The sequence below is a fragment of the Lactuca sativa genome, chromosome 2, assembly GCF_002870075.4.
Source record: "Lactuca sativa cultivar Salinas chromosome 2, Lsat_Salinas_v11, whole genome shotgun sequence".
In the NCBI taxonomy this organism is placed as follows: domain Eukaryota; kingdom Viridiplantae; phylum Streptophyta; class Magnoliopsida; order Asterales; family Asteraceae; genus Lactuca; species Lactuca sativa.
In genome coordinates this window covers 134103087-134175175 of record NC_056624.2, presented here as the reverse complement: position 1 = coordinate 134175175, position 72089 = coordinate 134103087, and the positions used below count along the sequence as shown (strand labels likewise).

Here is a 72089-nt window from a genome sequence, read left to right as displayed (position 1 = left end):
ATATTTCTAAATGTAGAAAGTGCAAGTATACACAAACGAACGAACCCAATATTCCATCATGTACATTGGATCATTGTGTTTGAGCCCACGAGGCCACAATTGTCAGTATATTCTATAACTTAAGGCCACAAATCACATTGGTTGGGGTTTAAATTTGGCCCATTTGATCCACATTCACAGTAAACGCATATAAACCCTAATTCCCATTTACAAACCCTAACCTCTCCTTCTCGTTATCCCTCCGAGCAAAAACCAGCAGACGCCGCCTCCTCTCCGCCGAGAACCATGGGTCGCGTCCGTACCAAAACCGTCAAGAAATCCTCTCGCCTTGTAATCGAGCGTTACTACTCCAAAATGACCTTGGATTTCCACACCAACAAGAAGATCTTGGAAGAAGTTGCCATCATTCCGTCAAAGCGCCTCCGCAACAAGATCGCCGGATTCTCAACTCATCTAATGAAGCGTATCCAGAAGGGTCCAGTGAGAGGCATCTCACTCAAGCTACAGGAGGAAGAGAGAGAGCGCCGTATGGACTTCGTCCCCGACGAATCCGCCATTAAGACTGACCGTGTTGAGGTCGATAAGGAGACAATTGAATTGCTTGCTTCTTTGGGTATGAGTGAGCTTCCTGGGATTGTTCTCAAGGAGGATACTCCTTTGGTTTCCACAACGATACCCGGTGGATATGGCGGTGGTCGTGGTGGATATGGTGGCGGAGCTGGAAGGAGGTACTGATCCATGGTGCTGTTTTCCGGTTTTTGATGGGTAATTTGTTGTTTACAGTTTTACATTATCTATGATTTCTCTTTTAGGGTTTTGGTAAACGCTATAATGATTTGAATGTTTGAGGACATGAGCTGTTTTCACTTTTAATTTGGATTGAATTTCAACAATCAGATTTCTATTTTGTTCTAATATCATGCGTCTTTATCATGTTTCTGAATCGTATATCTGCTCTGTTTTATAGAAATTGATAATTTTGGGTCTTAATCTTCTTGTTAAGATCTGATTTCATCTGTTTATGTTGCCAGAATCCAACTTTTAGGATTAGATTCATTCGATAGTTTCAGTAAGCATACGAATTATAATCTAGAATGAAGAACTTATTGATTAATATTCTAAATACTGATAGCATATCTGATGATTTTATATCATCAAAGAAAATAACCATGTTTGATCATTTTTCTGTTTGATGATGATAATTTACCTATTTAAAGTTACCCAATGTTTGATCACCCTTATAAAGTTGTAATTTTTACTTTTTATGCCATCTTAATTAAAGAAGATTAGCATGATTGATTAATACTTTTTTAAATGTGTCTGAAAAGTTTTGAATTGTGAGTTTTTGTCTTTCTAGATCAAATGTTGTTTTATATTTGTATGGGAATGGGTATAATTGAAGATCCATGATTTGGATTTTGGACTTGATATTTGTTTGAATTTTTTTCATCAAAACGAGATTTTAATATTAAAATTTTAATTATCATGTTCTGTTTGCTTATTTAAGGAATTTAATTACCATAAACGTTGAAGATAGTGAATATATTTTACTTGCTAAATTCGTATTCTTCTGTTAAATATTTATACTTATCCTTGTATCTTAACAAGTGATGTGGACAAATTACACAAATGGTCCTTATGGTTTAGGGTTGTTTGTATGTTTGGTTTTGAGTTTATTTTTTCACTACAAAGGTCCATATAGTTTAGTTTTGTTATGAATTTAGTCCTTAATCCATGTAAAATGACTGATTTGTCTCTATCTGTTTCTTTTACTTTTTTTTATATTATTAATTAATTAAATAAATATTAATCAAATATGTTGAAAGAGCATTAATTAAATAAATGGACCTTTTTAATTGAAAAACCAAAACAACCCTACCCTTCTTCACCTCCATATGTTCAATGATCGGAAACCATCACCACAGACCACACCTTTGACCACCACCACTCCCTAAGGTATTTGTTTTATTCATGAAGTTTGCATCGGAAGAGGTGAATCAAACGGCTGCAACCTGTAATAAGAAGTCTAATTTTTAACATCTAAAGACTATCATGAATTGAAATTTAAATAAATTAATTTTATAAATTGAAGATAGTTTTTTAACATAGAAATTATAATAATTATAGTCTTAAAATATTATAAAATTCATCCAATCAAATTAGTTTTATAATAATACTAAGTTCTAACAATTTTTATTCCATGTAATGCATGAATTGCGCAATAATTTTATCCCATAACTGAGTTATATATTCATAGTCTCCCGTAGTACCATGTGTTGAAAACTCATCATCATCAACATGCATATTATAATTTCGAAATGAGACATTTAGTTTATCGTATCATGTAAAATACTCATCATTCCGTTATTTTCTTTTAAAATTATAAAGCGCGAAACATGCAATGATAATATTTCTTTGTGTAATCAACAATAATGGTGACATCATCTTCAATATAAGGAATCGTGCTTTCAAAACATCAAAAACACGCTTAATGACGTTCCAAGGTTTTGCATATACATGGTTAATTTTTTTCTTTATTGGTTGATAAATGTCTTTGATAGAAATCTCCAAGCCTTATGATACGAGGCTATAAATCATCACAAAGATAATATTTATATGTAAAAATGTAAAAAAATCAATCAATTTTCAAAATTAGATAAACTATTTAAATAACCATAAACTTACCTGATGATGAAAGCGGGAATGTTGCATGTGGATTTGCTAATACGTCTAATAATATTTTAAAATCATGGTTATCTCTTCCCAACCGACCACAAGAAACCTAAACATCATGTTGAAGTCACAAATTGCAAATACATTTTTGTAACAATTAACTTTTTCCCTACATCTATATAAATCTTGTTTTTTAGCAGGGACAACATCATGTATCAAAATGTCATCAAATGCACCAACTGCTCATTTGAAAATCCGCCGTAGCATCTTACTATGTCCCGAAATGTTTGGATTCGGATTAAAAGTAGTCAATACTATAACGTCTTTTGCGAAAAACATCATTTTGTCCAACACTTATGAAAAAAATTATTAATTGTTTGCTTTGACTGTTGAAAATTTCACTTTATAATCACATAATGTTGGTTATAACCGATCATCATAAAAAACATAGCCATTTTTCCTCGACCGATACATGTTTGCTATCCTTAACGAGTAATTTACTCTAAAATGACAACATAGTCAGACAAAAATTCACGGGACATGCGTAGTTCTTCAATACATTGTAGATGATTACATTCCAATAACTCTAACGTGTATTCATGTCTCGTCATTTTTGAATCATTGTCTCACACTTGTTTCACACCCCTCTTCCAAAAATAGCAGGCATATAGGTACATTAGAATCACGAGAAATATCTTTTTATCGTATGCACGTAGCATCACAGTCAATCTTTCATGCGGCCGCGCTCTTCTTCTAACTGCAGGAGTGCTGTGAGGCGCGACCCACAACAAACGAAGGGGGAGATCCATTATGAACTTATTAATCAATACAAGCATGTAAATTAGAACACAACTTTAACTAAAATTCAAGTAGCAAATAACATAACGTTAAATAAAATTCAAGTAGCAAATAACATAACTTTAACTAAAATTCAAGTACCAAATAACATAATTTTAAATAAAATTCAAGTACCAAATAATATAACATTAACCAAATTAAAGTAGCAAAAAACATAACCAAGTAGTTCCAACACATGCAATTAAACCTAAAGCATAAGCATGTAAACATAAAAGACAATCTTTCCATACTTTAAAACTCCTAAACTTGTAGGATCATCACGATCCACCATCTTAATATATGTGGATCATTAGGCAAATTTATCCACATCTCTCTTATATTCTAACATCTTTAAAAATTGAGGAATTATAGGCCTTTGAGTTAAATGTCGTAGAGCTTTTTGCATCTCAAGTGCTAAATGGTGGTTGTCGAGGCCAACAAAAATAATAACCCTAAATATTACACACTAAAATAGTGTATAGTGGTAAAGGGGTCGAATCCACGGAGATTGGTTCAATTTATAACTCTATGAAAAATCTCTTTGTAAAAATACTTGTAAAATAACAATAAAAATAAAATGGGGGGTTTTTGGTGTATTGAAATATTTGAAACAAACTAGAATTAACTATGATTTAAATAGACAATTTCAACAAAAATAAGGGTTTGATGTAAAATCAATAAGGGAGAGATGGTTGACTTAAAGTTTCCTCACTTTGACTTTTGATGAACATATCATTAGAATCCAATGGTGAAATACTTTGATTTAAATCCTTAATTTAGCTATAGTACTCCAAGGAGCTTGAGATTACCTAGACTTTTCTTAATTGTTGAAATGGCTAGAGAAGCTCATAACAATTTTCTTAGTCAAAGTCACTAATTCCAAATAGCATGTAATTAGTGAAAGTCAACTAGCATCAAGAACCAAAAAGTCACCAAATCCAAGAGGAGTCAATTGCTTTCACTACCATGTTGGAGAAAATGTTTTTATAATTGTGTGAAGCAAAAACAACACAAAAATCATTTGTTGCTTGCTAATTTGAGGATCCTTTACTTAATCAAGAAATTAGCCAACTAATCACCACCAACACATTTAAACTCATGAATAAAAACATACTAGTAGTGATAATATGATAAAACACAAAACATTTCCATAAAGCTTTAAGAACAAGTTCATGGATTCTTCAACATTCAACAAAAGTTCAAAGGATTCAACAAAAAGTCAACCAAGATTAGTTTAGCCAAGCATGGCTAAACTCAAAGAAATAAAGTTAGAGAAGATTGTACCAAACATTTTACAATAATCAAGAGGTGAAATCAAGATGTTCTTGAAGTGTTCTTGGCATTCAAAAGTACTCCAAACTCCAAAGAGACAGTGTAAAACTCGGACCTCCAAGATAAGGCTGAAGAGGCACACCAACCTTCCCAATATAGAGCTCTAAGTAAAATCCTGAAAATGCCCTTGTCAGGAACCCACGCGGGCCGTGGGTAATCTTACGCGGGCCGTGGGCTTCGACGGGATTTTTGGGCTTCTTCAAGTCTTGGGCCCCCACAGCTAGTCTATTGGCCCAGTTCGAATCCAATCAGCTCCTAGCCCATTTTTCTTCAATATTTCTTCAATTAAAGCCCAATTTGTCTTTCCACATCACTCAAAACTTCCGCAAACTCTTAAACATCGATCTTGCACACTCAAGAATTCTCTCGCGCCCTTTCAAATTTAAAGTTCAACACTTCTGTGCCTTCAAGCAATCGACAAGCCTACTCCCTGGATCACCTCCAAAGCTATCAAGCATGACATCCCCACTGCTCTTCAAACCCAATCTCCTTCCAAAAGATCCCGCACACTCCCGCTCCTCTAGTTTCCTTAAAATCTGCAATAATGCTCAAGAAACTATAAAGTACCTGAAATGGTCATAAAAATAACAAAGAGGAAAATATGCATGGAAATTAACTAAAATGTGAATGGAATGTACTAAAAAAACTATAAAAAGAAGTAAATAAAATGAATCTATCACTAAGTATTCAACAGTAATAGATAATTTAGGCGAGACACTTGAATGTGGATTAGGTGAGACACTAGAAGCTCGAGCTCTGGGAGTTGAGGGTTTAGCCATTTTGTTGGGGTTACTGGAAGGTGAAGCAGCAAAATGTGGTCGCTCAGTAAAAGGCTCACTAGTATGATGGGAAAAATAATCATAATCATCTATGTTAATAGAAGGGGGTGTCCATAAGCTGAAGTGGCGAGACATGACAAAAGATGATCCATATCCCGATGTTGTTTGGGTTGTGGTTCAACTGAGGTTACCAGTGGCACTATTTGCATCAAAGAGGTCTGCACAAAGCTCTGGAAACAACAATGAAACAATTTTCAAGGAAGTTGCCTACGAATGTTCCTAAACCCAATGTAACAAAAGTAGTATAAGAATGTTTGTCAACTATATATATATATATATATATATATATATATATATATATATATATATATATATATATATATATATATATATATATATATATATATATAGACACACACACAAACACCTTTTTAAAGTCCTCCCATTCCTCGTTCGTTAAGTTAAATGTGTTTGTTTGAGGATTGTAAACGTTGCCACTTTTATTTTTCAAGTATAGTCATCCTGTGTATTTGGCTTTAAGATTGTCATAATTGTTTTTCAATGGTCTTTGAGTAAAAACCACGCCATTTTTTTCCTTAATAATTGTTCAAAACTTGTTCTATGAGTGTTTGTGCAAACTTAATCCTCTTCTACCCACATTGTTTACTTCTTCAATGCATGTTTGCAATAAACATTTTATTTGTTCATTGGTCCATGTATGTTTATCTCCCATTGCTAATAACAAAAAAACATAACCTTATAAGATTCGACCAACCATCAACACAAATATAAGCAAATTAGAACACAATAATAACATTTCAGCTTACAAATATGACATTTTTCAGCACACAAGAACTTTTAGAACACAAATATGAGCATTTCAGCAGCCATTTCAACACACAAAAATCAGAAAAAAAATCAATTCAGCAAGGATTAAACAATAATACCATTTTTTTCACACAAATATGAGCATACCAGAAAAAGAAGCAATTCAACAAGGGTTAAACAATAATACAATTTCAACACACAAACATGAGCATACCAAAAATCAACAACATCAGCAAACATTTTACCGAATTAGAGAAATCTATGAAAGGTGAAGCAAATTAGCAAAATCGATTAGAAGTGGAAAATCATTTAACTAGAAATCAACATACCAGAAAATCGATTTTAGCATATCAGAAAATCGATTTCAGTTCAACAAAACGATTTATGTTCATAAAATTTATTTCACTGATTTTAAACATTTGAAAACAAGAACCGAATACTTGTTGACTGTCGACGATCTAAAGGGTTCGATTGAGCGCCGACGAGAAGAGAGATGTGCTGACGAAGGGCTGATGGCGACGGGTTAAGGACGATGATCAGAAGTAGTGGAGAAGGAGGAATGATGGTCGAAGGAAGAAGGAGGAGAAGAGCGGCGTTGTGTTCCTTTTTTGAGTCCATTCTGTTTTTTTTATTAGGGTTGAGAAGAGTTTTGAAGTGGTTGGTCCACTACTGCACCAAGAAGCACACACACATATGTTTTTTTATTTAGAAGACTTTTAAAAACAAACGCTGCAACAGAACAACTATTGTGTGTGTTTAGCGCAACGCAGCGAAAAGAGGTCAGAAGAGGTTTCCTGAAAAAAAAAACACCATCTAACCTATACAAATCTATTCAAGAAATCAAACACTTGTATAAGCAAATACACACACAATCGTAATTCTGAAACTCAATTATATGAGAAACATCTTCACCACACCCATCATCCACCTGCAAATCTGAATTATAAACCACCGCTAACAAAACGAGAGTAGAGAAGGACACGAGGGGAAGGAAGGAGATTCGAGAGAATGAAAGGTGGGGGCGAGACACAAGAACAAGTTGCAGATTACCTCGACAATCACCACTGGACACGCCTAGTCCTTCACCATCGGTAACCCTTTCTGGCGACTGCTTCTGGAAAACAATTTCCTTCTTTCTCCCAAAAATATTGAACTTGGTAAACTCTAAATCTGATCATGTTTTCTCAAATCCATTTCTGAAACGTAAAACCAAAAATCAATCCAAAACCCAAATCTATTTGATCAAATCCAATTCTAAAACTTGATTTAGGCGCATATCAGAGCAGAACCTGGTGTCATTTTCCAATCAAACTATTTATATAATAACCAAAAAAGAACCCAAATCTAAAATTACAAAATCAATAAAACTTGATGTCGTCTAAGTCCTAGACACGCTCTACAGGGAAAGAAACTTGAGATACATCCCCAACTTCTTTGATTTCCCGCTTCAGAGTTGGTGTTGCAGATCTATCAATTTGAGTCAAGAGGAAGACTATGGACATTGAGATGGAGAGGATGAGACTTCATTTAAAATATGTAGGTAATAAAGGATCATCAACGATGGTAGACATGAAGACAGTTGTCGGTCGTGGAAGGTATGACGACACCGACGAGGGTAAAGGAGAGCAATTCGAAAATCTACACCATGGTTTGAGATATAGAAAGAGGCCAATGACTCAAGTTTTTCTTGTCTCGTCTGCTTCGACAAGCTGCTTCACATACGCTTCTCCTACAATCTTTGTGACGATGATATCTGTGACATCGATGATGTTATGACAGAGGAAGACGGTGAGTCGGTAAAGGAGGGTGACAACATGTTTTTAATGATATAGGGTTTGATATGTTAAAGAAGAGTGAGATAGTATATATGGCTTATGGTAGGATATTGGGGGTTTATTAATTTTTATTCTTTTTTATTTTAATTGATAAATAAATATATATAAAAAATTGTATAAGGGTAAAATTGTCTTTTTGTGCCATGCAGGGACCAACCACGCAACAGAAACATATATCAGGTATTCTCCAAGTTAAAAAATAAAGTTAGGGACCAAACGTACATATTACCCAAAGCACATGGACTACTTGTGTAATTTACTCTAAACAGGTAACTGGATTAAATAGGAGGATAAAGTATTAAGTGTTGTAAATAATTGGAGTGTTGTAAATAATTGGTGGATGGTAAATTTGTCAACATTTCTAACTAGTTACAATTATATGTTAGTAAAATTTGTAGTATAAATACCCCTCCATTGTAAAGAATGAGACATACCAAAACTATGTGCCATGGATGATAGATGTAAAAATGCATCTTGAGTCCATGGGAATCTCAAATGCTATATATGAATTTAATAATTGTTTGGAACAAGACAAAGCAAAAGCACAAGTTTTCCTTCATAAGCATATTGATGAAATGTTGAGATTTGAATATCTTGATGTTACTGATCCAAGTGTTCTATGGAATCTTTTGAAAGAAAGATTTGATCATCAAAAGGAAGTCATACTTCCAAATGCTAGAGATGAATGTAGAACACTGAGGTTTCAAGACTTCAAGAAGTAAATGAATACAACTCAGCTTTGTTCAGAATATGTTTATAACTTAAGTATTGTGGACAAGAAGTTATTGATGAAGATATGTTGTAGAAAACTTACTCCACATTTCATGCAACAAACATTACCTTGATGCAACAATATCGGATGCAAAAGTTCACAAGATATTCTGAATTGAATGCATGTTTGCTCGTTGCAGAGCAAAATAATGAACTCTTGATGAAAATGTTGGATTAGTGTCTAAGTCCATAACTATTTTGGTATGTACTTGACCCGATGGTGCATGGTCCTTTTGGGTTGCCTTCACCAAAGAAACTTGATAGGATGAATTATGGAGAGAAATGATTAAATATGATTTATTAATATATTATGGGAATAATATATTAAAGGAGAAATCATATTGTTTAATTAATATTAGTCAATAATTAATTGGTAATTAGTTTTGTAACTAAAAGAGATTAATTAAACTTAAGGGACTGGAATTGTAATTATAAGATAATTGCAATTTAGGCCATGGATTGCCTTTTATTATAAGGTGGACGAATTCTATGGGGGAAGCCCATATGAAATCGTCCAAAGCCTTAAGGAAAGGGCTCCATGGGTTGTTTCGGGCTTAAGCATCCAAATTAGGGTTTCCTTGTTAGATAACCCTAATTGCCTCCTATATAAAGAGATCCCTTATGACCAAAAACGTGGCTAAGACTTCTCCTAGGGTTTCACACGTTTTAGGGCAGCCTCCATCCTCTCTCCTCTTCATCCTCTTGCTTATGGTGTTTGTGAAGCATTAGAGGAGTGACAATTGTGACTCTAAGCTTTCTAAAGTCAATACAAGGAGATTTGGGATTGTTATTGCTACATAACAATCAAGGTAACATCTTAAACCTATTCTCATGTTAATATGATTACTTGAATGCTAGAATTAGGGTTTATAGTCTTGGATAACTTGCATGTACAATAGAGAAACCTAGATCCAAGCATTAGGGTTTGTATGAGCACATAGGATGTCTTATGACTAAAACCCATCAGTGGTATCAGAGCCTAGATTGGTTTCTATTGTATTGATGCTTTGTATATTGAAAAAATTTGATTTTTGTGTTTCTGGGGGCTGAACTCGCCGAGTCCATGCCTGACTCGACGAGTCGGCTGGTCAGAGTGAGGGAAAACCGGGATTTCTTGCTGTTTTTGCTTAAGGATAGTTGCCTTATCATATTAGATCAATATAAATCCGTTTTTATGATATATTTGACTATATTCTTGATCTAATTGAAGATATTTATCAATTAATAAAATATTTGTTTCCTTATGTGATAATTGATTAATTATTTTGATTAAATTGGTAAATTGTTTTGCAAGAAATCATTAAATAAATCAAATATGGATAATTATGTGATTAAATGTTAATTTAGATTATTTGTTATTTGATCCTTGTGCTTTGAAAAGTTTCATATTTTCCCTTTTAGGTTTTATAGTTTAAATTTGAACCCAAAAAGTTTTGTTGTTTTGAAATTTAAATAGTTGAAACCCTAATGTTTTTAAAAAGGTTTCAAAACTTGCCCTCAAGTTTTGGAATTTAAATTTTGATTAATAGTTTAATTTTGATGTATATTTAAATTCTAAACCCTAATGTTTTGCAATGTTTCAAAACTTGCCCTCAAGTTTTGGAATTTAAAAGTTGATTAAAAGTTTAATTAGGAATGTTAAATTCTAAAACCCTAGTAATGTTTTGAAAAGTTCAAATCACTCCCTTATGGTTTTATTAATTAATTAAGGTGTATAATTAAAAGAGGTATAATAAATCCATAAAAGTTTAGGTTAACAATTTAATTGAATTAAAAGTATAATTGTTAAATTAAACCACCTAGTGTTTTAAAAGTGTAAAATACACCCTATACTATATATATAACATTAAAAGTCTAACATATATATATATATATATATATATATATATATATATATATATATGTATGAGTAAAAGTCAGTCTTACCATTAGTAGGCCTCATTCACGAAGCTGGTCTATAAGGGGTGTTTAAGGAAATTGCCTATAAAATGGCGATTGAATGGGTATCCACTCTTACCCACCGCACTCTTGATTAGTGGAGGGTCGTTAGCCGAACGGGTAGGATAGGACGAAACCTTCCATTATAAGTATAATGAATTATTAAAGTAACTAAATGTTTTCATAAAATTCCCAATCTTAGTTAGGCAAAAGTGAATTGTTGCGGTTCCATGAAATTACACTTGTGCCCTTGCAAAGACGTTAGTGGAGCGTGTGTGGTTTACCGGCACACTAAATGGTTCTAAGCAAAGGTAGCAAAGGGTGACTCAATGTTTGTCATAGTTCGATGGAGCGTGTGTGGTTTACCGACACATCGAATAGGTGATTGTAACATGTGGGGGAACCATGTAAGTTTGCATGGTTATTCACACCCGCTTTGTGATCCTCGGCATCCCAGTCACAAACAAGAGGGGCATATCGAGATTTAAACATGCCATTGAAAGTTCAATGAATCTCAAAGGATCTAGGAGTTTTCATAGATTTAAAACTTAAATTTCTTTTTTGTTTTTCATGGTGGAAATTAGTGAATTGTCATTCACTTACCTTCAAATGTTCTGCAATTTGGGTTACGGCATCCCTCTCCCGAGTTGTAGAATATTGTGTTGGTTCCTAGACTTAGTATCTCATTTGGGTGATTTACTAAGGACTCAATCAATCAACTAACTTGAATTTGTTTTCTCCCGTTTTGTAGATGTCAAAGTTCGACAACCATGGTCTTCCTAAATCCCGTGGAACAAACTTTCCACATGAAGATGATATTCCACAATTCGATCGAGGAACAAGAAATCATGCTTCACTTCCTCCACCTCCTCCAATTATTCTCCCTAACCCACAAGTTCAAAGGCTTGAAAAGTTCAAGATCACTCAAGCCCTTTTGGCAAGTAAACATAAAGAAGGAAAGCCGGTGTGTGCACACGTCCTAGGGATGAAGTCACACATTGATAGGTTAAGAATGTTGGGATCCGTTGTCTGTGAGGAAATGGCTGTTGATTGGGTTCTTCAGTCACTTCCTAACTCATATAGTGAGTTCGTAAGAGAGTACTAAATGATGAACCGCGACGTGACCCTTATAGATCTCACCTATATGCTTATTGCTGCTGAATCAGAAATGGTTTGGCGCAATAGAAAAGCAAAGTTGATTGGTGAATTTGCCTTCAAGACCTCTATGGATATAGACAATGGCAACGAAAGACTTGCTATGATCAAAAAGTTTGATCATAAGAGAAAAGCAATGTCTGAAGTAGTTCCATGTCCTGTTCCAAGAGAGTCAATCTGCTTTTATTGCCAAGAGAAAGGGCATTGGAGACGAAGCTGCCCCATTTACCTAAGAGATCTAAGAGATGGGAGAGTCGAAACGTATGACTCTAATATAGGTAAAATCCATTAACTAACTCTTTTAAGCTTCTATTATAGATTCTTAATACATAATGTGATAAGATTACAATTGATGTTTTGTAGGATCGAAGAAAAGAAAGGAAGCTTAAGGGAAGAAGTGAGCAGAATCTAACCGTGAAGGAATGGATTTCGATCGCATTTCTTGAAGATTAGATTATTGAGCTACTACTACTTGGAGTTAGAATAGGATTGCTAAGAAAGATGTATTAGCATAGTTTTTCAATGAATTGCATTGTAAGGACAAAATTTTTCCGCAATAAAATAAAATTTGATTTTATATTATTTATTTATCCTTGCAATGGAGTATATGAAAAATTGATATTTGAATGTTTATATTATTAGCAATAATGGATTTGGTTCTTATTATGATATTTATGGAAAGTCGAGAATTTACCAAATAGTGAGAGTTTCTCATCGCCCAAGTTTCAATTGGACAGAAACTTGGAATCATGCAACTTGGTTGCACGATGAATGAGAAATTTCATATTTGGAAATTAGACTAATTCATTGACAAAGTGTCAAGTGAAGGACTTGGAGATCGAATACACAAAGTTGCGTGTTGGTCAAAGTCCACCATAAGAGTAACAAGATATTCGTCATGATTTACTAAAAGTTTAGTAAATATGATTATACTTATAAGATTAAGTGTAATTGTGAATTGATTAAAAAGGTTTAAATCAATAGCAAAACGAATAAGAAGAATCAAGTAGGCAGAAAGATAAAAGTTTCTCCATTCTAAGAAGAAGGGAGAGTAGCTTTTATGCTTTATGATAGGCCTTAATGATTAAGAACCATATCTCAATTGATCCTCTAAGTGAGTCTTAGTACAATTGTATGTTTAAGAAGAGGAATCAAGGATTGAAGAAATGGTTAAATCAAGAAGTCAATCATACTTCGTTCCAATAACAAGTCTTAAAGTTAAGATTGTGACATTGAGTGAAAAGTATTAAGAAGGTTTGTAACATTCATCAAATATGGAAAAGTTGTGATGTCTTGGATAAGACAAAGACCAACTAGGACCAATTTATGAAGTGTTTTGATAAAAACTACACTAACTCTTGAATATTTGTTTGTCAAGAAATGTTAATTGACAAGAGAATCTTATATGTCAAGGAGTCAGTGGGAGTCTTAATGATCTTGAAAGGTTTCGAGAACAAATCAAAATAAACCTTATCGGTCATCACTAGCACACGAGTTGAGGTTTACAACCTATCGTGTTGACGTTATTTTGTTTCTGTGTTGTTCCAATCGAGTTAATTATGCATGTGAGTCTTATGAGTTCTCATTTGAATGCATAAAAGGCAAGGACCTTGATCAATGGAAAGTACATTGATAAGAAAAAGGTGAGCTGCTTAACTACTTGGAAGACATGGTGGGCAGCTGTGCTACCATAAGGCAAGGAATCAAGATTAAGAAAGTTCGGTCCATATGAGTTTGAATTTGTCGTAAACTTTGGTTTTAACAAATTCACATGGATAGGAACACATACACCGTTTAAATCTAAGTGTCATAAGATTTCCTCCTTCATGTAAATGATTGTGAGGAAATGCTTTCACTAAGAAAGATTTTAAGAAGATAGTGATTGTAAAATTGCATTCTTGAATTCGATTATGGTTACGGTATCCCTTTCCATAATTTGAATTGTGAGGTTTGGCAATTAGTCTTAATTGTTTAGACACACATATGAACTATCTAAGGCAAAGGTGTATAAGTTCAAGAAGCATTGATAAAAGATTATCAAAGCACTAAGTATTAGAAACATGAACTTAAGAAATTCAATAAGTATTGTTTTTCTGAAAGTTAAGCTGTTTCTGAATACATGTCGAAGCTAGTGGGAGCATAAGTGTTATGTTTATAATAATCATCATGATAGTGGGAGCATAAATGTTATGATTGAATGATTATTAAGGAAAGTATTGCAAGGTTAGAAATATTAATTATAGAAAACAAGAGTCATACTTTGCAAAGTTAGAAAACAAGAGTCATACTTTGCAAAGTTGTAAGAGTTGTAAATTTGTTTTGCTATAATTAAGGGAGAGAATATTATGCTTCATTTCAAATCTAAAGGATTAGGTTGAGAAATGTTAATAAATTTAGTGAAGGGTACATAGTGTGTTCTTAAAATTTCGATTATGATTATGGCATTCCTCTTCACAATTCGAATTTTGAGAACATAGAAAATAAAACATTATGCGTCGTGTCCCATACGCTTCAGGTATAGGATCGATTGCAAATGCTTTAATGTTTAACCATTCTAAAATTTTCCAAATGTCGAGCGCATTTAGAGGGAAAAAGGGACTAGAATTGGTTTTGACTAAAATAATTAAACAACTATCAAAGGACAATCCAAAGTTTGACGAGGATTGGTCGCTTGTGAGTAGTTGGAAGCATGGTATTGGATGAACCATATCGACATAGAAAAGATTTTGTTAAGAATGAGTTGTCATATGGAAATTATGGAAATGTTTCCATATTGGATGGACCATATCGACATCATTACGAATAGATAAGATTCTATTAAGAATGAGTTGTCATATGGAAAATATGGAAACGTGTCCATATTGAGAATTGGATATTGAAAAATCTATGACTAGATTAGAAACTTTTATGCAAAGGATGTTCAAAGGAATGTACTTTGAGTGAGAGACATCATATCTATGGAATTGTCTTGTAACAATCTCCAATAGAGAACTTTGTATTATCATTGGCACTAGTCTTTGTGACTTTGGTGCAGTGACATTACGAAAGGATCATTGCATAAAATGTTAGAATCGAACATATTCTATAAGTGACAAGAATTTGATATTCTTACACTTATGAAAAAGGATTTGGAGTTGTGAAATGAGAATGGTTGGAAATGTGTTCAATTTGATCTATTTCACAAAAGTAAGAACCATAGGTAAACATTGTGTGCATGCTAAGAGCATGGGAAAAGTGTAATAATTCAAGTAAGAAGTTGATTACCCGAAACAACAAATAATGAGTAATCGATATGGTGATAAATAAAAGGTGTTTTATTTATGCTCAAAGGTTTGAGGCCATATGAGATTAGTATTATTCTTGTGTTTCACTTTTGCATGTTTTGACTTCCAGAATAATTTAATGGGTTAAGAACAGTCAAATTATTCGAACGGGCCACAGTTGTTCATATGTTGGAAGTAGATATGAATGAAGACTGTCATGAATTGCTGTGTGGATTGTCTAAAAGAGTATTAGACATAAGAAAATGTTTGGTGCAACGTTCATAAGTGCTTATGAATATGATTTGAGTATTGGATAAACCCACGCTCACTTGGATCACTCCATGAATTGTATCACGAGTGATTGGTGAGACGATAACATCTTATATTCTTGAAACCGAGATGTGTGAGTTGTATCTTGCAAATCGGTTGCACATTGATAATATGTAAACGCACTAGTAACTTGGTGTTATAAAACATATTATTGTGTGTAATTCGGTGAGTGAGTGCAAGCAAGCATTGTATCAAAGTTTATCCGTTCCTTTTATCCAAAGTAGGATAAAAGCGATATCTTTGGGCCCCTCAATGATTTAGTGATGACAAACGTAAATGCTCGGCCGGGCTAGGGCTAATTTGATTTGTTCAATTAGTCAGTCGTCATAAATCGGGAATCGAGATATAGTACAAAGAAAATGATTTGAAATCATATCTCATATGATATCTAGAATGGAGGAATATATGATCCCTTATCTAAGGACACGCGTATCTGATAGGATCAGAGTTGACAGCGGCTTTGGAAAGCTACGATTGCAGATCAGGATCTGAAGTCATACGCATAATAGTTATTAGACTTATCCAAGTGGGAGACTATTGGATTAGTGTCTAAGTCCATAACTATTTTGGTATGTACTTGACCCGATGGTGCATGGTCCTTTTGGGTTGCCTTCATAAAGCAACTTGATAGGATGAATTATGGAGAGAAAGGATTAAATATGATTTATTAATATATTATGGGAATAATATATTAAAGAAGAAATCATATTGTTTAATTAATATTAGTCGATAATTAATTGGTAATTAGTTTTGTGACTAAAAGAGATTAATTAAACTTAAGGGACTGGAATTGTAATTATAAGATAATTGCAATTTAGGCCATGGATTGCCTTTTATTATAAGGTGGACGAATTCTATGGGGGAAGCCCATATGAAATCGTCCAAGGCCTTAAGGAAAGGGCTCCATGGGTTTCTTAGGGCTTAAGCATTCAAATTAGGGTTTCCTTGTTAGATAACCCTAATTGCCTCCTATATAAAGAGATCCCTTATGACCAAAAACGTGGCTAAGACTTCTCCTAGGGTTTCACACGTTTTAGGGCAGCCTCCATCCTCTCTCCTCTTCATCCTCTTGCTTATGGTGTTTGTGAACCATTAAAGGAGTGACAATTGTGACTCTAAGCTTTCTAAAGTCAATACAAGGAGATTTGGGATTGTTATTGCTACATAACAATCAAGGTAACATCTTAAACCTATTCTCATGTTAATATGATTACTTGAATGCAAGAATTAGGGTTTATAGTCTTGGATAACTTGCATGTACAATAGAGAAACCTAGATCCAAGCATTAGGGTTTGTATGAGCACATAGGATGTCTTATGACAAAAACCATCAGAAAAACCATGAATCTCGTCCAACGGGATCAGTAGCACTTCCTGAAGCAAATGCTACAAATATTGATGGTCATCGAAACAATACACGTGGACGGGGGCGTGGTCGTGGTCAAGGACGAGGCCGTGGCTATTTTAATCGAAAGCAAAGCCATAATCAGAACCATAATTCTGGTCGTGGACAAGGTAATAATTGTGGTCGTGGCCAAAAAAGGAATAATTTCCAATATTCACAAAGAAACAATGTCCATACACAAGATAAGGCCAAAGTGGCAAGGCATGATACTGGAACATCACAAAAATCTGATGGTTCATGTTATAGATGTGGTAGCACATGCCATTGGTCAAGGACCTGTCGTATACCTGCACATCTTTGTCAACTTTATCAAGAGTCCATTAAAGGAAAAGGAAAAGAAGCAAACCTCATTAATAATGTTGAATTCACTCCGCTAAATGTTGTCGATTTCTGCAATGACATGTAAGACATAAACTAAAAAAAAAATTTATTATTGTTCTAGTAAAATTGTTTTTCCTTCGTTTGTTTTTCATGTAATGTCTTTCCTACAATAAATGAACTTTCTTTTTAATAATAATTATGATTATGTTTATTCACTTATTATTCCTTTCATATGTGAAGTTTAATATGAGTCCAACTGGAGCAAAACACCAAGAAAAGATTGGAGATCTTTGTATAGCAGATAGTGGTAGTACACATACTATTTTGAAACAAAAGAAATTTTTTCAAAATTAGTACCAACAAAAACAGTCATACATACAATATCAGGTCCTGCAGACTTGATAGAGGGAACCGGGAAAGCCCATTTTAAATTACCATATGGTACAAGCTTTTGTATAGAAAATGCCTTATTTTCTCCAAAGTCTAATAGAAACTTACTAAGTTTCAATGACATATATTTCAAAGGACATGACACAAAAACTGTGACCATTGAAAATAAGAAATATATGTATATTATAGACAAAAACCATGTGCTTGAAAAACTACCAACACTTGATTCTGGTCTGCATTATACATATATACATATGATTGAATCAAATATGGTAATCGAAGGTAAACATTGTGATCCTTGGACGTTCAATTTATGGCATGATAGGTTGGGCTACCCAAGATTAACAATGATGTGAAGGATAATTGAAAATACGCATGGGCATCCATTGAAGGACCAAAAGTTCCCTCAATCCAATAGCATAAATCTTGTTCCCTTGGAAATTTAATTATAAAACACTCTCTAATGAAAGTTGAAAGGGAGTCACCTAGATTTATAGAAATAATTCAAGGTGATATATGTGGACCGACTCACCCACCATCTGGACCATTTAGATACTTTATGGTCTTAATAGATGCATCCAGCAAATGGTCTCATGTTTGCCTATTATCAACTCGTAATATGGCATTTGCAAAGTTTCTTTCCTAAATTATTAAATTAAGGGCACATTTCCTTGATTATACTATCAAAAGAGTGAGACTTGATAATGCTGGTGAATTTACTTCACAAGCATTTAATGAATATTGTACGTCTGTAGTAATTGTTATTGAACATTCAGTTTCTCATGTACACACACAAAATGGTTTAGATGAATCATTGATTAAACGTCTCCAGCTAATAGCTAGACTATTGATAATGAGGACCAAACTTCATGTTTCTATTTGGGGCCATGCAATCTTACATGCTGGATCATTGATACGCATGAGACCAAGTTTATATGATGTATATTCTCCACTACAACTTGCTTTTGGTCAAGAGCCAAATATATCCCATTTGAGAATTTTTGGGTGTGCAGTAAATGTCCCTATTGCACCACCTCAACGGACAAAATTGGGTCCTCAAAGAAGGTTGGGAATATATGTTGGTTATGAGTCAGTATCTATTATAAGATATCTTGAACCATTAATAGGTGATGTTTTCACAGCACGCTTAGCAGATTGCCAATTTGATGAGGCAAATTTCCCATCATTAGTTGGAGAAAAGAAGATTCTGGAAAAAGGATGTGTCATGGCATGAGCCTTCTTTATCATATCTTGACCCTCGCACAAAGCAATGTGACATGGAAGTTCAAAAGATAATGCATTTCCAAGAAATGGAAAATCAATTACCTGATGCATTTACTAACACAAAAAGGGTGACTAAATCATATATACCAGTTGTCAATGTTTCAACTCGAATTGACATTCCACATGGACAATCTGGTGATAAAGTCACTCAAGAGTCTAAAACACACCTGAAGCATGGAAGGCCATTTGGTTCTAAGGATAAGAACCCACGAAAAAGAAGAGGAGCAGAAATGCACTAGATCATGAGGAAAGTGCTCCTGGAGAAACACAAATTATTCAAATTCCCCCAGGAAAGGAGGATGATGCACAAAATTATGGTCAGACAAATACAATATGTGACCAAAATGAAACTGACAATATAGGTGCAATATTTTCTTATTCAGTTGCATGTGATATTATGAATGATGATCCCGAACCACAATCTGTCATTGAATGTCAAAGAAGAAATGATTGGGCTAAATGGAAGTAAGCTATGCAAGTTGTGAAACCATTAGGATATAGATGGATCTTCGTACGAAAAAGAAATGAGAAAGACGAAATTGTAAGATACAAGGCCAGGCTTGTTGCTCAAGGTTTCTCTCAAAGACCTGGAATTGATTATGAAGAAACTTATTCACTAGTAATGGATGCAAAAACTTTCGGATATTTAATCAGCTTGGCAGTATCTAAAAATTTAGAGATGGGTCTTATGGATGTTGTTACAGCTTACTTGTATGGATCACTTGATAGTGATATCTATATGAAAATCCCTGAAGGATTTAAAATGCCTGAAGCATTAAGTGCAAAACCCAAAGAAATGTATTCTATAAAATTACAAAGATCTTTGTATGGTTTAAAGCAATCTGGGCGCATGTGGTACAATCGTTTAAGCGATTATTTGACAAGTAAAGGTTATAAAAATAACACTATTTTTCCATGTGTATTTATTAAGAAAACAACATCTTGATAAGTGATCATAGCAGTCTATGTTGATGATCTGAACATCATTGGAACGAATAAAGAAATCCTTGAAGTGATTGAACTTCTAAAGAAAGAATTTGAAATGAAAGATCTTGGAAAAACCAAATATTGTCTTGGTTTACAGATTGAGCATATGCCTAACGGAATACTTGTGCATCAATCAAATTACACAGAAAGAGTCTTGAAACATTTCAATATGGACAATGCAAATCCTTTAAGCACTCCAATGGTTGTTAGATCATTAAATATTGACAAGGATCCATTTCGTCCATGCGAAGAAAATGAAGAAGTACTTGGTTCAAAAGTACCATATCTAAATGCAATTGGAGCTCTTATGTATCTTACCAATTGTACTAGACCTGACATTTCTTTCGCTGTAAACTTGCTAGCAAGATTTAGTTCAACCCCAACAAAAAGACATTGGAATGGAATCAAACATATTTTTCGATAGCTTCGAGGAACTAGTGATTTAGGGTTATTTTACCCTAACAATTCAAAACGAGGCTTGATTGATTATGCAGATGCAGGTTATTTTTCTGATCCTCATAAAGCTAGATCTCAAACTGGATACGTATTCATGAATGGAGGTACTGCAATTTCCAGGCGTTATCAAAAGCAAATACTTGTTGCCACATCCTCAAATCATGGTGAAGTAATTGCACTAAATGAAGCTAGTAGAGAATGTACATGGTTAAGATCGATGACACAACTAGTTTTAACTTCATGTGGACTTGAAAAGGATATAGGTCCAACTTTAATTTATGAAGATAACTCAGCATTTGTCACTCTAATGAAAGAGGGATATATCAAGGGCGACGGGACAAAACATATACCTCCAAAGTTTTTTGAGTACACTCAAGAGCTTATAAAGAACCATCAAGTTGAAATTAAATATGTTCAATCCAGTAACAATGCAACATACCTTTTTACGAAGGCACTTCCTATTGCAATCTTCAGGAAACATGTCCTTGGCATCGGAATGCGACATGTGCATAGAACATAATGTGACGGATGTCTAAATAAGGGGGAGTCAACTATACATTGCACTCTTTTTCGCTTCGCTAAAGTTTTTTCCCAATGGGTTTTTTTAGCAAGGTTTTTAATAAGGCAATACATCAAAGTTGAACGCTAAAATGATGTCATCCAAGGGGGAGTGTTGTAAATAATTGGAGTGTTGTAAATAATTGGTGGATGGTAATTTGTCAACATTTCTAACTAGTTACAATTATATGTTAGTAAAATTTGTAGTATAAATACCCATCCATTGTAAAAATGAGACACACCAAACAACTTTCATATTCTCTCTAAATATTCTTTCTTCTCAATTAAAGTTCTTATCAAAGTTTACTAGTTAAGTTTGGTTTGGTTTAAAGTTACATTAATTACGCTTAATTCATAACATTAAGATATTTATTTTCCATTGTTTTATCGTTGCTATTGTTGTATAACATGTAGCTGTTATTTTACTGTTATTAACAAATGTGAAAATTGTTGGTCAAAGTTATAAGTCAAGTAATAAGATAAATGACTCGTTCGACACTATTAAGTAGCTCTACAACATAGCCTATGATGTAAAGAAACCAAATGAAACACGAATAGTATAATCACTCGCTTGTCTCTATAAAAAAATTTCTAGCTTTTTTTTCGCTGATTTTGGATGTGATTTTGCTAGTTAGACAAATTGCAAAAATGGTTCCTGTGGTTGGTAAAATTTTGTGGTTTTGATCCAAAAAGAAATTTTATGGTTTTGATCCAAAAAGTTTTTATGGTGCACCAATGGTCCAAAATTAGATCTTTTTAGCGATTTTGGTCCCAACTTAAAAAGACTCTATACCCTTTATATTTGGTTTTTATTTTTTATATTTATATTTATATTTTTAATTAATTAAAAACGAGCCACCCACCTACCCACCCCATCTCTCTCTCTCTCTCTCTCTCTCTCTCTCCATCTAGGTATGTCATTCAGGAACTCAAGAACATCATATGAACACAAACACGTAGTCAATAACATAGGTATCTTCATGAACACATATGCACACTAGGTTTTCTGAGTTTTTTTCAAAACACGTACACACATCATATTTTCTAGGATTTTCCGAGTGCCACCACTTTCTGCTACCACCACCTGCAACCACCTCCATCTCTATTCTCTACCTAGAAATCATCGGACGTCGCCTGTTCCAGAATTTTAAATTGTAGGAGATTTCCAGATTTGCACTAGGGTTAGGGCTATTTCGATGGGGACGGGGGCAACATTGATATTTGAAAAGTGAAGATATCGGCGCCATGATCTGTTGTTTATCCCTAATCTCAGAAGTTCGCATGAACATTGTCATTTTTTCTGGTTTCATCGATTTCAGATTATCAATTTCACTTAAAGGAATACCAATTTTTCCTGAAAGTAAGACCGACTTTTGGAAAACTCATATATAAAAAGTATAGAGAAGAAATTGATGATTTCTGGTCAAAAACTCATTGTAAAAGTGAAAGCAACACCTGGCGCTTATATCTTTTGGTCGCGATGAGTGTGAATTCGATTCTTTCTGGTTTCTTAGCAGATGTAAATCTGACTTGTTCTTGTTCACATGGGACTTTTCTTTCTAGATATAGTTCAAGGCAACCATCCCAATCACAATAGCCCCCTCCACTCTTCCTAATTCCTGTACTAATTTCCTAAGATTTAAAAAATCCATCTCCATATAAACACAGTGAAAGAAAGAAGAAGAACTTGGAATTGAGAGATGTATAAATCATCTCCAAATGATTTGGTGAACAACTAAGTTGGATTAATTGGGGATTTACGAAACAAAATAATACCAAGTGCAACGATTTCCTTGACTATATAAGGCTAGAAAACACTCTATGCTAAGCGACAATATGAATTTTTATGGATGAGATGTGGTGACATGGTTGATTGAAGAGATTGAGGTATCAGTGGTCGACGATGGTGGAGGCGGTGGGTTGAAGGTTGATATTGCCATATTTATTGATATAATTTGTGCATTATCTTAGTATTTCTAGCTACATTTGTGCTTAATATATGACAAAAAGTGCATAATATGTTTAAATTTTATTTTTAGCAGCGAAGACATGCTCGAGATTAAAAGGAAGCAAAATGCAGAGCTGGAGGCATGATGGATGGATCGAGTTAACCAAAGTCAAAAACTATGAAATATGAAGTTCCCATTGCGGGGACATTTGCCTGCCACGCCACGGCAAGGTGTTAATTCAAGATCTAAAGAGTTGACTTGGAGAATATGTGCTATAAGTGGAAGCCATAGCGTGGAGACCTATTCTCCACGATGTGGAAGCAATTTTTGGAAACTATAAATATATCGCATCTGTTCTTAAACCTAGCTTATACATTAAGCAACCTACGATTTTTGGAGATTAGAGACATCCCTTTGAATCTTTTAAGACCATAATTCGATTGGAAGGTTTGATTGAAGAAGATTTAAGGCAAAATCACTTCTAATCACTTTGTTTTCTTTGTTTTCATTATGTATTGCAAAGTAGATTTTGCTTTTACTAGTTTAATTGAGTAGTTATGAGCTAAAAACCCAAACTTTCATTTAAAGTAGAGGATCCTTGCTTCTATATGTTGATTTAAAAGATTATGGATTTATATTAGTTGCTTATTCATTATGCTAGTTTGATAAAGAACCTGTTATATTAATATAATCAACTTTTATGTTTATTGTTGAGTTTTATTAGGATTAGATGAACTATCAATCTTAATATGCTTGAATCTTATGATTTTCTGACTTATGAAATTACAGGACTAGTGTTTTGATCAAAAACCTAGGGTTAAATAGTGTAGCACCTGTTTCCCAGAATGGATAAGTGTAGGGAATTAAAGAGTGAGATGCATGGTTTTTGGGAAAAAAACCATGAGTCACGATGTGACCATAGGAAGGTCACGACATGACAAGTTGAGTTGAAGAATACGTGTCTGGAGGAACAGTCACAACGTGATATATAGATGATCACGATGTAAAAAGAGCTGCATCCCAAGCCCATGGTTTTTTAGGGTTCTCTTTTTATTTAAGCACCCTAAGCTCGGATTTAGGGTTCATTTCTCAGCCTCAATCCCTCTCAAACCTCAGAAACCCTACTCTTAGGGGTTTTGGCTCATTTTGATGGTTTTTGTAACTCCCATAAAATTCAAGCCAAATTAAAACATTTTATCTCATTCAAAAACCATTAAGTTCATACATCATGTTTTTAAAATAGTTTAAACAACAAAGTATCCCCCAGAACCATATCACAAAAATCATAAAACATGAGGAGCGGTACGATCACGCCTTCGCCTTGCCACGATCTCTTGAAGTACCTGAAACAATACACTGAATTGTAATCCCGAAAGCTTAGTGAGTTACCCCCAAAATACCAACCACACATAAACATACTCATAACATATCACAAATAGAACAACCATGCACATCGAGTCTACTGTGTGATTGGTCCGCCCGCACCAGGCCTTCAATCCACCTGGTCCACTCTCTGAGTCTACAGTATGACTGGTCCGCCCATACCGGGCCTTCAGTCGGCATGGTCCACTCTCCGAGCCTCGGCACTTCTGGTCCGCCCTATTGGGTCCTTTAGCCTATTCGGACCGCTTGTTGGGCCTTCGGAATATCCGATCCGCCCTGGGTATGTTGGCCTACAGCACAAAGCAGGACCCGCCTCAACCCAATCCCCGTCAAACAACCATGTGTACATATAACAATTAACCACATAATAAATCCTTAACCAGACAAATAGTCTAACAGATCACATAGCATATCAACAGCCTAACCAGGATTTCGACCTAACCGGTCACTAGCATAACATTACCCTATATACCGGGTACCGACCTTAACCAGGTCACTAACATAGCATTACCCTAAATACCGGGATGCAGATCTAGCAAAGCAATAGCATAACAAACAATACCCGAATTTTCCATCCGATAAAGGGTCGGCCTTGATGCCGTAGACCCTGTCGATATAGTGAGGATAACTCACCTGCAATTGCCGACTGGAAAGATAAGACCAAGCTGCTCCGACCACCGACACGATCCTCACCACAGAACACTACCAAAGAACCAATTCCATAAATACCCAAAATTACCAAAATATCCTTGGAAGTCAAACTGGTCAACTCTTGGTCAAAGTCAAAGTCCCCAGTCAAAGTCAACCTTCCTGGTTGATTCTACTCGCCGAGTCAACCCATCGACTCGCCGAGTTCCCATTCCCAAAAAACTCTCATAACACAACTTAACTCGCCGAGTCGCCCCAAGACTCGCCGAGTCCAACGGTCTCTGAATCCCATCCTGTCCGACTCATTGAGTCGCCGACCGACTCACTTAATCCAAGGCTTTAACCAAAAGAGGATGGGGTTCTGCGACCCGACTCGCCGAGTCCAAGAACAGACTCGTCGAGTCCAAGGAAATCTTCAACAGAATCGCCGAGTTGTTCTTCCAACTCGCCGAGTCCATGCACATGTTCATACAACTCGTCGAGTACACCCATGTGACTCGCCGAGTCTCTCCAGTTCTCAATCTATTCAGAGGCTTTTCGAGCCATGTAGGGGCTCCAATCCATAGATCCACCCTTCTACAATCTAACCCTCACATAAAGTTGCAAACTTTACGTGAAACCAAGGAGATATAGGCTCAAAACACACTAGGGCTTGGGTTTTAGAAAAAAGGGCTTCACCAACAACTCAATGGCTGAAACTTTATGACATTATGGACCATCACAAGCCTAGATATGAAGTAGCAACCTCAGATTTAAGCCTCTAACTCGAAATAACTCTCAATCATACCAAAAGTACCCCAAATCTCAAATTATAATAGATATAGATGCAAAAGAGCCCAAGCAACATATTATTACCTCCAATATAAGCTCCAGCTGAAGTAGATCCCAGATCTACACAAGCCCCTTGATTCTAGCCCCTACTTCCTCAAGCTCTTTCCACCAAATTCCTCTTCCAAGCTCCAATCTCCTCAACAATGAAGCCTCACACGAAAACTAGGGTTTCTAGAACTCTCAGGGGGATTAGGAGGCTGGGGAAAGGACATAAAGTCCTTTAAATAGGGTATAACCCTCGGGATTAGGGTTTTCTCTCTTCAGAACCAACTCGTCAAGTCCAAACCGCTGACTCGGCGAGTTGGCCACTTAAACTCGCGATCAATCCTGCTCTGACTCGACGAGTAGCATACCTACTCTTCGAGTAGCTTCCTTAATTTACACTTAGCACCCTCCAACTCATTGCTTCCAAACTTGGGATGTTACAGTTTTGGTGCTCTTTGAAGGAAGTAAAACAAGAATGGGTGCAAGGATCAATCAAGAAACACTTTCTCATATTTGATATCATCTTATGGACCATTTGTAAGATTCAAGCTTCTACCTTTATGGGTTATTCTATTAGATCTAAGTTGCTTTGTTCCGTTTTGGTTCATGGTTTTGATTTGAGTGAATGGATGGAATAAAGCTAGCAACTTTATGGTCCTCCAAAGTCCCTAGAGCATTATATTTTATGGATCTAAGGATTGGTTGTGTATTGTGAATCTTGCATGAGTTTGGGTCATTTTCTTGACTTTTGACATAGGTTGGGTAGAGAACATGCATGAAGCATGCATGTCTATAAATTTGTCATTTTTATGGACCTTTCGAATCCCTTAAACCTTTCAGGAAAGTTGGAGTTGAAGACTTTATGGATGAAGGGCTCAAACCATTAGGATTTTAATTTAGATTGTGGTCACGTCGTGGCATGGAGAGTGTCACGACGTGACGATGGAGGATCCATTGATTAGTTTATCCAGACGTGTTTACGATGTGAATGTGGAAGGTTTATGTCATGGTGTCGACTGTTGGGTTGTCCGTGACTGAGTTGGAGTGTGATTGAGTTTGGATCGAGATGAGTGCGTTCTCACAACTTGACCATGGGCTGGTCACGATGTGAGGGTTATTCATTGGTGATGTTAAGTGTTGACTTTTGGCATGGTTGAATTTTGGTGAGTTTGCTGGATTCATGGTATAGGCCAAGGGTGGACCTTGTACGATTTGATAAGTGTGCTGTAGCATTGGTTGTGTGGTAGTGAGCTGTGGTTTAGCTAGCTTCGTGAGTCATGTGAGTCTTGTCACTATACTTTCCTGTGTGGTGGTATATACATGTTGACCAGTTGGGTCTTATTTGTCAATTATTGATATATATATATATATATATATATATATATATATATATATATATATATATATATATATATATGAACTGAGTTGCTGATAACTTCTGGACTGCTGATAGTTCCTAGAGTTGCTGATAACCCGTGAGGCGTGCTGTTAATCCACAGGGCATGAAGTCATCCCATTGGGACCACTGGAAGTCCCCAAGGTTGTTGATAACCCATAATTGTTTATTTTACCATAATGTATGTGATATTTTAGGGAACTCACTAAACTTTGTGCCTGTAGTTGTAGATTAAATATTTTGCAGGTACTTATCGGATTACGAAGGCGGGACTGTACACATACATCAACAAATTTATAATTTGATATCCACATTGTCTTCTTATTAACACTGATTTCTGAATAATGGTTTATAAACAAATGAGTTGTACTAAATGTAATTTTGTTAAAATGGATGGTTTTTATTTTTATTATTTTAAAGATGAAAATTTGCCTGGGATTTTGGGATGTAACAAGTTGGTATCAAAGTCATGGTTTGAGGAATTTGGATGAACATTCATGGGATTCCAAACTCAAACTATGGATCTGAGAGGTTTTATAAGATTTTTGGAAAAGATTCATTTCAAGAGAAGAAAAGAGAAGATACCAAAATATCCATACTTGTTTTATATGTTGTATTTGATTTGTTGTTATATGTGCTATAGTATGATGTGCATACTATAGCAAATCACACTATAGATTCATTTTGTTGGAATAGTGTCCAAGGTCATTAACTATTGGTAATATTTCTAATAATAGCAGGGTCCTTTTGGGTTGCCCTCAAGACCCAAATTGAGTAGAATAAATAAAGGAGAAATTAGTTTATTAATTATTATGGTTAATAATTAATTAGAAACTATTTGGAAATATATTTTGGGAATTAATTAACAGTTTAATTAATTAAAGGGTTGAATGTTCATTAATCGATAGTTGGTTAATCAGGAATGTTCTAGAACCCTTATGGAATTAGGGTTGGATGAAAACCAATCCATCCCACATGGGAAAGGAGTGAAATTTGGTGGTTATGCTCCCATCCCACATGAGAAGGAGTACTAAACCCTTGGAGGGATCCAAGGCTATAAATAGGGCCTTAGGGATTTTATTCCTCCTTGCACCTTGGCTTGAAGTTTCGCCAACCCTTCTTCCTCCCCCTCTTATGGAAGATTTCTAACCCCTTTGGGTTTGTGAAATTGACCCTTCTCCTAGTTATTTTTATTCTACTCTTTGGTGTCATTGGGTGTGATACCATTAGAGGGATTCTTGTTTGGGTACTTTCATCCAAACAACTTCATGGAGGTTCAAGATCTAAAGCATGGAGATCAAGGGCTACATAAGAGGTATGTTTTCTTACTTATGTTCTAGTTTTATAGGGTTGATGTAATTAGCATGAAGCCATAGATCCATAGGATGCATGTACACTTAGGTATATCGTTGTTTCGATTTTTTCGCTGCCTAGTTTAGAGTGTATTTGATGCGTAGAAAACCCAACACATTTCAAGAGAAAAAGAAGAAGATGCGATGTGTACAGTCAGTTGGAGCTCGGGAACGTGATCCCCAAAATATCCATACTTGTTTTATATGTTATATGTGATTTGTTGTTATATGTGCTATAGTATGATGTGCATACTATAAGTTAGGATAAGGATCTACTTAGGGTTGCATGCTAGAGTGTCGGCTACAAAAGATACCTTTACGTGTGCACTATGTGAGCTGTTAGAGATGCATGAAAGTGTGTAGGATAAGGATCCTCAAGAATTGCGTGTTAGAATTGCCAAATTTTTATGTTGCCTTTTTTCCTATTGGTTTCTCTACTCGAGTGCTGCTTAATTTGTGCTGTGTGAAACTTATATTGATGTTAGTTAGCTATTAAGTGAATACATTAAGTTGAATTCCACAAAGACTAAATAGTTTTAGAATGTTTGATTCAGCCTTATAGCGTAGTTCTCATTTGAGTCCAATCGTTTTAATCCTTGTTGTATGTAATTGTGTTCGTAAGATAATTAGTTGACATTGATAGAAGTTTCTTTTTGCAATTGATACCGGGGTGAGAGTGATTATTTATAGTGACATTAGGAGAGTGCTAGAGTGTGCTAGTGTGAGCATTTGTGTATGAGGAAATATAAGGTGGGAATTTAGGCAGTTGGTGGTGGATTTTCTAAGCTTATGGGTGTGCTGATACACCCACCAGTAGTGGAGTTCCTAGAAAAGCATTCTAGTGCGTGCTCATGTGTGAACATAACCCAAAAAGGAGAGTTTAAAAAAAGCGATAATCTGTGCCTATGTGGCATGAGTATTTGAGATTATTAGTAGTCTCGTGTAGTGACTTAGGGACTTTGAGGTGATTCTTGGTAAACGTGCAGATAGGTGTGGAAGGTAGTATGGGCCCGTACTATTGAAAGCACGTGATCCTTATGTGGATCAAGAAGGGTCGAAATGGTTTCTAAAAGCCAGTAGAGGGTAGATAGTGTGGTATAGCACTAGCATTAATTACAGTCGTCCCTGTCGCTGTTGGCCTGTCAGCTATGTTTATTCTAAATGAGACCGGTAATTGTTTGGGCTTTAGTGTCAGTGACAGTTTAGGTCTAGTTGGTGCAGGGTTAGCTTATTCAGAGACCTCGAGGACCTTGCTCGAAGTAGTGCCAATCAGAGTTGCGGGACTTAAGAAGGAAGCCGCTGTGACGATCGACTCGAGGATTGTAGCCTGAGGCTGAGTGGTTAGCTGATGCCAAAGGATGTTACTTTCTGCATCGGGGTTGTGTTTTTCCTGCCTCTTGTGCTCGAGGGAGGATCGAACGGATGTGGATCAGTCGATGGTTAAGATAGGAAATGGTGGTCTCCTTATCGGTTCTGTTGTAAGAAGGTGAAGTTTGGTTCGCAGTAAATTGTCTTTGTTTCCCAGTGAAGTGATGTTTGAGACTTGATGGTTTTTGTGGTTCGATAGCCAAGGTGAAGGCCATGTTGCAGGTGGAATATGTATCACAGATTCTAGAAGGTCAGGTGTATCCGAGGGGGCATCAAGTGGCTCTTTTTTTAGGACATGAGAGAGTTCTATATTTATGCTGGGTTTGTCGGAGCTATGTTTTGAGATCTATATTTATGCTGGGTTTGTCCTCTGAAGTCTCCATCTGAGATTCTGAGTTTTCATGTTCAAAAGATCATCTTGTGTTGGGATATGCATTCTGACAGTCAATTCAAGTATGTTCATGGTTAAGCCGGTATGAGGATTTAGCGTTGCAGACGTCAGTCGATGATGCTTCAAACCTTAAGTAGGGGAGACCTGGGTATACTGCTTGGAGAATCATCGGTTAGTCCAATTTGATTGTTTCATCGCAATGGGTCAGGGTAATTTGTAGCTCAAGAATGTTAGATTTTAGTTCAGGTTTATGGCTGCATGAGGGAAAGAAGTGGGCTATCATCAAAGTGTTCGTGGTTAGGAAGTTTCTCGTTGCGTTCCTCAAGGATACGCTAGAGTCCTCCATTAACTCAAAAAATGCAAAAATAAAGAACTAAACAAAAACCTAATATCGCTAACACGCCAATGACTGATGTTGATGATGAAATCGACGATGATCGAGAATAATTGAGCGTGTGGCGTGCAAATGCGGACAATGACAGTCGACTTCTTAGACTTTTCGACTTTTCATCGTTTGAGTTCTACGAGTTGTAGTGTACGTGTTGGCAGAATGAAATATAAAAGTATTATTTCGAGGTTAGTCTCATCAACCTAATTTTTTTCTATGATTAAAATCATTTTAAATGATAAAATTTGATTGTAAAAATATTTAAAAATGTTTAAACAATGTTTTTGGGTAAATATTATATTTTGTTGTTTTTTAGGGTATATATGAAATTCTTTCATATTTTCATGTTATTAACAAGATTTATTATTGAGGATGTAAACGAGCCAAACTATTACTAGACTATCCGAGTTCGAGTTAAAAGCTCGAAGCCAACACGAGTATGAGCTCAAGCTTAAACAAAAACTCCTTTAATAAATGGGCCCAATCTCAAGCCTACATGTGAGAGCTCGTTACGTTCACAAGTTTAAACGAGCTTTTGTATAATATATTTTTATTTTATATAATATTATATATATATATATATATATATATATATATATATATATATATATATATATATATATATATATATATATATATATATATATATATATATATAGTTAAAAAGCCTATCCTGATCTTTAACATCTTCACGAACAAAGGAGCATTAATGAACTGATCTCGAACTTCATATATGTTCTACGAACCAAGCTTAAACTCGGGCCTCTAAACTCTCGATTAGCTTGAGCTCGAACTTTATAACTTTAAAAGAGCTAGACTCGATTAGTGACGAGATCGACTCGATTAATGACGAGATCAATTTAGATGACTACTTTATCCCTCTTGTTTACCCCTTCTTCAGTAGGTGGAATATATTTATGGTGTATCAATACTTTTCATTCTAAACATCAAACAATTCTTTAAAAATATTTTTAAATTTATTTATTTGGAGCAAATACGGATTTTCTCAAGTTAGGCCATTGCCATCGGCAATTCCATTTATTAAAATTTTGAAGCAAAAAACATTCTTATACGGATTTAAAGCGGCAATACATCTAAATACATAAAAAGTCTTTAAATTATACTTCATCCGTCACATATTTATTGTCCACTTATTTTTGAAGTCTTTATTCTTCAACTTTGACCTTAAATATTTTTATTTGTGTTATGATTTTACTTGATGAAACTTATAACAATGAAAAACATTTAAAACATAATTCATTCATATATTTTGCATCAAGTATTATTATGGTCGTGTTCGGCAAAACTAGCTGGTAGCGGGTAACTTGTAGCGGGTAGCGGGTAGCTTGTAGCTTGTAACGTTTTGTTAAACGCTACATGAAGTAGCATTTGGATTTGAAGCGTTTTATTTAAACTAAACGCTAGAAATTTGTAGTGCCAAACGAGACTTTTTGTTGAAAACAGAACGTTTTGTCAAACGCTAGAAGCTAGAAGCTAGAAGGTCTCAAACGCTTTATGCCGAACACGCCCTATATATCAAAAACAAAAAATATTTAGGTTAAAGTTAAATAATAAATACTTCAAAGTCAAAGTTAGACAATAAATATTGGACATAAATAGTATTATATATTTATCGTGCTTGTATTATAAGAAGCAAATATACTAAAAACTATTAGTTTTTGAATTATAATTACTAATTACATTTTTTATGTATGAAATAAAATGTTCCTTCTACAGGGAACCCAAAGACAATATTAGGTTTTGGCTAGATCCGACCCAATACATAGATGAGTTGGGCTTAAGCCCAGAACATCAAATTATAGTAGGCATAATTTTTTGTCAAATAAGTAATACTATAAATCAAGGTTTTAAATAACGGAAAGCTTGACTTGGTGGCAATGTCAAGCTTCAAGTTTTTTACGAGCCTTGACGAACCACATTGTTTGTAAGGTGTGACTTAAGGAAACAATTTTGTTTATAATTGATAATTTTATATGTATTTTCAACTTTTTTCATTTTTATATACATATATGACTTATGACGGCAATTTGTCAAAGTTTGGCTGCAAATACAAGCCTTGAAGCCATGACACGCAATTCCGAGCTTTTTAGAACTTTGCTATATATATATATATATATATATATATATATATATATATATATATATATATATATATATATATATATATATATATATATTAAGATTATGCTATAATTATTTATTACAATACATATAACATGAATCGCTAAAACCAGACAACATTCTTTCCGAAACAAACTCTGATTTTAATCCAAAACAAAACAAATGTCTACTACTGCAAACATACATGAGAAAATGTGGACATCAAAATGCATCTTCAAAAAACCCAAAGTCCAACCGATCCACTCATTCGTTGATCATCTGGTGTGACAACCCGAAAATTTCTAGCTTACATTCTTCATTTCTTATCAAAGTTAAACTCGTTTTTGGTATTTTTAGCACTGTTTGGAGTCAAATAGAATGGTTAAATCCTAATATAAGCAGGGTAGGAGTCATGGGATAAGTATTGTGGGTGTATCGCCTTGCATTTGAGGCAATCACACCAACACAAGGTGTATGCGGCCGCACACAAGAGTGTGCGGCCACACACCCATCCCAACTGTACACTCCCTCCTATATATTCAACACTTAGCCATTTGGAACACTTTCTACACTTCTTCAAAGCTAGGACCCGAAATCCTCTAAGTATCATCCAAATCTCCTTGAGGATCTTCATAAAAGGTAACATCTTACACCAAGAACACTAGGTGTACGGCCGCACACAGCATGTATGGCCGCACACCCAACCGTACACACCATGTATGGCTGCACACCTGGCCGTATACACTCCTTTGTATAGCCATATACTCCTTCATATAATCTTATATGGTTGTAACACTTCAATATAAGTGTTTACTAGTCCCTAAGGTGGTCCCAATTCAATAATTAGTTGTTTTAAACACGAATTATATTCATATATGCATCATTATATGTTAAATAGGATCCGCGTGTGTGTTCAAGCCTTCACTTGACACCTATCATCCTATACAATCTGTTCATGCAAACCACTCACTACAGGTGAGTTCATACCCCCCCTTTAATTAATCTTTTATATGTTTTTAAATGCTTTTATGAGGGGGGGGGGGGGGAATACAAGTTGAACAATTATAGTTATTATATCAATCACATGTGATTAATAACTACCAAACAAGTGGTTTTATTACTTGTTAAACTGTTTTACTTCAAACTGGTTTACAAACTCTTTTACTTGTCAAATACTTTTACTTAAACTCTTTTATACAGATATATTGTCAAATGCCTGCCTATATATGTATAGTTATATAAGAAATGTTTAAAGGACTTAGGAAGGCTAACTCGTTTTAATTCCTTTTCCTTGTTTGGATGTGGCTTTAAGGCATCGGTTATCTGTCCGAAGGTAGTTTAAATATTAATTGTATATCTTGTGTACATATAGAGTCATAAAAGTTCTTTCATTCAGACCCATACCTTTGGGTAGCAAAGGTATTCAATCATGATCATACATTGTTAGTAAACTACTATAGGAGTAGTATAGTAGTAGTTTAGGAAGATACTAATGCTAATACTAGAACAATGAAACATACAATGAGTCAGTTCATACATGAGTGAAGAGATACAATGCCCTTGGGTAGCAAGGGTATAAAAACATGTTAACACTATGATGAGAAACAAACAATAGACACTATGATGAGAAGCAAACAATAGACACTATGACGAGAAACAAACATACAGGCTAGACAGAGAAAGAACACACAATACAGCTAGCACACATATACATTACATATACATTAACACAGCTATGTGAGCCATTAATCAGGGCATGGCACTACCTGCCATGACTGTTTTTGTATCAGAATCTCCTTAATTGGGGAGCGTATGAGTTTGCGTATAGATCTATACTGGATTGACTATCCTACACATTGCTGCTCGCTACAGTGGGACTTGCAAGTCTACGGGTGCCAAACGTCATTTTTACGCCATCTTAGATTGTCGTTTTACTATTGAGTCGGTAGCAAGATACAGGCCGATCACGTGTTACCTTAAAATTTTATAATTTACTTAAGGTAGTTAGTACATCAGTAGTTACTTAATACAACACTACAGTACTATAATATTATTCCCATTACATTCACTTCGTGAACATGCACATGGTGCACGGTAATGTAAAAACTATATTTTTGGTTAATGATAGTCGGAATTTGGAAAATACACACTCTTACTTGAGAAACACACATAGATACTAGATGCCTTGGTAGAAGGCTACTTTTAGTAGGAAACATAGGGTTTTCTAGGAGAGTTCAAACAAATACAAAACTTATACATTACAAAACATCTTACATCTTACTATTGCTTTCGTACAAACATAGACACTAATATACTTAGATCTCACCAGCTTTAAAGCTGATAAACTCTTTCAAAATAACTTGTATTCTCAGGTCACCAGTAGACAGGTACAGGTGCCAGGTTTTGAGAAGATGGAGCTCGTTCAAGACTCCTCCTTTATTTTTGATGTATATTTTTGGTGTCTACATAACTTTACAGAACACACTTGTATGAAATTATTTTATTAATGCAATGGATGATGTTGTTGCTTGTTTACTACTTTGCATTGTTGTGATACTGTACATCACGTCCTCCACCCCAGAACATTTCCGCCGTTCATCGGTTTTGGGGGTGTGACAGATTGGTATCAGAGCATTGTTTATAGTGAATCGAGTGTATCAACCCATAAAAGATATACGAACTATAAACGCAAGCGGGATTAAAATACTCTGATAAAGAGTTTATAATTTTAAATAATAAAATATTTAACCAAGTATACATACCTGCATTCATACTAAAATCAGTGTCACTAGGACATAACAAAAGTATTACGATTGTTGGGCAGCACAAGTAGATTTAGAGATATATGGTCAACCCTGGGAAGATGTAGCCTGATCAACTACATTATCCGAGGAGTGGTTAGCATGTGCCCAAGTATGGTTGTGAGGTTGCAACAAGTCTAAAAACTTACCAACACTACTACAATGAGAACAATAGAACAAAACATTAAACTTAAAATACTATAGGAGTATTTTGTGTTACTAGAATTACTTATATGAGAACTAAAGGTCTTTATTGGTATGTTAATAGTTGTTTAGTGGATACGCTAAGGTTATATGTGACTAGGATGTCATAGAATTAGAATCTGTGATCTTTGCTCTACTTCCTGTTCCTTGTTTGGTTGTGGGCTTAGAGTTAGGATCACCTATTCGAAGGTCTATCGTGTTTTGGAATACATATAACTGGTATGCTCTAAACAAGTGTTGGAGTAACTGATAAAGATCATCTTATAAATATTCTAGTTAGATAGTCTATTAATTATTTCTTTATTCCTTTTCTCGCGAAGATTTAATAGCTGGTTTCCATTTTCCAGGAGACCCGTACTATCCCAACCACGGCAATGCAGGATGGCTAGAAGAGGAACCAGAAGATGATTACCCAATTCCCTTGGATGATCATGAAGCTGAAGGCTTTTCTGATGGTTCTGATTCGGAGCCAGAAGTCAACAACCAACCCCCAGCTGTTCAAAACCCAAACCCCCATCCAGCATTTCAAGGACCCACGCCTCTGTGGGCCACAAACTTGAATAGGTGGAGTCAGGAACAAGGTCAACCCTTTCCCTACAATGAAGATAGAATTTCTACAACCTCACTGAGGGAGGTTCAGCTGACAGAGTCCTACCCATTATGGTTCGTAGGATTGCTCGGAACACCGAGCAAGGTCGATCAGCTATCGACCGAGTAATGGAGGTTGATGCCAATTCCGACGTTAATACTGTCCGCATTCGCCAACTGGAGTCCGCTCATGAAAGGACTCTGGTCCAAAATGCTGCTCTTCAGAGAGAGCTCACTAAGACCCGAGCTGAAGTCAGGGAACTTCGAGCTCAGCAAGTTAGGTCTGATAGGCGTGTGAGGGACATTGAACGCCTTCTATCGGAGTCAAGAACTCACTCTGGTAGTTCTCGTCACCGATAGATTCTCTCAACTTCTCTTTTGGATATAACTTAGTTATGCTAACAACTCTAGTTTTAATTTCTTATCCTTGTAAATCTTAGACCTGTTAAGTCTCGATTAGGTAGTGGTTCTGTCAAAATTTTTCCATATTGGTTGATGTAAGACCTACTTCTAGGTCATTTTTCCCGAACTTATTACATTGGTAATCCCAGTACCTTTGACAGATATATAATCTAATGGAAATGATTATCTAAATGCTTTCATCCTTCAATCAATCATACTATTCATTTGTGTTGTTGGGCTATAGAGAGTTAGTCCATGAGTCATTCTCATCAATTCTCCCTAACTTATTCTTATCAAAATCTTCATCGTTGTAAACTTTCAGTTCAAAGATGCCTCCACGTAAATCGACAATGCGCAATCCTTCTCCACCAATACCACCTACTCCTCAGTTTGATACGGCAGCCCTAAATGCTGCTGTAGCCACCGCTGTGGCTACAACCATGGCTCAATATCATGCATCAGGTTCCACTGGAGGAGGCGGAACCCCTGTTCATTCCATTCAAGTGGAAGCTCCTGTGCGCTCGAGAGAGTACTCCTACAAGGACTTCACCAACTGCAAGCCATTGTCCTTCAAAGGGACGGGCGGAGTCATTGCCCTCTCGCAATGGTTCGAGAAAACCGAATCGGTTTTCGAAATCTGCTCTTGTCCAAAGGAGAGCAAGGTCAAGTTTGCTTCTTGCACCTTTGAAACGAAGGCCCTAACATGGTGGAATAGCCATCTTAAGTCACTATCTCTTGTAGTGGCTAATGCAATGGGTTGGGATACTTTGAAAGACCTCATGATTGAGGAGTACTGCCCGAGGGGCGAGATCCAGAAACTAGAGGAAGAACTGTGGAGCCTAACCATGAAGGGCTCCAATGTAGTCGCCTACACCGCCAGGTTCTGTGAACTGGTGGCCCTCTGTCCCAACATGGTACATACTGAGGGGAAGAAGATCGAGAGATATATATGGGGGCTGATGCCACCATACCAGGGAAATGTATTGGCTTCACATCCCACTACATTTGATAGTGCCAAGCGATTGGCACAGCGGCTAATTGACCATGGGGCTCGTACCCCGGCCGCAACAACAACAACCACCCTGTCCATCTCAGAACCCGTCAGAACCGCTGAGTCCAAGCGGAAGTATTGGGATGAAAAAAGAAGACGAAGGCTGCCAAAAAGCAGCAGATCGTGGCAGTCCATGCTGCGATAGCATGTGCCGCTGCTGCTCCGGTCAGGCAGTATTCTGGGAGTTTGCCCAATTGCAACAAATGCAACTTCTATCACGTGGGAGCCTGCCGGGAAATGCAGTGTGTAAACTGCAATAGAAAAGGGCACACAGCCCGTTTCTGCAAATCTCCGACGAGGCCAATCACCCAGGTCCCCGACGCTGGAGTGGGCCAAACTTGCTACAACTGCGGCGAGGTGGGCCATTTCAAGAGGAACTGCCCGAAGGCGGGAAATGCCGGTGGAGTAGGAAGAGTTCTGGCCATAGGCCATGAGGAGGCAGTTGCCGACCCCACAGTGGTCACTGGTACGTTTCTCCTCGAAAACTCTTATGCTTGTATACTATTTGATAGTGGAACGGAGAGGAGCTTCGTGAACCAAACGTTTGCTCAATTACTTAAACAAAAATCACGAGCACTCAAAGAACCGTTCACTGTAGAAATGGCTAATGGAAAAACAGAGAGCACTAGCTGCATATACATAGGGTGTACCTTAACTTTAGATAGCCATTCATTTTCAATCGATCTCATGCTGGTTTCAATTAAAAGTTTCGACGTCATCATCGGTATGGATTGGTTGGCTCTTCATCGTGCCAATATCATGTGTTACGAAAAGGTTGTTCGCCTTAATCTGCTGTCTGTCGAAACCCTAGTAGTCTATGGCGACAAACCCGACACGAACCTTCGCATCATCTCGAGCATTCAAGCTCAGAAATTCTTGCGAAAAGAATGTCGAGCATTCCTTGCTCATGTGGTCGATGTGAGCCAAGAAACGAAGGATATTCAGAACATTCCAGTAGTACGCGATTTTCCCGACATCTTTCCAGAAGAACTTCCAGGATTACCTCCACAACGTCAAGTCGAGTTCCGAATCGAATTAGTTCCAGGGGCTACCCCAGTAGCCAAATCACCCTATCGTCTAGCACCTGCAGAGATGCAAGAACTATCCGGTCAACTTAACGAACTGCTCAGCAAGGGCTTTATAAGACCAAGCTTCTCACCCTGGGGAGCTCCTGTCTTGTCCGTCAAGAAGAAAGACGGATCGTTTCGTATGTGCATCGACTACAGGGAGCTCAACAAACTGACCGTCAAGAATCGTTATCCTTTGCCTCAGATTGACGATTTATTTGACCAACTTCAAGGGGCGAACTTCTTTTCAAAAATCGACTTGAGATCCGGATATCACCAATTACGAGTGCTAGGGGAGGATGTTCCGAAGACAGCCTTCCGAACTCGCTATGGGCACTATGAATTCGTAGTGATGCCGTTCGGATTAACAAACGCGCCCGCTGTATTCATGGATTTAATGAATAGGGTGTGTCATCCTTACTTGGATCCATTCATCATCGTCTTCATCGATGACATACTTATCTACTCTCGTAGTAAGGAGGAGCATAGTCAGCATCTACGACAAGTCATAGAAAACCTACGCGTGGAGAAGCTTTATGCGAAGTTCTCGAAATGTGAATTTTGGATCCGACGAGTCGAATTCTTAGGACACGTGGTTAGCGAAGAGGGAATACACGTGGACCCTTCCAAAATTAAAGCCATTGAGAGCTGGTCAGCACCGAAGACGCCTATAGAAATTCGTCAATTTCTAGGCCTTGCTGGCTACTATCGCAGGTTCATTCAGAACTTCTCCCGTATTGCGAAGCCTCTGACAACACTGACCCAGAAAGGCGTGGCCTTTGACTGGGAAGAGAAGTAAGAGAGAGCGTTCCAAACGCTCAAACAAACCTTGTGCACCGCACCAATACTATCCCTCCCCGAAGGGATAGAAGACTTCGTTGTCTATTGTGATGCATCAAATCAAGGACTCGGATGTGTTCTGATGCAGCGAGGTAAGGTCATCGCCTATGCCTCGAGACAGCTGAAGACACATGAGGTTAATTACACGACCCACGATCTTGAATTAGGAGCAATTGTGTTTGCTCTGAAGATCTTGAGACATTACCTGTACAGTACGAAAAGCATTATCTTTACAGACCATAAAAGCTTACAAAACATATTCGACCAGAAGGAGCTCAACATGAGACAACGACGGTGGGTCGAGCTACTCAGTGATTACAAATGCGAAATTCGTTATCATCCGGGTAAAGACAATGTAGTAGCTGACGCCCTAAGTCTGAAAGAATATTCTGGTCGTAGAGTCAAATCATTGATTATGACTATCCATTCACACTTGTCCACGCAAATACAGGCGGCTCAGCTCGACGCTTTGAAACCTGAAAATGTGGCGGGTGAATCCCTCAGAGGGATGGATAAGAACTTGGAGGTTAAGGGTGGCGGAGCTTATTATTTCATGGACCGGATCTGGACCCCCAATTTTGGTGGTTTCAGAGACTTGGTCATGAACGAGGTGCACAACACTCGTTATTCCATGCACCCGAGATCAGATAAGATGTATCTAGATCTTAAAAAGTTATACTGGTGGCCTAACATGAAAGCAGAGATTGCTACCTTCATGAGTGAATGCCTTACTTGCGCAAAGGTCAAGGTCGAATACCAGAAACCCTCCGGTCTACTACAACAGCCTGAGATACCGGAATGGAAGTGGGAGTGGATCACTATGGATTTCATAACCAAGTTGCCCAAGACAACAGGTGGACTTGATACCATATGGGTCATTGTCGACAGATTGACCAAGTCTGCACACTTCCTGCCAATCAAGGAAATAGACAAGATGGAGAAACTTACAAGAACTTACATTAAGGAGATTGTACGACTGCACAGTATTCCCTTATCCATTATCTCGGACAGAGATAGTAGGTTCACTTCTAGGTTCTGGCAGTCGCTACAAAGTTCTTTAGGAACTAGGCTAGACATGAGTACAGCCTACCATCCACAAACCGACGGACAAAGTGAGAGGACTATCCAAACCTTAGAGGATATGTTGCGAGCATGCGTGATAGACTTTAGGAAAGCATGGGATGCTCATTTACCCCTTGTCGAATTTTCCTACAACAGTTATCACACGAGCATAAAGGTTGCTCCATTCGAGGCCCTCTGTGGCCGCAAGTGCAGATCCCTCTGTGTCGGGCTAAGGTGGGTGATACCCAGTTAGCTAAAGGGTGAGTCCCTGACAGCACTCTCACAGGTCCGGAGATCATACGGGAAACGACGAAGAAGATCGTTCAGATCTGTGAACGATTGAAAGCCTCCAGAGATCGACAGAAAAGCTACGCTGATAAACGAAGGAAAACGTTGGAATTCCAGGTGGGCGACCGTGTTTTATTGAAGGCCGCACCTTGGAAGGGCTTGATACGCTTTGGAAAGCGGGGAAAGCTAAATCCAAGGTACATAGGGCCTTTCGAGATTCTTTACAGAATCGGCCCTGTAGCTTACAAACTTAACTTACCGCGTGAACTCGGTAACGTACATTCTACTTTCCACGTCTCGAACTTGAAAAAGTGTCTGTCCGACGAGACTCTTGTAATCCAACTCGACGAGATCGAGATCAACGAGAGCCTCAACTTCGTGGAAGAACCTGTAGAAATCATGGACCGAGAGGTCAAGCAAACGAAACAGAGCCGTATCCTGATAGTGAAGGTTCGCTAGAACGCCAAGCGAGGACCTGAATTCACTTGGGAGCGAGAGGATCAGATGAAACTGAAATATCCTCATCTTATTACTTAGTTATTTGTAATAACTTAGTTGCTTAAACTCTAATTTCGGGACGAAATTCCCTCTAACGGGGGGATGATGTGACAACCCAAAAATTTCTAGCTTACATTCTTCATTTCTTATCAAAGTTAAACTCGTTTTTGCTATTTTTAGCACTGTTTGGAGTCAAATAGAATGGTTAAAGCCTAGTATAAGCAGGGTAGGAGTCGTGGGATAAGTATTGTGGGTGTATCGCCTTGCATTTGAGCCAATCACACGAACACAAGGTGTGTGCGGCCGCACACAAGAGTGTGCGGCCACACACCCATCCCAACCACACACTCCCTCCTATATATTCAACACTTAGCCATTTGGAACACTTTCTACACTTCTTCAAAGCTAGGACCCAAAATCCTTTCAAGTATCATCCAAATCTCCTTGAGGATCTTCATAAAAGGTAACATCTTACACCAAGAACACTAGGTGTACGGTCGCACACACCATGTATGGACGCACACCCAACCGTACACACCATGTATGGCCGCACACACACATATAATGTGTGTTTTGACCATACACTCCTTTGTATAACCATATACCCCTTCATACAATCATATATGGTTGTAACACTTCAATATAAGTGTTTACTAGTCCCTAAGGTGGTCCCAATTCAATAGTTAGTTGTTTTAAACACTAATTATATTCATATATGTATCATTATATGTTAAATAGGATCCGCGTGTGTGTTCAAGCCTTCACTTGACACCTATCATCCTATACAATCTGTTCATCCAAACCACTCACTACAGGTGAGTTCATACCCCCCCTCCCCCTTAATTAATCTTTTATATGTTTTTAAATGCTTTTATGAGGGGGGGGGGGGGGGAATACAAGTTGAACAATTATAGTTATTATATCAATCACATGTGATTAATAACTACCAAACAAGTGGTTTTATTACTTGTTAAACTGTTTTACTTCAAACTGGTTTACAAACTCTTTTACTTGTCAAATACTTTTACTTAAACTCTTTTATACAAATATATTGTCAAATGCCTGCCTATATATGTATAGTTATATAAGAAATGTTTAAAGGACTTAGGAAGGCTAGCTCGTTTTAATTCCTTTTCCTTGTTTGGATGTGGCTTTAAGGCATCGGTTATCCCTCCGAAGGTAGTTTAAATATTAATTGTATATCCTGTGTACATATATAGTCATAAAAGTTTTTCATTCAGACCCATACCTTTGGGTAGCAAAGGTATTCAATCATGATCATACATTGCTAGTAAACTACTATAGGAGTAGTTTAGGAAGATACTAATGCTAATACTAGAACAATGAAACATACAATGAGTCAGTTCATACATGAGTCAAGAGATATAATGCCCTTAGGTAGAAAGGGTATACAAACATGTTAACACTATGATGAGAAACAAACAATAGACACTATGATGAGAAACAAACAATAGAAACTATGATGAGAAGCAAACAATAGACACTATGACGAGAAACAAACATACAGGCTAGACAGAGAAAGAACACACAATACAGCTAGCACACAATATACATTACATATACATTAACACAACTATGTGAGCCATTAATCAGGGCATGGCACTACCTGCCATGACTGTTTTTGTATCAGAATCTCCTTAATTGGGGCGTATGAGTTTGCGTATAGATCTATACTGGATTGACTATCCTACACCTTGCTGCTCGCTACAGTGGGACTTTCAAGTCTACGGGTGCCAAACGTCATTTTTACGGCATCTTACATTGTCGCTTTACTATTGAGTCAGTAGCAAGATACAGGCCGATCACATGTTACCTTAAAATTTTACAATTTACTTAAGGTAGTTAGTACAGCAGTGGTTACTTAATACAACACTACAGTACTATAATATTATTCCCATTACATTCACTTCGTGAACATGCACACGATGCATGGTAATGTAAAAATTATATTTTTGGTTAATGATAGTCGGAATTGGGAAAATACACACTCTTATTTTAGAAACACACACAGATACTAGATGCCTTGGTAGAAGGCTACTTTTAGTAGGAAACATAGGGTTTTCTAGGAGAGTTCAAACAAATACAAAACTTAACAAAACCTATACATTACAAAACATCTTACAAACATCTTACTAATGCTTTCATACAAACATAGACAACAATATACTTATGATCTCACCAACTTTAAAGCTGATAAACTCTTTCAAAATAACTTGTATTCTCAGGTCACCAGTAGACAGGTACAGGTGTCAGGTTTTGAGAAGTTGGAGCTCGTTCAAGACTCCTCCTTTTATTTTTGATGTGTATTTTTGGTGTCTACATAACTTTACAGAACACACTTGTATGAAATTATTTTATTAATGCAATGGATGATGTTGTTGCTTGTTTACTACTTTACATTGTTGTGATACTGTACATGACGTCCTCCACACCAGAACATTTCCGCCGTTCATCGGTTTTGTGGGTGTGACATCTGGAAAAAGTTAAGCACATATAAGTATATATTAAATTATTTCAAGTAAAAATTTAAGTGATTTCTAGAGTTAAATCATTACTTTTTTTTTTGTTTCCTTGAGGGGCGTGTCATAAACGGATTAGATTAATAGTGATCGATACCCGACCCTTTTAACAAAAGGGTTAACGGGTACGAGTCGTTATTGGGTAAACAAATCATAAAATATGATCCAAACCCATTAACTTTGCATGAGTTTGGAGCGGATCAGGGTCAAAGCATGCTCCATTACCAGGTCTATTCATCTGTGGTCGACTTAACTATGAGTCTGATTTCTATTCCTAATTTTTTATTCTCTAAATTCAATCAATCATCCTCTTAATTTGCTGCTATCTTTGAGTTGGAATTTTTTCATCTGCTGCTATCTTTGAGTTGGAATTTTTTCATCCTCTCATTCTGATTTTGAGTTCAATCACCTCTTATTACGAGTGACTGAGTTCAATTTCTCTTCAACTAATTTCCGATTTCTCTACTACGAAAGAAAAGACTTGTGGGATTCTGATTTCTGATTTTTCTTCAAGTGATTTGGGTGAGTTTGATTTTTCTTAATCTATTTCTAATTTATTTCTAAACCTGCTGCCATCTACCATCACCTGACCTCTTAATTTGATTTTTATGGTTTGTTTTAGTAGTTGGATTTTTTAATTTTACTCGAAATCTTCTGCTTTGTATGTGATTTTTGTGGTTTGCTTTAGGTTAAATTTTCTACTATATGTAGTTTTCTTCTTATACAAATTTCTAAAGTTCCTTTCTACACTTTTGTGTTCTTGTTTTCGTTGGTAAAAATGGTTAGACGTATGTAGATTTTCTCGCATGATTTAAGCAACAAATAATTCATTCCAAGTGTTTGATAGAATTACTATGAATTCTTTGGGGGGTAATTGTCAATTTATTAGATGAATTAAATCAAATATCATTACTTGTCAATTTATAAGTGCATCTTGCCTAGGGGTAAAAACACCTCCACTTTGTAACTTTAAAAATCACATGTCTAACCAACTTGCTATGGGTCCATTGCAGCTTTTAACGAAGAGCGTGATGCTCGGTGTGACGTCTCAATGTCATATTTGATTCTACATTAAAATCGGCCCATATTTTTCTTTTTTGCATTATGCTTTTTTTGGCAACATTCGCTATTTTAACCATGTTGTATTTTATATAGTTGAATGTCAATACATCGACAACTTAGACAACATTTAAGGATGATCCTCTCATCCCACTAAAGGCTTAATTTGAGAACTCTTAAAGAAAACGAGAATATGAATTTGAAATATGAAATATGAACGTGCCAAAATATAGGTTTCATTAAAAAAACGAGAATATGAAATATGAGTGTTCAGCCTCAAATATAAAATATTAATATTAGCTATAAACTATAGTAAAGTTATTCGACAAATTAAGAAAAGAATATGAATACGTAATCTAAGAAAATGAAATATAAAGCAAAGACCAAGAAAAATGATAGTCGAGAAGAACACAAAATATCTCGAGTATTGACTTGTTTTTAAACCTAAATCCAATCACCTCTGTATTTATACATAAATGTTAAATGGGCCAAAATATAGGTGTCATTAAAAAAATCAAATGTTTCACTAAAGACAAAAACGGGCTTGTGAAGCAAGCCTGGTCTTTTGAATAGGCCCTGAAATGCATGGCCCTTTTCTCATCCTAACACCAAAAATATTGTTACAAAAATAGGGTGTCACTCCGAAATGGAATACCGAATCTAATAAAATTTTGATTTATTTGGTATATGTTATTTGGTTATTCCGTTAATTTGATTTGGTTTACGGGTTTTGATCAAATTTTGATGAATTTGGTTAAAACGGAAAACCGAATAAATTATTTAATTAATACATATTTTTATAGTTTATATCTATAAGTTAACATTTTATATTTAAATTGATAGATAATTACTAAAAAATATTTTTACAACATACTCCCTCCGTCCCAATATTATTGTTCGCAGACAAAAAACATATATATTAAGAAAAACATTAATTACTACTAATTTTATATAATAAAATGACAGTTTTATCTTTACTTTGCATTTAATGTTCCATTAAATTCTTAGTTGGTTAAGTAATAATGAGGGGGTATTTTGGTAAAAATATTATTTATTTCTAGAAGTGGACTATTATTTTGAGACAAACCAAAAACGAAAGATGGACTATAATTTTGGGACTGAGAGAGTATTATTTAATAATTAACCATTATAAATTTATAACTGTTTATATATTGTATTAAAAAACAACAACTAATTAGCCAAATATCAATTAATTTTCTGTTATTTATATCTTTTTTATATACGACTAAAACTATATTAACTTCATTTACAACTTGTGTCGTTTTATCGATGTTCAATACAACATATCATGAAAAATTGAATATAATATATATATATATATATATATATATATATATATATATATATATATATATATATATATATATTGTTATAACAAAAGTATACAATCAACAAAAACAATAGAAATAATATAAACGAAATTGAATTATATGTAAATATACAAGAATCAATTTTATAGGAACATACTTGAATGAAGATTACAATCAGAATACAGTCACAAAAATATACCGATTGAGGCCTCCTTTGTAGTGTCTTAAGATAGAAATTTATTTGTAGGCATCTATCTAGAGGATAAAACAATCTAATCAAGAACAAATCTTGATTGTGACGGAATTCTCTATGTTCCCATCATGATTGAAGAATACGAATTTAAGAAGAATGTGATATTTTCCAACATTGAAATCTGTGTTTGGTGATCCATACATATGGGTTGCCAATTGGTAATTAATAACTGTTTTTCCCTCCAAAAACTGCTAAAACCGAAATTAACTGTCAAAATAGTTAAATCAAATTAACAAATTTCAATATTAAATAAAACCCAAAATCATAATTAACATTTAAAAATAATTTAATTAGTCAAAGAGACCTCAAGAACCCTAAGGCCCAAGCTAATTATTTGACCATTATATATATATATATATATATATATATATATATATATATATATATATATATATATATATATTTGTGTGTGTGTGTGTGTATGTGTGTATATATGTATGTGTGTGTTAATATAAGTCTTTCAAAACAAAATTGACAAGCCCAATCACTAAATCAAACCAAATCCCTTTAGCCCAAGCTTTTAGTCATATTAGTAAAAGACTAAAATAAAGCTCTATAATGGAGAAAATGTTTCTTCTTACTGCAAAGGACAAGTCCTACAAAGCATTTTCCACTAACAAAGTTCCAATAATACCCTAGATTTTCTATTCAAACATCAAGAATACCTCACATTTGAATAAAAAAATAAGAGAACTTCGATATATCAGGGAAGTAAGATATGACATGCATATGAATAGGTGTTGTAAAACTTGAACCTTTCATAATAAATACCACTTGGATCTACTTTGTTGATAGTGAACTTTAGTTTTGAACTAACCATGTTTTATAGTAGAATAAAAAACAAGAAGCATCACATATGTCATATCTAAGGAATCTGATGAAGCACTAGGTCAACAACAACAGTTTTAGCAACACTTATAAAAAAGGGTTGCATTTGTACTTGCACTCTAAAAGTTTCAAAAATGCCCTTTTTGATCTTCTAAAATGACTCCATCTTCATTTCTTGTTGTATATTTGTACAAAATAAATTATGTCTAAAACTAATTTATTACCTACAAAAATAACAAAGAAAACTAAGTATTTAATTATTACATAACATATAAATAAATAAATAATTACAACCATTTTAAACAAATGAACACAAACAACACAAGGGTTTATGGCTAGCTTATGCACATCATATATAAGTATATATATATATATATATACACACACACAACATTATATAATACAACTATTTGTTTTTCTAAAACAATTTTAGTGACAAAAAATGCATATAAACTTTTATCACCAAAATATAACAATTATAAAATTGTTAAATAAAATATGCATCGATTTTTCTTGCAAATAGAAAACTATCAATGTTTTCCAAAAATAAATGTTAACCAGCTTAACAAATATTCTAATTAATATTGCAAAAATATATCTGATACCAATTGTTGGATTTTTATTTAAAATAGTTGAATTATAAACACATAATTAGACGTAATTAGCAATGGAAGACTTTAATTTTGAAAAAAAAAAGAAAACTAGTTTATAGCCACCAATGATTATTTTTCAAGTACTTTGATAGATTAAACAAAACCAAAGAAGGAGAAGAAGAAACTGAAACAACCTTTGAAGACTTCGATCCTTATGAGAGGTTGAAAGTTGATTAAGATGACATGAAGCTCTAAAATAAGAGCTCTTTAGAAATATCCACCAAGCAAGATGAAACCACCATTATATGCTAGTCATTCACTTGTAAAATGTTGTTCTTAAGCTATAAGACATATTCTAAAATATGTCTTAAGAGAAACAACACCTTAAGCCTTCACTTGTAGTACCAAATTGCAAAAGAGAAGAAAATTGGGAGGGAAGAAAACTCGTGACATTTAGTAGTCCTATGGAGAGAAAAGAGTGACTGACAGATAAAGTCTTTTACGTGTTTAAGTCTTCCTTTTATATGTAATCCCATGTATGCAAAAGGCAAGACAATAAAACATAAAGCAAAAGAAAGACCATATCTTACAAGTACGGTGTAATATAATTTATTAAACTAGTCAAAAGAAATCTTACACCATGTCTTTCTTAAAATTCGGCCATATAGGTCAAATGAGATAAGATTCAAATCTTTTTACATTAAGTAACTAGCTAATTTCATGTGTAACCAATTGGGAGTTGATTAACAAATAATTTTAGGATTAATTCTTTATTGAAAGTGAAAAGGGTAAAACGTGCCCTTTGTTGGATGTTTGTTGTAACAGGAGGAAGCTGATTGCCCTATACATTTTGAAGAATCAGAGACGTGAGAACAAATTAGGGTTATGAAGATGAAATATTTTAAGTATTGCAGACGTGATTTATGGGATTTTCCAAAAATATAGGAATTTATTTTTGGTTTATAAAAATAAAATGACCAAACTACCCTTATCTATTAGTTTAATGATTTAAATTTTTCTAAAATCTTATTAGTCCCTATGACCACACAATATATGTTCATCCACATTTGAACTTAAGTATATATATATATATATATATATATATATATATATATATATATATATATATATATATATATATATATATATATATATATATATATTTGTCACTAAACCGTATAAATCACAACGTACATGCATACATATGTAGGACACAAACATTTATTAAAGAGACTTCTTTACTTAAAAAATATAAGTTATAAAATTTTAACATAAAAGTGAAAAGAAATGAAGCAAAAGAGTTATTTGTTAGGTATGATTCCATAAATAGGGTATTGCATGTGTAAACATTAGTATGATAAGTGGGAAGAGTGAATTAATATTAATAAGTCTAAGGCTATCATACATAAATATATGCATATATGTATTATAGACTTTAACAAGTGGTGTGGTTGGATTTGTTATAAATTTGGTTTAAGCTTTAAAAGCAGTTGGTAAAATTTTTAGGTTGTACATTTGTTATGAATTCATATTACCTACTATGTAGACCTTGTACACATACATACATCTATGAAACGTTTGGTTTTTAACATGGTACGATAAGACTAGTGAGCTGTGAGTAGTGAATAATGAAAACCACAGGGCCATTATTGCTCACACTAAAACTAAATGAATGACTAATGGCTAAACAATGAATGAAGAGGGGTTCTTCTGCAATATTATTTAGTTGAAATATTTACTACAAATTTCCTTTTTCTGTATCCATCTCGGGATTTTTTCCAATAATTAATGCATTTCCTGCCCCTCAATTTACAACTATCTCCTCTTCTACCACACCTTCTTCAATTCTCTTCCTCCTCAATCTCTCTCTCTACACCATTAAATTAAGCTTTAAAGCAAACCATCTATCTCTCAATTCTTGTTTACATATAAATATATGTATAAATGGCCTTGGAGCCTCTAAACCAACAAACCCATCTCACTAGCGGTGGTGCTTTTCCTGATCACCGCCTTAATCTCCCTCTTTTGTTCTTCAGCAGGAGTTGCCAATCTCAAGGTAAATTCTTCTATGTTATTTGATCATGGGTTGTCCTTAAATACGATGTAGTCAAAGTATATATAGTACTTTTGTTCATCGAGATTTTGTGTTTTGGTTTCCACAGTTGACTTAAATCATCAAAATCTTGGAATTAACACAGATTGATTTCGGAGAAGATGAGTGGAAGAAACGGAAGAGGTGGTGGTAGGAATCTCGACTTGAAGCTGAATTTGTCGCCACCAATAGCTCACCGGCGTACGGAAGAATCACCTAGCAGATCAGCTACAATTTCACCGACAACTTCCTGTGTGTCATCGGAGAACATCCAAGATGAGACGGAGCTCCGGTACTCAAGTAGCCCGGAGGCCACATCGATGATGCTTGTTGGATGTCCACGGTGCCTCATGTACGTTATGCTTGCTGAGGACTACCCTAAATGCCCTAAATGCAAGAGCACCGTGTTGCTTGATGTCGTCCATGATAGCTCCACCAAGAAAACAAGAAAGTCTTGAATGAAGATTGAAGATGCATGGTGAAAAAGCTTTTATAACTTAGCACTAGTATTATTAGGGTTTTCTTTTTGTTTTTTGTTATTTGTTTTTTTGTTATTTTAATTTTTTTTTACTTTCATGAATTATGTTATTTAACCGTGTCCCATGAATGGAGTTTGAATGACAATACCCATTTTACCCTTCTACTTATGTCTTTAATCTGGCCTACGTACTAAATTCTAGGAGGTTACAAAGGTAATTTCAATTTTACCCTTTTGTTGAAAAGATAATTGGCTTAATTTTATCTATTCTATGCCTAATTATAGTGTTACTATGTTCGGGTTATGTCCATGTAGAGAATGACACGTCAGATCACTTTATTGTTCGACAAATGTACGATAGGTTACTTCTTAAAACGTCCCAGGATGGGAGAGAGTTAACTACAACGAAATCACATATACTGTTATCTTGATAAACATTATATAAAAATAATATTGATTACAGAATATTTAAATTGTTCTTTTTACATAAATAGAATACAAGCTTTCTTGCTAAAATTAATATTACTACTTGTAAAGATGATTTGTATATTGACAAAGAACAAAAATTAAGATTTAAACTTATGAGAAGTACAAAGGTTCCTTATCATAAATTATACTAGTAGTTAAAACTTGTTATTATACATGTATAATTTATATGCAATGTTAGTACCGTCTTTAAATGTGATTTTTCTAATCTTTCTTGAAAACTCAGTTTTCTACTAAGTCATTTATTAGCTTATGATGTTGTACCAACATATTGAATAACTATTTATTGAAGCAAATATGCTGTTGAATTTCAAGAGCAGTTGAGTGGATAATTACGTATTTAAGTCCCACTAGTACAATTTGTTGGTAAATAATCCACATGACCTTAATGTGTACATGTTCTGTATATACCAATATTTCTTTTGATAAAGTGATAGATTATAATCATAGGTAAATTGAATAAATTAACTATTATAAATGAGTTTTTTAAATAAAATAATTATTTTTTAGTTTTTAAAAGATGACCATTTCTTTCGAATATCCAATTCCGTACCGTTCTCTACATCCCGTTCCTTTTTTATTTTTTTTATTTTTTATCACTTTTCAAAGAAATTTCTTTGTTTATATCGGAAAGTCTATTTCGAATTATTTATCGTTACCGTTTTCAATCAGTGTTTTGATTTCAAATTATAGTATCGAATATATTTCCTATTTCCTATGTTTGTTTAAGGTTTATTTATTTATTTTAATAAAAAACAAAAAAATATTGAAATTAAGGAACTGTACCTAGACCTAACAATGGAACATCTTTTGACCCTGATCCGCTCTAACGTAGTGCAACATTAATAGGTTTGAATCAAATTTTATGATTCGTTTACTCATTAACAACCCGTACCCGTTAACATTTTTATTAAAAGGGTAAGGTGGATCACTATCGATCCGATCCATTTATGACCCGTCCCTTCTAAAGTTTTGAAATATAAATTAATTATTTATAAGTTATAATACATTTATCAATCTTCACATAAATGAGTAGTGGAGTTAGACTCTTAGATGTTCTACTTCAACTTCTCAGTTCAGTTCCTAATCCAAATGGTTGATTGCAGTCGACTCCAAATATAATCGACTCTATAATTTTTGAAATCGACATTCCACAATTAAGACTTAAGAACAAGAAGAAAAGAGTTTCAATCAAGATTCAAGAACAAGAAGAAAAGACTGCAATTGAATGATTTACATTCCACAATCATAATAAATTAGAAAAATTATTTATATAACTATAGTTGAAGTTTGTTTTCTAATGAATGTCGTTTAATTTTAGTGATCATGTTATACGTATTTTATTGAATAACTATAGCCTAAACTTAATATTGTAAATGAGCCGGATAAAAGGGTTGAAATTCGTTAATCCGATGGATAATGGTATAAGTTTAATCATTCAAAACCCTACGGGTTACGGGTCGGGTTTAAATCATCATTTGAAAATTTCTTAATGGGTTTGGATCAAGGCCGGTCCGCTCCAAACCCGCTCCATTGTCAGGTCTAGCTGTAACTGGATTTCAAACTTGTTAAAAATTTCCAAGGTCTTTTTTTTTTTGAAATTTGGAATGTCAGTCCAAAATATACTTTTTTTATCAAAAAAAATATCTCTTGTCAATCAGGAATTTTCCATTTCGAACTTGATGGTTATTTTACCAGAAATAAAATTATTTGGTTATTTTCTTTGAATAAGCATTACATTACGTTTAAATTACTTAATTTCCATATAATATGTCACGATAATAAAATAGCACATATAAAACCCTATTCGTGATGATGATATATCGTGTTTACATAATATAGCACTTTGAGGACTTCCTAGCTAAAAGTCAAGCGAATGGTCCTTAAGGTTTCAGTACATTGCGAAATTGGTCCTTGACCCTAACCCCGTCACTTTTGAATCGTTAGTGCAAGGGTAATTTTGTCTTTTCATATTATTGTGCATCAGAGTATATAATGTAATCCCCACCTTGCTGCCTTCTACTTCTCGTTCCATACATCTGTTCTTCCATCCCCACTATTCCAAAGTTGAAGAAGATGGTGATATGCCACTGTGGAAGGCCGGCGATTTTGGTGACATCGTTGACTGATTTGAACCCAAGTCGTCGATTCTGGTCATGCTCAAGGTTAGGAGGAACATGCAGCTTTTTTGGATGGTTCGACCTTCCCATGTGCCCTAGGTCAACTGTTGTGATTCTGGGATTGTTGCGTGGAAGAAACAATCTCAAAGCAAGATTGATGATGGTGAAATGGTTACTTTTTCTGAGTTGGTTGTTTTTCATGGTGTGTTACCTTATCAAGTAAAAAATCAAGAAGCTTTTGGGGGGAAATCTGTGACTTGGAATCTATGTTTTGGTCCCATTTTTGTTATAGATTTTGAAGGATTTTCCCTGTGACTGTATGTAATGTTGGGATAAGAAAATGTAATGGATATTATATGTAATGTAAGTTTGATGTTTAGTTTTAATGTGAACTGGTATTAGCAAGGAAGCAAATTGTCAATTTGATTGCATGTAAGTGTAATGTTGATTATTAATGTGCAATAACATAATCAAAAAACTAATTACTGAAGTGGCATTACCAAAATTGAAAATGTACTAGTTCAAACATAGCAGAGGAAAATACCATCAACCATAATGCATGTAAGTGCAATATCATGTTACAAACATACATTACCAAAAATACCTATCAAAAGTGATTGTTTCTACAAACATACCATAACCAAACTTAGTAAACATTTTCTAACTTTAATTAAACATAAGCATACTTGAAACTACAAACTAAACTACAACATCTTTCCCCTTCTTCTATCTACTCCCCTTTCCAGCTTCACTAGGACCTCCCTGCCCCTTGCATGTCCTGACAATGTGACCTTTGTTGTGGCATTTGCTGCAAGTGACTGTCAAGTATTTCCTACTTAAACTGGTACTTTGAGCTGGCTCATCATCTTCCCTCTTCTTTTTTTTCTTTGGCCTGCCAACCTATAAACAAATTTATATGGTTACATATGAACAAGTTTAGTAAATAATTTCAAATTAAATTATGCAAACCATGTATAACAACAAACCTGTTTGTGATATTTGGGTGGGAGAAGGGTTGTTGGACAATCAGATCTAGGCCACATGCTCCTTCCATTTATTGGGTTAATTATATGTTGGTACATAACATTCCATGTACTAAGCCAGTAACATTTGCTCACCCAAGCCTCAGGATCTCCACATTCTGACCCATTCTGCATCCTATCATACATTGCAGCAATAACATGCTGGCATGGAATACCTGTAATGTACCATTTCCTGCAAGTGCAACTCTTCTCTTTCAAGTTCACAAAATACTGTTCCATCCATAGACCAGTCACTTGATATTTATCAGCTCCACTGAATAGAACCCTCATCTTATTTGCCTCTGTCGTATTGTTTTCTAAGATTGTTGTTGCAGTTGTACTAAGAGAACCTTTGCATTTGTCTAGCACTTTATGAACATTTACTATTCTGTTTGTGAGGTATTCTCTAATAAATTCCAAACAAGTAATTATAGGCTTGTCCCTAGCCTCATCTAGCCTCATCTAACTTGGAGTTAAATACCTCACACAAGTTTTTTCAGTTTCTCCATAGCCCTATTAAATTTTGGTATGTTGTATACTTTTCCACAACACCATACTGCTTCCCTCAATTTATCTCCTCTGTGTTTCAATTAAATGTTGTCATACACATGTCTTAAACAGAACCTTTGCTTAACTGATGGAAATAGCTTCTCTATTGCAGCCAAGATTCCCTGTGAGTATAATTAAAATAAGTTAGTAAATGAAATTAAAAAAAAAGTAAAATTTGTTGTAGTTAGAAGGTACCTTTTGCCGATCTGAAATGAAAGTGAAGTTAGATGAAGAATTCAAATCTAAGTCATCACCTGAGTGTTCCAAAAACCATGTCCAAGAGTTAATATTTTCAGTTTCTACAATGGCATATGCAACTGGGTAAATGCCATTGTTCGAATCAAGCCCAATTGCAGTGAGGATCTGTCCAGGAAATGGACCTTTCAAAAACGTACCATCAAATCCAAGAAAATCCCTCAAACCTTTTTTAAATCCCTCCTTCAATGGACCTAAGCATATATATATATATATATATATATATATATATATATATATACACGTTTGAAGATCCTTTTTTAGAACACAAATTCGGTTCAGTTTCCACATCTATCTTCACAGTTGTTCTTGGATTCTTTGACTGCAATTCCATGGCATATTCTCTCGAAATACCATACTGCTTTTCATAATCACCATAAACAAATTGTTTTGCCATAGCTTTGGCCCATAATACTTTCATCTTTGATATTGAAAGTGAATACCTCTGTACTAAGTCCTCCTGTAAAGCACGTGTAGGGATCTTGGGATTACTTTCAACTTGATGCAATATGTTGTTAGTTAGAAACTTAGATGAACAAGCTCTCACTGTCCTTGTTTGCAAACACGAATGAGAATCTTTGTACGTTTTGACAGTCCAAACTTGTTTTACATCTTCCTTAGATATAAAATCTACCCATGGACAACTTGTTTTCTTAGAAAGTGCTAAATTGCCCCTACCTTTATTACTGTCACCAGTCAATTCATGAACAATACCCCTACACTTTACCCTAATTCTTGTGTTTTCATTTTCTACATAATGTAGATCCCTCCTTTCTTTTACAGAGTAGTTGGCAATAACTTCTCTGATCTTTTCCTTTTCCTTGAATGTCTAACAAATCTTAAAAGCTTTAGTGTGAACCTCACCAGATGAACAGGCAACTTATTTTAGAATGGATTTTAACAATTTCTTTCTAGGCTCTTGTTCACTAGCAAATGACTCAAATACACCATTATCTAAGACTTCTAAAGGTTCATCTTCAATGTCTTCATGTTCCATTGTATTATTGTTTGTCGGATCAGGCTGCCCCAAGTCAATGTCTTCATCAAGTACACTATAGAAGTTGATCATGTTCACCTCCACATAATCTATCAAAGGTTCCTCATCAAAGACTGTTTTTTTTGCATCATGTTGACTATAAAATTCACTTTCATCTGCACTATCCTCACAATCATATTCATCATCTAAAACTGGTTCATTATCTATGATTGAATCATCATTCATGAATGGGCCATCAGTCATGACTGGCTCATCATTCATAACTGGCACATCATCCATGGCTGTCTCATTACCCTGTATCACTTGGGAAGATCCACCAAATGTTCCATATGGCACAATGGACTGGGAGTAGTCTAATTTTTTCCTAGAAGATCCACCAACTTTTCCCTTCTTTTGGTTCCTATCTAGTTCATGTTGGGTTTTGAGCATTCTAACACACTTAAGTGTACATGAAACCCTAAATACTTTGGATCTATGTTTTCTCTATTATACATGCAAATATGAATATTCCAAGGTATTACCCTAACTAGCATACAATCATAAGTACTAGTATAACAAAACTAGATAGAACACATACCTTTTTTTGATGTAGCTTGATTCCACGGAGCTCAAGAGCCTAGTGCCCCAAGTGTGACACCTCAAATGGTTCACACAACATCAAATACACTTGGAATAACTTAGAGAGAAATGAACCACTTCATGAAATCGGCTAGCCCTCACCATTCCTTCATAGTGCCCGATTTTTGGGAAGAATAAGATGCTTATATAGTATGTCACAATTAGGGTTACACCATGTAAACCCTAATTGTCATGGCCTTTCATTTCCATGATCCATGGGTACAAAAACACCATGGAGCATCCTATGGGTTTTAGCCCAACTTGATAATCCATGGAACATTAGCCTACTATACAAGTATGGATTATTTTCACAATCAACCCATATATTTAATTAGTCTCCTTTTGATCACTTAATTAATTCCAAATTAATTCTTGATCAATACTAATTAAATAATTTTATTAATATATTAGTACTTATAATATATTAATAAACCTTAAGTGTTATTTCTCTCATTTTAGTCTATCCAAATGCATGATGCCATGCAACCCAAATGGACCATGCCAATCGGGTCAAGTACATACCGAATATAGTTATGAACTTAGACACTAATCCAATAGTTCAGGGGACACATCATTAACCAACTCCTCAATAATAAACTTTGTGGGGGACAAAAAATAACTGTTAACCCTTGTCTACCCATGCTCTATGTAGATACTTAAAAGGTTATTTTTTCCACATAATTTGACAATACATGCACATCCCCATCATTTCCTATAGGTAAAAGACCAAAGTCCAACTATAATTTTGGAATAAGAAAATGATAATACAAAGTTTTCCCTTCTACTTACCCTACTTCTCGAACCATTGTATCCAACTCATGCACAGAGAAAACGTCGATATCTACGAAGTCAACATAGTCTATTGTTCCATCTACGTACCTTCTCCCAGGGCTTTTCGTGAATATCCCACCATAATGGATTTTTAGTGTGAAGTAGTTTCTTATTCCCTCTGAAATAAAGAATAACAAAAAAATTCAACTATTTAGGCGTAATTTCATATCGACAAAATCTATGACCAGTTTAGTAAATCACTTATGGTATATTCTTTCCAAATCATAGTTTGATGCTTTCGTGTATTTAGAACGAACTGACCATAACATTAACACCATTATCGTTTTCAACTGAACTGGTAGATGATCCTCGCCTTGTGTTGTGTTGTAGAAGATGAAGATGAATGCGAAAGGGTAACGAGGAACTAGGGAAGATGATCTTTGTATTTAATTGCAGAGATCATGCGTGTGTTATGTGCGAAGGATTATTACATTGACTGCGAGCTGAAAAGACAAAATTAGCCCTGCACTAATGTTTCAAAAGTGACGGTGTTAGGGTCAAGGACCAATTTCGCAATGAACTGAAACCTTAAGGACCATTCGCGTGACTTTTAGCTAGGAAGTCCTCAAAGTGCGATATTATGTAAACCACAGGGACCAATTGTGAAAATTTGTCTTCTTTTTTAATTATTATTTTCGGTACTTTAATTACCTAAAAAAATAAAATAAATTACTGTTTTTTTTTTGAAAAATACGTGAAATATTCTAATAGAATATTACATTGTAAATATTTTAATGTGATTTTTAGAATGTTAGAATATTCTACTAGATTTGTGAGATATGTAAAATATTATAATATTCTACTAGAATATGTAAAAAAACATATATTTTTTATTTTTATTTTTATTTTTTTTTGGTATTTATTTTTATTTTTTTGCAAAATATAAATTCCGAAAATAATATTTGAAAAAAAAATTCAAAAATTTTCAATTATTTTGCATTTGAAAAATGTTTTTTTTATCTTCTAAATGAGTGGATAAGATTGCGTCTCACGGTCTCACAAAATTAAGCCGTCTCACATGAACCTAACCCTATATATATATATATATATATATATATATATATATATATATATATATATATATATATATATATATATATATTACATTAAAACAAAGAACGTAAATACAATATTTAATTTAACATTTTTTTCGGATATAAATACGATTTTTCTGCATTATTACTTATGCTATGGAAAAAATACTTAGGAGAAAAGCGTACAAAATTATAAAGTTAAGGGTAAAAATGTAAAAAAAAAAAACTATAAACCTAAGAGTTTTTTTTTTTGCGATATTAATATAATGTTAACCTAGAAAACCTGTTATCACTAGTAAAATGATAAAAACCGAACATTTTTGTTGAAAAATATGAGGGTAACAACAGACACAAAATTCAACTTTGGGTGAAACCGACAAAAACCTGAAAACTTAATAGTTTTTATGACATTAACCCTTAGTAAAAATGAGCATTGTTTCTGACGGTAAAAGTAATTACTTTTATTCAAAAATCGGTTTCTAAAAACATTAAAAACGTCAACGAAAACTTAAAAATCTTGAATAAACATAAAACTACTTTATCCCACCAAAATGATCATATTGCATGAACATGAAAGATTAAAATAACCATAGGAAGAAAAAGTTACAACATTTGAAGATTTTGATCATCTTGGGAGTTTGGAAGTTGATGGAGTGATATCCACCATCCAAGGAAGAAATTTTCTAAAGATATCCACCAACGATTATCAAGTTAACTTGGATGGTAGTTGTTGTGACATCCTCATCAGGGGATTGGTTGTTCGTAGACAGGTTTGTCCAGAAGTTTTTCCTGTGAACACAACACAGAAGAATCGTTAAAGGACGACGAGGGTTCTCTCGGGACGTCACTCTGACGATCAAGTTAGTCCTTAATTAGAGAGAGTTTTTAGGTTAAATTGTATGGAGAAGAAGATGGATCCCTCCCTTGAGCCGGAAGAGATCATTTTATACCAGTTTCTAATGGAACGAATTGACTCTCCCATGTGGGAGTGAGACGTGGCACCCTTTTATTGGGAGGTGTATCCCCACGATAACTAACTGCCAGGTGACGTCAATTCTAGGCGTCACCAGGCTCCTTGTCATGACCTGATTGGTTGTGAGAGAATGAGAAGATTATGTGGACTATTCTTTCCTTACGAAGAGAAGCGGGCTAGCAGCTCAACGCTGGCCTACCCGAGCTAAGGCTGGGAACCGGCCAAGGCCCTGGCAACTTAACGCTTCGTTAGTACTTCTGTTAAGTTCAACATGGCAGCATATAGTAACATTAACAAGTCCCTTAGACCAGTAGACTTTGCGTTTGTGACGTATCAGAGTCGTTCTGGTCTATCTGTATACATGTGGCAGACAATTATTGGTAGTTTGTGCGGTTGTCAGGACGATGTCGCGGTTCTTCGGAGGTTTCATCATGAGACGGTTCGCTACGACTTTAGTAGCATTTAAGCCCTTGTTTCTCTAGGCGTTTCCTCCCCACTCTCTTCCTTTCTCTTTCTGCTTTCTTCCTTCAAAGAACCCTTTCGACCTTTTCTTTGTGTTCTTCCATGGCTACCGATCATACTTCTGGAAGGGATCTTACTACTGAAGAATGAGAGTCTTTTCAGTTCAGATTTGGGTTTGTCCCTGAATTTGGGGTTCAAATTCCTCTTCATGATGCGTCACTCTATAGTCCTCTCGAGGGCAAGGTCGGCATTTCAATTGACTTATTCGAGGCGGGTCTGCGTTTTCCCACTACAAACTTCTTCAATCTGATCATCCGAGAATATGGTTTTCCACGAGGGAGCTGACCCCAATCTCCATAAACAAGATAGTGGGTTTTAAACTCCTCTGCCGTGCCCTAGGCCGCCTGCCAACTGTCCCGACGTTCAAGCATTTTTTTCAATGCTTCCACCTAGTCTGGGACTTGAACCCTTTCTCGTAGGCAGGGAGTCCTTACCCTCATTCATGATAAGAAATCCAAAAAGAATTGGCAGGAGAAGTTTTTGTGGGTGATCAACGATCTTGTGGTGCTTAGCTACCCGAGGACTAAGACGTATGTCGACCGCACTCCAACACTCTTTGGTGCTAACAAATAACTAGCTGATGTCCTAGAGAAGATCAACATCAATGGCAAGGACTGTCTCGACTGCTTCTTGACTGCTGGCAAGATGAGCGCCGCTTGGAGGGCTCGTGGGAAGATGCCCGAGTTTTTCGTCGAGAAAGAAGGTGTGATGTTTCTTCTTCTGTTTTCTCTTGCCCTCCTCCCCCCTTTTTACTCGTAAAAGCGCGATAAAATCGACATTTTGGTTAACCGCTGCTGTCTTTGTTTTGTTGCTAGGTGTGGAGGAGGTTATTTCCTTGGAGAAAGATCTTCAAGGTTTATTTGACGGTGATCTTGAGTGTCGTGACGTTGACCTTGTAGAGACTCTTCCACCCCCTGTTTCTGGTCGGGGAATTGAGGTTTTCGTCTGTTCGGAAAGTGCTGTTAGAACTGGCGAGGATCCATATCCGCTGGACGTACGTTGTTGTTACTGGCGCTTCTCAGAAGGATCCTGCCCCTTTCGGGTCCCCAAGAAATTTCCGTTGTGTCAAGAGGCGATTCGCTTTCTTGGAAGCCTATTCCAGTGGCAGTGCTGAGACAGTTAGCACCGAGCTCCCTCTGCTCAAGAAACGTAATATGAGTTTATTGCTAGGGGGTTCAAAGGGTTCCACCAGTGCCTCCGATGAAAGTCCTCCGAAACTGTTGGAGGGGGCACACAATAGGGCGACTGAACTGCTCAATCATACAGAGAAAGGAAACACCGACATGATCGACCCTGATCCTAATGCGGGAGGAGCCAAGGCGAAGACTGGGTCTTCACCTTCCTAGGGTCTCGTGTCAACTCTTCAGGTAAAATAAGAACTGTCCTCCCTTCTGTAGGGTCTCATTCAGGTGCCTACAAGCCATCTTGGAGCCTAACCCCCAGAGACCTCGTGTCCGACCATGAAATTGCTCTTGAGTGGTGTTGTCATGCTTTTCCACCTGATACAACTGAAGCTTTATCTGTTTTGGTGGATGAGCACATGGCCGACGGTCTTTGCTATGCTACGCTCAAGTGTCATATTACATGGTTTCAGCTGCTGAGCGCATTTCTGACATAGAGAGTATCTAGTCTCAGGCAGACAAGGTGAGCATTGAATGTGCAAAGCTGAAGGCCCAGGTGGCGAAAATGGAAGCCGACAAGCACATTTGGGAGGCCCAGCAAGAGGTGGCGATGTGATAGAAGATAATTTCTGAAGGGATTGGTTCATGTGCAGGAAACTTGTGTTGCGGCAGGCGTGGAGCAGGGGAAGAGGGCTTCAAGAGAACTGGTGGTTGCCGGGGAGTTTGATCCAGAGGTAGAGGTGGATGTTGCCACCAAGACTCGGGAGATGGAGGACGCCATTTAGGCGTTCACAGAGACAGATTTTACCAGCTATCTTCGACTTGGCGACAAAAATTTGGCTGGGCTCCGTGATCTTTGTCAAGATGCTCAGATTGATAGGTCAGGTCCTGGCCTAAGATCTCCACCCGGTGATGGTACTGCCACTGTCCATAAGTAATGTTAATTGCCTGGTTTATTTTGATGTAACTTCCGTGAACAATATTTTTTATTTCCCTCTCTTTTTTTTTGTCTTTACTACCCTTAGTGGTAGTCCTAAAGTCCGAGAGTCTGGAAATTTGATAATGTTTTGTTTATATTTATGGATGTCAATGTTTCCTATTATCATATACATTTTGTTTGATTACTTCGTAAATGGTTTATGTTGGCCATCACATATTATTTATGTAGGGCTTGCTTAAATCCCTAGTCTGAGTTCTTTTACTTGTGGACTCTTTGTGTTTTACTCATGCTAGTCTTTGAGAAATCTGTTCTTACTTGCTGCTTGAAGACCCTAGGTGTAGCCAAGATCATCATCTTGAGGCTCACCTGGCTGTGCTTTTGTCATTAGTGGAAGATTATGGCTCTTCTACACTTACATTACATGTTCTTTTGCACGCTTGTTTTTGGGAACATTTGCTAAAATGCGAGTGATGAACATGTTATGGGGGAAAGGTTATGAACCTTTTTTTTTATAAACCCCCTGGCTACCTCCTTGTATCGATTTCGCTTATGTGACATTGGATGATCAGTCCTTGTTGTCACATGGTAAATGTACACAACCTCTTTATTTTAATTTTCAAGCTTGAAAATAAGGATCATCTAAATTGCTCTTTTTTTTTTCTTTCTAAATTTATTGTTGGAGTGTTATAAGACTGGAAGTGGTAAAGTAATTTTTGCTGGTTAAATTTACATTCCAAAACTAATATACAATGCCTTTGCTAACATTCAAATTTTCTTTGACATTCGTTTTAAGAATAGAAATGACGCAAACTCTGCTCATTCCAAGTTCTTGGGATTGCACGCCTGTCCTGGGCTTCTAGTACATAAGCGCCATTCTTATGGGCTTCCACAATTTTCTACGGTCCCCCCCCCCCCCCCCCAAGTGTGACAACCCGAAATTTTTATTTGTATAAACTCCGCAATTAAGCACTTCAAAAATTAGCCAAATTTATCCCAAAACATTTTTGGCTGGATTTAATACCGTTTGAATATTTTAAATAATATTCGTCAAGCGAACAAAAATGAGGAAGCATAATTTTAGAGTTGTCGCGTATCATGTAAGTCGCAAAACTCCAAAAATTTGGAATTTACGGATGTAAACTTGGAGTTTACGACCGCAAACCCCCGAGAGTATAAATATGACACTTAGTCATTTTTGCTCATTTTTCACTTCCTAGTTTGAGAACACCCAAGAAATCCTCTCAAGTATTGTATTCCATTTCTGTCAAATCCGCCAAAAGCGTAAGCGTTTCTTACATAGATTTGTTCATATAACACTTAATCTAGTGTTTTTACAACATTTCATCCATGTATTTTCGATTTTTGGCTAGATCTTCAAGTGTTCTTCAAGAACACCAAGAACACACACTAGTGTTCTTGGCCAAAAACGATCATTCAAGCTCCTAGAACGTAAGTACACTTTCCCTAGCTTTTTGTGTGCTTAGTATGAACTTGTTTACACCCGAAAATCATCATTTCCCCATGTTCATATGGGTTTAAGGTTTGGGGAGACCATCCCAAAACCGTAAACACCTCTAAAAGGTGTTTAGATGCCCCTAATGCCTTCAAATGGTTGTGTAATGGAGTAGAACCTTACTTGCATGAACTAGGGACCCCAAGAACATGAAATGAAGGGAAAAACATGATTTTACGGTTTGGGAAGGTCTCCCAAAACCATAAACACCTTATAAGGGTGTTTAAGTGCCCTTAACACCCTCCAATGTTGTATAAGTGACTAGAACCTTGCATGCATAGCCTAGAACCACCAAAGGACAAAAGAAATTGACTAACATGAGTTTACAACCATAAACTCATGTGTTTACGGCCGTAAACTCCCAAGGGAGTGGTCCAAGGACCGTAAACTCCAAAAAGTGCCCATTTCAAGCCCTAGTCACTTCCTTAGCCCTTGATTCGAGTCTAGCATAATTCCTTGAGTGATATAAGACCTTCAAACACCCAATGACACCACAACCATGAGTTTAGGACCGTAAACTCATGGGGGTTATGGTCCATAAACCGTAAACACCCCTAAGGGCTACCATTTGAGGAGTAAACTCCAATGTGAGGCCATACTCTCTTTATACGCAACCCTTGGTACTCCTAGCACTTGTAGCAAAGTGTTTCCATGCCTTAGGATGTCCTTACTTGCATAATTGGTTGTTAAATGACTAATTAGATACTTAAATGTATCATTACATGTTAAATAGGATTCGCGTGTGTGGTCAAGTCCTCACTTGACACTTAGCATCCTATACCATCCGTTCATCCGAATCACCCACGTCAGGTGAGTTCATACCCCTTAATAAACCTTTTAAATGATTTTAAATGCTTTTATGGGGGGGGGATACAAGTTGAACTATAGAGTTATTAGATCAATCACATGTGATTAATAACTGTATAGCAAAATAGATTTTGCTTGTCAAACTGCTTTATCCAGCTGAAGGTTTTCAAATCTCATTTTCAAATCTTGTTTTAAAGTATAAATTTCTCTTTTAGATTATCAAAGATTTTCCAAAGGTTATCCAAAGGTTTTCAAGGCTTGTTTTATAAACTGACATCAAGTCATAAATTCTTAATTGTAAAGTTTTCCAAAGGTTTTACCAAAGTTTCTTTCATGCTTTTATATTGTTAAATGCATGCCTATATATGTATAGTTATATAAGTAATGCTTAAAGGACTTAGGAAGGCTAGCTCGCCGTATCTCCTTTTCCTTGTTTGGATGTGGTTATGGGGTATTGGTTATCCATCCGAAGGTCGTTTAATTATTAGTTATATATCATGTATACATATATAGTCATAAAGGTTTCCATCAACGAGTTCATTTCCTTTGGGTAGCAAAGGCATCCTTCTATTCATTGTTCTTATACCTGAAACATTAATAATTATTATAGGAATAGTTAGGAGGTTCTATTTACTCTTTCTAGTACGAAGAATACCACAAAAGTCAGTTCATTCGTGAGTCTATACTATTATTATAATACTTTGAATAGAATGTGAGACACTATTCCCCGATATGACGCTTCATAGCGCCATCGCCGTGTAACCAGAGTCTCCTGGAGGGAGAACGGACATCATTTGTATAAATCTATACGGGACAGACACTCCCGCATCCTAACTGCTAGCTACAGTCCGTGGCGGTAAGGCCCATGGGTGACATAATGTTACTAACTCTACGCGAGACCTGGAGGGTCATCAAGGATTCGATCGTTAATTAGCATGGTTACATACAAGTTCACATTCACCCTTTTTATTCTATTTTAGACTGAGCCAGGTGTATTGTTCATTCAATACCCTCCTGGAGTCTATGTTTTATTCTATTTTAGACTATGCTAGGTGTATTGTTCATTCAATACCCTCCTGGAGTCTATGTATTATTCTCCTTTAGACTGAGCCAGACGTATTGTCCATTCGATGCTTTCCTGGAGTCTATGTATTCATTTACCTTTTTAGACTTTGCAAGGAGTCCCGCCTGAAGTCTATGATTTATTTACCTTTAAGCTTTGCGAGGCCTCCTGCCTGGAGTCTAGGTTTTATTTACTTTTAGCCAGCAGTGTTTCTGCTGAGGTAAAATATTATTTTTCCCTACTATTTTTACTTGTGACTTTTCTCTCAATCCCTTTAAAAGTAAAAACCATATTTTGATAATGATAGTACTTTTGGGGAAATTACTCCTTAAACATAAAACAGTCGGGTCTTGGTAGAAGATTGCTTTTAATAGAGATACTCCTTGGTTTAAACACAAAACAATTGGGTCTTGGTAGAAGACTGCTTTTAATAGAGATACTCCTTGGTTTAAACACAAAACAATTGGGTCTTGGTAGAAGACTACTTTTATTTAGAAAATATAGGATTTTATGGAAAGAATTCTAATACTCTGTATATTCTAAACTACCATCTTTCATGAGGTTATTTTGAATAAAAATGTGTATTTATACAAATGTCATTAAATACTTATGAACTCACCAGCATGTAAAAATACTGATACTCGCTTTCAAAATAACTTGTATTCTCAGGTCATCGATAGTCAGGTACATTCCGAGAGCTTTTGCGAAGTTAGCCTAGAACCAAGTTGCATTTATGTTATGTTCTTTATTTACTTTGTTGTTGCTATGAAATGTAACCTATGTAAAATTATTACTATTAATGCAATGGTTGTTGTACTTTGATTACTATACTACATATGTTGTGATACTTGACATGACGTCCTCCACCCTAGAACGTTTCCTCCGTTCCGGTTTTGGGGTGTGACACCAAGTGACACTGAGTTTACCCAATGGCTCGACATGGCTGGACTCATTTTTCCTTAGCACCTATTCTCCAACTTTGAAGTTCTTGACACATAATTGGTGGTTGTAATAGTTCTCGGTGCGGAATTTGTACAATGCTTGGCGCATCTGCGCAGCCTCACGTTTTTCATCTAGCATGTCCAAGTCCTGGCGTTGCCCCTCTTCATTGGCCGTTCCCTCGAAACTATCTATTCGCAAGGAGCCAACCACTATTTCCAATGTGAGGACTGCTTCCGTCCCATAGGTTTGGCTGATTAGCTTTTCTACCGTGCTTTTCCTTGCTGTGGTACGATATGACCACAACACTGTTGGGAGCTCATCGACCTAGGCAGACTTTGATACAAGTAACTTCTTCTTCAGACCATTGAATATGGTTTTGTTTGATATCTCAATGTGTCCATTGGCCTACGGACGTGAACCGGCGGTGAATTTTCTTGTCTTCGCACCACTTCTTGAAGGGATCCCTTAAAATTGTGTGCCGTTGTCTCTTATGAGAACTCTGGGTGTACCAAAGCGATCCAAGATATTTTTGACCATGAACTTTACCATTTGTTTTTTTGGTGAAAGTGGCTAGTAGTTCTACATGAGTATTAGTAATTTCTATGGAAGTAGGTTGCCAAATTATAATTTTGGGTCCATTTAGGGGTTTGCAAGCCACTAAGTAATTAACTTTGTTGGTTAAGACACTTTATTGGACTCAGATCTATGTTTGGAGCTTAAGGTCTTAAGGGATTAAGCCTTTTTGGAGATTATGGCTTAACAGGGTAGTACACTAGGCGTACAAGCCCGTACGTGCAGCGTACAAGCCATGCAGCCTATGCGCTTAGTGGGCCATCACTGGATTTGGGTTTTCGTCATTTGGTCCTTGGGTTGGGCCATTTCATGGACTTTGCTATTTTGGGCTATAGTGGGCCATCAAAAATTAGTTAGTTTAGACACAAAACAATTAGGTCTTGGTAGAAGACTACTTTTAATAGAGATACTCCTTGGTTTAAACACAAAACAATTAGGTCTTGGTAGAAGACTACTTTTAATAGAGATACTCCTTGGTTTAAACACAAAACAATTGGGTCTTGGTAGAAGACTACTTTTATTTAGAAAATATAGGATTTTCTGGAAAGAATTCTAATACTCTATATATTCTAAACTACCATCTTTCATGAGGTTATTTTGCATAAAAATGTGTATTTATACAAATGTCATTAAATACTTATGAACTCACCAGCATGTAAAAATGCTGATACTCGCTTTCAAAATAACTTGTATTCTCAGGTCATCGATAGTCAGGTACATCCCGGGAGCTTTTGCGAAGTCAGCCTAGAACCAAGCTGCATTTATGTTATGTTGTTTATTTACTTTGTTGTTTCTATGAAATGTAACCTATGTAAAATTATTACTATTAATGCAATGGTTGTTGTACTTTGATTAATATAGTACATATGTTGTGATACTTGACATGACGTCCTCCACCATAGAACGTTTCCTCCGTTCCGGTTTTGGGGTGTGACAGATTGGTATCAGAGCATTGTTTATAGTGAGCTCAGTATATCTAATCATAAAAGACATACAACCTATAAATACATTGGGATAAAACACTCTGACTAAGTATTATACTTTAAAATATAACCATATTTTACCAAAGTATAAGAACATCCAAAATCTAAACATCCGAACAAAGTATCACAAGAAGAACAAGAATAAAAGTCTTTGGATGTTGACCATTACCATCAAACCTGGGCAGTTATGTAATCGTAAGCTAGAATAAATGTAACCTGATCAACTATATTTATTCGAGATGCGATGAACGTGTGCTTGGGAGTGATGGTGGTGTTGCAATAGGCTTGAAACTTACCAAATAGGAATGCTAGAGCCAAACATAAAGTTTAAAAATACTATAGGAGTATTTTAGGATACTAAAAGACTAACAATAAACCCAGAAGCATGCACAGAAGTTAAGAATCAAAGAAGAAATTAAAATACCATAGGGTTATTTTGAGAATCATAAATGACCTTGTGTGAAAACTAAAAAGATCCTTATTGATATACCTACGATTACAAAGTGTATACTTCCAAGGTTATATATAGTAAGGATCTCATAGGCTAAGAATGTGTGGTTTCGCTCTACTTCCTTTTCCTTGTTTGGATGTGGATATAGAGTAGTATCACATATTCGAAGGCCTATCAGATCTAGGATATATATGATTTGTATACATTATGGAATTGTAGCAGGACTCGATATGAATCACCCAGAGAAGTGTTTAATAATCTCTTAAGATTCTTTAGACATTTCCATTCTCTCGCGAAACCCTTTAGAAAACCTTATCCACTTCCGTGTTCGACAGAAGAGTTGATTCAGACCTAGAAGAGGTTCACTGAGAGGATTTCTAGTTCGGAAATAAATAAACCAGGACGAGACTATTGAAACCACCAAGTGGCTGTACCTTTTAGGGACATCGGTGGGAAATTTTCCTGAACTTACGAGATTTCCAGTCAACCATCATGAAGCGATGACACTCAGGTTCAAGATCAGAAGTAAGGCAGTGATGACACTCAGATTCAGAATCGGAAGTAATACTGAGTAGAAATTCAATACGTCTACACGAGAAGAGAACCCTAGGTAACTACCCGAAGAAAACCAACGCCGGTCCCAGTCAAGGATAAGAGGTAGACAGAGGGAGCCAATACATGGAACCTGAGAAGTGTCTTTTCCTCATTATCGTCGCGCTAATACACCCATAAAATAATACAAATTAGTGAGTTAGTGATTACACTACTCACACTATGTGCTAGGCAAATCGCCTTTCCCCGTCGCAAGTAATACAAATAAACCAGGTCTCAAAACCTCGATTGAGAGTGTAACCATAAGTTTTTCATGAGCCTTTTCTTCCATGGCCTTCGTTCCGAACTTCTCTCAAATCTTTCCAAAGCCGGAGAGCGAATCTCTCCAATATAAAGATAACTTAGTAGGAATGACTCCCATCTTATGGCTTTCCGATACTCTTACTCCTACCCGATTTCCCAGACTGCATCATAGGGATGTAGGTCGACAGTCAGATAACCAACATCCGAGGCGCGGGAAAAATTATTGCCTATTATAGTAAGGATAGTTATGTCTAGAGTTAACCATCGTCTCTTATCGGCTTTTTTTCCTTTTCGTGTAGGAAAAACCATGCCTCCAAAGAAATGTAAGCAACCCGCTGTCAAGACATCGACTCTCCTATTCGATGAAGCTACGTTTCAAGCTGCAGTCTCAGCAGCTGTAGCAGCTGTCATGGTTCACCTGAATGTTAACAACGCCAATGTTAGCAAGAGCCCTATCGATATTTTCGATCCTAGCAATGGACAACAGCAACCAACACCTGCGTACCCAGCCACCCAAGAACCTCAACCAAATCCACTGAAGAGAAAGTTCAAGAACGAGGAGGGAAGTACCTCGACTCAAAGGCCTTCTGAAGGGCAACAAGCTGAAGTGGTCAATACCTCTGTCAACACTTTCGCGTCGACTCCAAGAAGACCATACATAGGAAACCTTCCCCATTGCAGCAAGTGTAGCTACCATCATCATGGTATCTGTCGAGAACTCTTTTGCGTTAGGTGCAACAGGAAGGGGCATACCTCTCGTACCTGCAGAGCCCCGGTTGAGCTCATTACATCAACCACCAATGTTGGGACCAGTCCAATATGCCACCTATGTGGTGAAATTGGGCACTTTAAGAAGGATCGCCCAACTGAAAGAAACGACAAGGGCGCAGGAGGAGTATAACCCTAATACCTAGGGAAAAGCATCAAGGAACCTAGTGGAATTTTGGTACGTCTTTCTCACTCCCGAGTAGTTAACTGAAAACATTAAATGATTAATTCTAATTGTAATTACCCTCTCGTTAAGGCGAAAGTCGCAGCACTGTTGTAAAATTCAAAAATCCATCAGGTAAAGCTATAATGACTCGATATATATGTTAAGGCCATGTATAATTAAGATTGATAGACCTCGAGTGAGTGATGCTGCCTTATTTCCTGTTCCTTGTTGGGTTGTGGATTTAGGGCGGAGTCGCTCAGTCAACAATCCTTTCCACCTCAATTATACATGACTAGTGTATACTAGGCGATTATAGAGAAACCTCATGAGAAATCCATTCATGAAAAGTATATTGTTCCGAAACATTAGGACCCATAGAGTTCCACGTCGATTCCATCGGCCCAAGTATCCACGATAGTGATACCATGGACGAAACCCGAGGCACTAAGAACTTGTGTGCCCTGTTCAGCACATGGTCCTATCGATCTTTACCCCATATTGTGTCGATGCCTGTTAAATTCAACACTGCTGTCAATCATGGTTAGACTTGCTGCGACCATGTGAAAATTTCTAGTGCTGTGTAAAGAGAACTTTCACCATAGCCAATTCGTCAAATAAAGGTTCTTCCGAACCTAATAATAAAACCTAATGCGATTTGTCGATCGTCTCTCTTATCTAAAACCTTCCAAAGTACCTAGGAGAATAGTACCGCGCGCTGTTAACCAACCCCCCTTAGAAAAATAGAACCCGAAGCGAAAGGCACTATAGGTATCCCAGAAGACAATAACCGACCGAAGCCTACTCGGTAGATCCCTCCGAAAGACCCTTAGCACCTCTCAACCAAATTCGTGAATCAAGAGAAAGAACTCGTGAGATTAACTTGCTACTACTGAGTATATGCATTAGAGCGGTATATAATTTAGATCAATAAGATTTAAGATGTGTGCTTCCTCCCTACCCTCTGTTCCCTGTTTGGTTGTGGGTTTGGGGTAGGGCCATACATCTGAACTCCCCGTCAGTCTCAATTATATACGACTTGTATACACCGAGTATTAGTGATTAAACCGAGTATGAGGATTACCATGAACCTTATAATAAGACCCTTCATTCTACCCCATAGAAAAGGAGCTTGAGTCAAGAGAACCACTGCGGGTTGAGCTACTAAAATGACCACAAATGGGAAATTTGTTGTCATTTCGGTCAGGCAAACATAGTAGCTAACACCCTCGGTTAGGAAAGTAACTCAAGTCATAAGAGTCAAGGACATTGACTACGACCATCCATTTGCGCTTAATCCCACGAATTAAGCATCTCATCAGAGATCCCGAAAACCTGGAAGCTATGATAGGTTAAACTCTGAGAAGAGTGGATGAGGAAATTAGAAGTTCCGAGTGACGGAACCCTGTACTCTCTAGATTTAATCTAGATCGAGGAAACTCTGAAACACCGGAAGATTAGTTGCAAAAAATACTCGCACTGCTCAGGCACTTTGTCCATCCCGTTACAGACGAGTAGTGCCTAAGACACACCACCTTCTCATGCGAAAGAAGTCACCATCACCCTTTAGATGAT

The 72089-nt window shown here is 36.1% G+C and overlaps 3 protein-coding genes across 4 annotated transcripts; 2 read left to right on the top strand and 1 right to left on the bottom strand.

Moving 5' to 3' along the window:
- The first annotated feature begins 211 nt into the window (after positions 1-211).
- LOC111912169 (40S ribosomal protein S17) lies at positions 212-915 on the top strand. The gene has a single exon (XM_023907898.3). The coding sequence runs from the start codon at positions 286-288 to the stop codon at positions 733-735; it is 450 nt and encodes a 149-aa protein (XP_023763666.1). The 5' UTR covers positions 212-285; the 3' UTR covers positions 736-915.
- Positions 916-50156: 49241 nt separating this feature from the next.
- LOC111912168 (protein GL2-INTERACTING REPRESSOR 1) lies at positions 50157-51093 on the top strand. 2 transcript variants are annotated; one of them, XM_023907897.2, is made up of 2 exons: positions 50157-50414; positions 50557-51093. In XM_023907897.2, the coding sequence occupies exon 2, from the start codon at positions 50573-50575 to the stop codon at positions 50906-50908; it is 336 nt and encodes a 111-aa protein (XP_023763665.1). In that variant the 5' UTR covers positions 50157-50414; positions 50557-50572; the 3' UTR covers positions 50909-51093. The 2 variants fall into 2 exon arrangements, with proteins under 2 accessions (XP_023763665.1, XP_052624052.1); XM_052768092.1 differs by having other exon boundaries at positions 50162-50414; positions 50521-51093.
- A 3167-nt stretch (positions 51094-54260) lies between these two features.
- LOC111912147 (uncharacterized) lies at positions 54261-55018 on the bottom strand. Its single transcript, XM_023907880.1, has 2 exons — positions 54521-55018; positions 54261-54434 (listed from the first exon to the last, which is right to left on the bottom strand). Exons 1-2 carry the CDS (start codon positions 55016-55018, stop codon positions 54261-54263), a joined length of 672 nt encoding a protein of 223 aa, XP_023763648.1.
- Positions 55019-72089: the final 17071 nt, after the last annotated feature.

Coding starts and splice junctions, on each gene's coding strand:
- LOC111912168 (XM_023907897.2), top strand. CDS start 50,573: ATGAGTGGAAGAAACGGAAGAGGTGGTGGTAGGAATCTCGACTTGAAG.
- LOC111912147 (XM_023907880.1), bottom strand. CDS start 55,018: ATGAGGCTAGATGAGGCTAGGGACAAGCCTATAATTACTTGTTTGGAA. Junction 54,435..54,520: donor CACCCAAATATCACAAACAG/GTTTGTTGTTAT, acceptor ATTTGTTTATAG/GTTGGCAGGCCAAAGAAAAA.
- LOC111912169 (XM_023907898.3), top strand. CDS start 286: ATGGGTCGCGTCCGTACCAAAACCGTCAAGAAATCCTCTCGCCTTGTA.